This window comes from Oncorhynchus keta, chromosome 14, assembly GCF_023373465.1.
Source record: "Oncorhynchus keta strain PuntledgeMale-10-30-2019 chromosome 14, Oket_V2, whole genome shotgun sequence".
NCBI lineage: Eukaryota > Metazoa > Chordata > Actinopteri > Salmoniformes > Salmonidae > Oncorhynchus > Oncorhynchus keta.
The window spans coordinates 10,926,375-10,998,463 of record NC_068434.1 but is presented as its reverse complement, the minus strand read 5'-3'; the positions used below and the strand labels follow the sequence as shown (position 1 = coordinate 10,998,463).

Below are 72,089 nucleotides of genomic sequence, written 5' to 3'. Positions count from 1 at the left end.
AGGCTTTGCTAACAGACATGCAGACACAGAGAATGAAGGCTTTGCAGTAGCAGCATAATGGTGTCAGAGACCTAAAGAAAACAAGGCACCCATTTATTCACAAGCCCGTGGTACAACATTGTAAAACTAAATGACGCCAACCTAAAATGGTCATAACAACCCAGTGTTCGCAGAATGACGGAGAAACCGAAAGACAACATTGTCTGAGTGTGAAAGACAAAGACAAGCAGTGCCTTTGGGACTGCACAGAGGCACATGACTGTAAGACTGTCACTCCGAGCCTCCCCAGAAACAGCAGGATAAAAAATACATCATCTATAACTTGATACCTGCTGAGAGTGATGAGGCATTTCTATGACATCTTGAGTACTGTTGCCTGAGTAGATTAGCTCCTCTGTATGGTTCCTGTATCACCATGTGAGATGGCTAAAACAGGGGATTTAAAAAATATATATATATATTTCACTTTTATTTAACCAGGTAGGCTAGTTGAGAACAAGTTCTCATTTGCAACTGCGACCTGGCCAAGATAAAGCAAGGCAGTTCGACACATATAACAACACAGAGTGACACGTGGAATAAACAAATATACAGTCAATAATACAGTACAAAAGTCTATATACAGTGAGTGCAAATGAGGTAAGATAAGAGAGGTAAGGTAATAAATAGGCCATGGTGGCGAAGTAATTACAATATAGCAATTAAACACTGGAGTGGTGGAATGTGCAGAAGATGAATGTACAAGTAGAGATACTGGGGTGCAAAGGAGCAAGATTAATAAATAAATACAGTTCAGGGATGAGGTAGATTGGATGGGCTATTTACAGATGAGCTATGTACAGGTGCAGTGATCTGTGAGCTGCTCTGACAGCTGGTTCTTAAAGCTAGTGAGCAAGGTAAGAGTCTCCAGCTTTAGTGATTTTTGCAGTTTGGGATTTGCTGCTTGTCATCATCCTGCCTCCATCAGTAAAAGTTATTGTCTGTATCAGCATCCTATTCACTATATAGTGGACCTACTTTTGACTAGGGCCCATAGGCCTCTGGTCAAATGTAGTGCACTATAAAATACATTTAAAGGATTTAAATCAAATCCAACTTTATTTGTCACATGCTCCAAATACAAGTATAGACCTTACCATGAAATGCTTACTTACAAGCCCTTAACCAACAATGTTGCTCAAGAAAGAGTTAAGAAAATATTTACCAAATAAACTAAAGTTAAAAAATATATAAAAAGTAACACAATAAAATAACAATAACGAGGCTATTATACCATATTGTACCAGTACAGAGTCAATGTGGAGGCTATATACAGGGGGTACTGGTACAGAGTCAATGTGGAGGCTATATACAGGGGGTACTGGTACAGAGTCAATGTGTGGGGGTTAAGGGTTAAGCACCTTGTCTAAACAGAATTAGTCTCTTTACGTTCTCAATTTTCATCTTATGTGCATACAGACACATTGAGACCGACCATACAAAGGTTCACAATGTCACAAACAGGTTCAATATTAACGTTAATACGAGAGTAAAACACAACAGGCAGGAAGGACCCTCTGTTAAAGACTGATTTGTGTGTCTAAGTGATAAGCTGTTGTTTTGGTCTCAAACATGTCAGATTAATATGAATACTAAAGAGAGTAGGGCCTGTCAATCCAAATTCCCTTAAATACAGATCTAGGATCAGCTTCCCCTCCCCTAATACTAAACCAAACCATTAGCGTGGGAAAGTAAGATCTGACCCCGGATCAGTGTCTAGAGACAACCCCCCCCTAACACTGGACAGACAGGGGTTGGTTTAACCCTGAAGAAAGCCTGTTCTCTTAGCTGGCACACTGTTGAGAAAGACTGAACAGTAAACAAGAGTCTCTGAAAAATCTCCAGTAGCCAAAATGTCCACTTCAGCTCTCTTCCTGCGGCTTTCTTTCACATCACAGCTGTAACATTGTATTGACACCCCCAAAAGCAACACCATCAATCTAGGCCTTTTTTTGTTTTTTTTGAGCTGTTGGTCTGGCAGAGTGACGAATGAATGATGCTCCCCACAGGGTTCACAGTTGAGACTGTGGCCATCGCAGTATTTGGAGGGACATTTACAAATCTAACACAGCAGGTCGAGCCAAGCTTCTCTCCGCCAGCTGTGCTACATCATTCCCTGTGAAGAGCAGAGTTCGAGTCCTCAAAGGTGTTCTACTCTACTTAATATATGTTATCCTACTACGGTCTTATTCGTTTTCATCTCAAAATAATCTGGGGAATTAACATATTTCAGTCAGCCTAAAATATGCTATATATAGAGACATTACATATTATGAGCCTATTAATAAAACATTATACAGCCTCAGTATTCTGTATTTCATTTCTCAATTTTTTATTAATTTTCACTTTGTCATTATGGGGTATTGTGATGTCATTATGGGATATTGTGATGTCATTATGGGGTATTGTGATGTCATTATGGGGTATTGTGATGTCATTATGGGGTATTGTGATGTCATTATGGGATATTGTGATGTCATTATGGGGTATTGTGATGTCATTATGGGGTATTGTGATGTCATTATTGGGTATTGTGTGTAGATGGATAAGAAGAAAAAAATAGAGTTAATCCATTTTGAATTCAGGCTGTAACACAACAATATGTGCTATTAGTCAAGGGGTATGAATACATTCTGAAGGCGCTGTACATGCCTGTTACAAGTTATTAAGCATTTGAAGTGTTACTAAACTACTATTGTGAAACTGTGAACACTTCAGAGAGAGGGGGAGGTTGTTAAGTCATAGACAATGAGGTCAGAAAACAAGACAAGTGTTATTTCGTTAAGGCACGGCAAAACAAGAATCATTGACGTATGGAGATCTGAAAACAATGTCTGTCCTCGTCAATGGTCCGTCATCCCCACTGGGGCTTCTATAACCTACGCCCATGGCTTTTTCAGAGAACCGTCACTGTAGTTATAATGGGAAGTGTCCATATCTGTTACTGTATGGACTGCATCCCAAACGGCACCCTATTCCCTATGTGTATGTATGTCCAGGGTCCATAGGGATAGGGCTCTAGTCAAAAGTAGTGCACTAAATAAGGGAATAGGGTACCGTTTGGGAGGAGCCCATTGTCCTTTGGCCTCTCTTCGTGAACATTTGATAGGTCCTTGCCGCTCTTCAGTGGTCAGAGGCATCCACAGTCTTTAAATGGAATTGAATGGCTCGGTCTCTCGTGTGGTTTGTACCAAATGAAAACAATAGCGTTTATGGAGTATGAGTAATGTCTCACAAGAGATGAAACTGAGTTCAATTAGAGTGTTAGGTCATAGACTGGCATTACAGCGGGGCTCTCCAGCTCTCATCAGTTCTTATTCACCCTGAGCCTCTTCTCTATGCCACTCATTTCTATACCGTGGGAGGCGTGCATTACCAACATAGCATTAGACAACATATTGCCCAGAGTCCAGGGGAGGCTGCTGAGGGGAGGACGGCTCATAATAATGGCTGGAACGGAGCAAATGGAATGGGATCATGTGTTTGATACAATTCAACTCTATCCGCTCCAGCCATTGGGCACCCGAGTGCTGCAAACAGTGTCACTACAGTCTCTGGTTCGAATCCAGGAAATATCACATCCGGCCGGTGATTGGGAGTCCCATAGGGTGGTGCACAATTGGCACAGCGTCGTCAGCGTTTGGCCAGGGTAGGCCGTCATAGGAAATAAAAATGTGTTCTTAACTGACTTGTCTAGTTAAATTCTGGTTCAATTTTACCACTAGCCCGTCCTCCCCAATTAAGGTGCCACCAACCTCCTGTGGCCCATACATGTGTAAATCTACCATTGTATACAGTAGGTCGGGCGCATAAACAGTGTATGGCTTCAGTTGTTTTCAATGGATAAGTGTGGTGCCAGATTTGGTTTGGATTGACCTTTGTGAGGGGTTGCAACTCATCTGACCAATAGTCTAGGACACTGGTTCTCAATCCTGGTCCTGGGGATCCAAAGGGGTGCACATTTTAGTTTTTGCCCTAGCACTACACACCTGATTCAAATGATTAACTCATCAAAAGGCTTTGATGATTTGAATCAGGTTTGTAGCCTTAAGGGGAAAAAAAACAGAATGTGCCCCCCTTTGGGTCCCCAGGACCAGGACGACTGGTCTAGGAGAAAGACTGGCCCAGACATTTTGGTTGCTAATGGGGAATGACAGTTGAAATAACGATAAGTTATTTTATTTAAGAATCAATAGGTATATAATTTATTTAAAAGTTCAAAAAATGGATCTACCAATTGCATATTTCCCCTATAAGCAGGTCTTGTTGTATCATTACATTACTAGCACTGTACCTAGCTAGCACAGAACGTTCCCACACCCCAAAAAAATAGTTCCAGGAACGTTCTGGGAACCGACATTTGTTAGCTGGGCATTCATTTTGTCAATGCACCAAAACCTCGCATAGCCAGAGAACCTACCAATTAGGCTACTACTGCCCTCAGTGCGTTGCCTGTTTGGACAGTATGCCAGTTTCACCGGGAGAGCTAAGGCAAGCACATCATCTTTTACATCCGTCAACAGCCAGATGGCTTCTTAGGGATGGTAGCCAATCTAGAACTGAGAGGAGGTTTGTGAAGTGGGCTGGTAGAAAGGGATTGAGGGGGAGGGGGTTAAGATTAAAAAGTAGGGACCAATGCTTGCTCCAACCAGAGGACATTTCAGGGAATATTGAGAGGGTGTCAAGCAAGAGGAGATGGAGGGGGTTGTGTGTGTGTGTGTGTGTGTGTGTGTGTGTGTGTGTGTGTGTGTGTGTGTGTGTGTGTGCGTGCGTGCGTGCGTGCGTGCGTGCGTGCGTGTGTGTGTGTGTGCGTTCGTGTGTGCGTTCGTGTGTGTGTGTGTGTGTGTGTGTGTGTGTGTGTGTGTGTGTGTGTGTGTGTGTGTGTGTGTGTGTGTGTGTGTGTGTGTGTGTGTGTGTGTGTGTGTGTGTGCGTGTGTGTGTGTGAGTTCATGTACTCACCCTGGAGATGGTGAGTGGCATGTTGAAGTCTTTTCCACCCTGCAGTCTGAAGCCCCATGGGGCCGGGCCAAGCAGGGACACACTGTAGTTACTGCTCATGGTTCTAGAACACTGGTAAGGATGGATTTCCACTGGTATGTTAACCCCGTAACTCTGGCTTTCAAGATCTGGAATGTGATAAGGGAAAGAGATTGTGTTTATTATACAATTTGGAAGCAAGACGGACAATCCATAAAAGTCTGTTATGATTGAAATCAACCTGAATACCATATCTTACCATATCTCAAAAACAATATAGGTGAACATTTACTTAATACGTACATAAATCGAAGATAGACATCTGAGTTCAGATGCTATGTTCAAATATGATTAAATATTAAACGCAGAGAGAATACGCTGTACTCCTTAGTACATAAATAAAACAAGGGAGCGAAATATGTTTCTTAAAATAAAACTCATAACATTGTCAAACAAGAGCCTTCAAATCCCAGCCCACAGAGTTCCCAAAATAATACGCTGTATCACTGTGTGGAAAACTATTTTAAGAAGCAATTGAAGGACAACTGAAGGACACGACTAGAAGATGTTCAAACAAAAATTCTACTCGAATTGCTTGTTTCCCAGACGCAGATTAAGCCTAGTCATGAAGTAAAAAGCATTCTCAATGGAGAGTCGCTTTATAATCCAGGACTTGGCATAATATGTGTCTGGGAAACCAGCCCAAGTGTTTTAGAATATGTCAAACCCTACCTCTAGTGTAGGTAGGCAGTCGTATCAGAGATGTAACTGCTATGCAAGTAGGTGGACAACGCAGCACACAGACCAGTTCGCCTCGACAAATCCCTTATCGGCAAAACACTGAGCCACACAGCAGTGTAATGGCCCTTTATACTAGGCGAGTGAAGGAGGGGAGGGGGTAGAGAGGAGGGGTAAAGGGGAGGGAGTAAAGTGGAGGGGAGGGGGGTAAAGGGGAGAGGGTAAAGTGGAGGGGAGGGGGTAAAGGGGAGGGTGGGATAAATGGGAGAGAGTAAAGGGGAGGGGAGGTGGTAAAGGGGAGGGATAAAGGGGAGAGAGTACAGGGGAGGGGGTAAAGGGGAGGGGAGGGGGTAAAATGGAGGGGAGGGGTAAAGGGGAGGGGAGAGAGTAAAGTGGAGGGAGAGGGTAAAGGGGAGGAGAGGGTAAAGGGGGGGGGTAAAGGGGAGAGAGTAAAGGGGAGGTTGTAAAGGGGAGGGGAGGGGTAAAGGGGAGGGGAGGTGGTAAAGGGGAGAGAGTAAAGGGGAGGGGATGTGGTAAAGGGGAGGGGATGTGGTAAAGGGGAGAGAGTAAAGGGGGGAGGTGGTAAAGGGGAGAGAGTAAAGGGGAGGGGAGGTGGTAAAGGAGGGGGTAAAGGGGAGGTGGTAAAGGGAGGGAGGGGGTAAAGGGGAGAGAGTAAAGGGGAGGGGAGGTGGTAAAGGGGAGGGGAGGGGGTAAAGGGGAGGGAGGTTGTAAAGGGAGAGAGTAAAGGGGAGGGGAGGTGATAAAGGGGAGGGGAGGGGGTAAAGGGGAGAGAGTAAAGGGGAGGGGAGGTGGTAAAGGGGAGAGAGTAAAGGGGAGGGAGGTTGTAAAGGGGAGGGAGGGGGTAAAGGGGAGGGGAGGTTGTAAAGGGAGAGAGTAAAGGGGAGGGGAGGTTGTAAAGGGGAGGGAGGGGGTAAAGGGGAGGGAGGTTGTAAAGGGTAGGGGAGAGAGAGTAAAGAGGAGGGGAGGGGGTAAAGGGAGAGAGTAAAGGGGAGGGGAGGTGGTAAAGGGGAGGGAGGGGGTAAAGGGGAGAGAGTAAAGGGGAGGGAGGGGGTAAAGGAGAGGAGGGGTAAAGGGGAGAGAGTAAAGGGGAGGGGAGGTGGTAAAGGGGAGAGAGTAAAGGGGAGGGAGGTTGTAAAGGGGAGGGAGGGGGTAAAGGGGAGGGAGGTTGTAAAGGGTATGGGAGAGAGTAAAGAGGAGGGGAGGGGGTAAAGGGGAGAGAGTAAGGGGAGGGGAGGTGGTAAAGGGAGGGAGGGAGTAAAGGGGAGAGAGTAAAGGGGAGGGAGGTGGTAAAGGGAGAGAGTAAAGGGGAGGGGAGGTGGTAAAGGGGAGGGGAGGGGGTAAAGGGGAGGGGAGGGGTAAAGGGAGAGAGTAAAGGGGAGGGGAGGCGGTAAAGGGGGGGGGGGGTAAAGGTGAGAGTGAAGGGGAGGGGGTAAAGGGGAGAGAGTAAAGGGGAGGGGTAAAGGGGAGGGGAGGGGTAAAGGGGAGAGAGTAAAGGGGAGGGGAGGTGGTAAAGGGGAGGGAGGGGGTAAAGGGGAGGGAGGGGTAAAGGGGTAGGGAGGGGTAAAGGGGAGGGAGGGGTAAAGGGGAGGGGAGGGGTAAAGGGAGAGAGTGAAGGGGAGGGGAGGTGCTAAAGGGGAGGGGAGGGGGTAAAGGGGTAGGGAGGGGTAAAGGGGAGGGGTAAAGGGGAGGGAGTAAAGGGGAGAGAGTAAAGGGGAGGTTGTAAAGGGGAGGAGGGTAAAGGGGAGAGAGTAAAGGGGAGGTTGAGGTGGTAAAGGGGAGGGGGTCAAGGGGAGGGGAAGTGGTAAAGTGGAGGGGAGGGGTAAAGGGGAGAGAGTAAAGGGGAGGTTGTAAAGGGGAGAGAGTAAAGGGGAGAGAGTAAAGGGGAGGTTGAGGTGGTAAAGGGAGGTGGTAAAGGGGAGGGAGGGGTAAAGGGGAGAGTAAAGGGGAGGAGGTGGTAAAGTGGAGGGAGGGGTAAAGGGAGAGAGTAAAGGGGAGGTTGAGGTGGTAAAGGGGAGGTGGTAAAGGGGAGGGGAGGGGTAAAGGGGAGAGAGTAAAGGGGGGGAGGTGTTAAAGTGGAGGGAGGGGTAAAGGGAGAGAGTAAAGGGGAGGGGGGTGGTAAAGGGGGGGGGGGGTAAAGGGGAGAGAGTAAAGGGGAGGGGAGGTGGTAAAGGGGAGGGGAGGGGGTAAAGGGGAGGGGAGGGGTAAAGGGGAGGGGAGGGGTAAAGGGGAGAGAGTAAAGGGGAGGGAGGTGGTAAAGGGGAGGGAGGGGGTAAAAGGGAGGGAGGGGGTAAAGGGAAGAGAGTAAAGGGGAGGGGGTAAAGGGAAGAGAGTAAAGGGAGGGGAGGTGGTAAAGGGGAGGGAGGGGTAAAGGGGAGAGAGTAAAGGGGAGGGATGGGGTAAAGGGGAGAGAGTAAAGGGGAGGGGGTAAAGGGGAGGGGAGGGGTAAAGGGGAGAGAATAAAGAGGAGGGGAGGTGGAAAAGGGGAGGGGGGGTAAAGGGGAGGGGAGGGGTAAAGGGGAGAGAGTAAAGGGGAGGGGAGGGGTAAAGGGGAGGGGAGGGGTAAAGGAGAGAGAGTAAAGGGGGGAGGGGGTAAAGGGGAGGGAGGGGTAAAGGGGAGAGAGTAAAGGGGAGGGGAGGTGGTAAAGGGGAGGGAGGGGGTAAAGGGGAGAGAGTGAAGGGGAGGGAGGTGGTAAAGGGGAGGAGGGGGTAAAGGGGAGGGGAGGGGTAAAGGGGAGGGATGTGGTAAAGGGAGGAGGGGGTAAAGGAAGGAGTAAAGGGAGAGAGTAAAGGGAGGTTGTAAAGGGGAGGAGGGGTAAAGGGGAGAGAGTAAAGGGGAGGTTGTAAAGGGTAGGGGAGGTGGTAAAGGAGAGGGAGGGGGTAAAGGAGAGGGAGGGGGTAAAGGAGAGGGGAGGGAGTAAAGGGGAGAGAGTAAAGGGAGGTTGTAAAGGGGAGGGGAGGGGTAAAGGGGAGAGAGTAAAGGGGAGGGGAGGTGGTAAAGGAGAGGGGAGGGGGTAAAGGAGAGGGGAGGGGTAAAGGGAGGGGAGGGGTAAAGGAGAGGGAGGGGGTAAAGGAGAGGGGAGGGGGTAAAGGAGAGGGGAGGGGTAAAGGGGAGGAGGGGGTAAAGGGGAGGGGAGGGGGTAAAGGGGAGGGAGGGGGTAAAGGAGAGGGGAGGGGGTAAAGGAGAGGGGAGGGGGTAAAGGAGAGGGGAGGGGGAGGGGAGGGGTTAAAGGAGAGGGGAGGGAGTAAAGGGGAGCGGGTAAAGGGGAGAGAGTAAAGGGGAAGGGAGGGGTAAATGGGAGGGGGTAAAAGGGAGGGAGTAAAGGGGAAGGGAGGGGGTAAATGGGAGGGGGTAAAGGGGAGGGGGTAAATGGGAGGGGGTAAAGGAGAGGGGGTAAATGGGAGGGGGTAAAAGGGAGAGAGTAAAGGAGAGTGGGTAAAGGGGAGGGGAAAAGCCCTCTCCTCTTCATTCAGTTCTATTCCAGGCCAATATTGACTTGTTTTTTAGCAGGAGACTGATATAGTTGCACTCAGTCGGTGTTCCACAGCCAGCTCATAGCTCTCAGTGTGTTCACCCAGCCACTAATAGCTGTCTTTGATGGGCCTTCATTCAAAAGTAGGGCTGTGACATTCATTGAATTTTAGATGACGGTAATTGGCCAGCCAAATTACCTCGGTCTCCGTAATAACCGTTCAAATAGCAAACAAAATATATACATTACCAGTCAAAGGTTTGGACACACTTACTCATTCAAGGGTTTTTTCTTTATTTTTACTATTTTCTACACTGTAGAATAATGGTGACGACTTCAAAACTATGAAATAACACATATGTAATCATGTAGTAACCAGAAAAGTGTTAAACAAATCAAAATGTTTGTTTTATTTTAGATTCTTGATTCTTATTTTAGATGCCTTGATGACAGCTTTGCACACAGAGTCTATGTTATCTCAGAAAAGGACTTGTGTGGAGTACCATTTTCAGCTGAGCCGTTGTCGCACCTAAACGTTCCCACTTCACAATAACAGCACTTACAGCTGACCGGGGCAGCTCTAGCAGGGCAGACATTTGACAAACTGACTTGTTGGAAAGGTGGCACACTAAGACGATGCTATGTTGAAAGTCACTGAGTTCTTCAGTACGGCCCATTCTACTGACAATGTTTGTCTATGGAGATTGCATGGCTGTGTGCTCGATGTTATACACCTGTCAGGTGTGGCTGAATTAGCCGAATCCACTAATTTGAAAGAGTGTCCACATACTAATGACCATGTAGTGTACATGCAGTAAAAATATAATTTAAACGGTTATGATGGTCATTGTTATTTTTCACAATGGTGTTTACACTTATACTGTAATTGTGCCCTAATCAAAGGGGTTTTTCATTTTAAAGCAGAGAGAGAAAATAATGCATGACCTTACGTGACCTTACATGACCTTATGTGACAGGCTGAGGCATTAATGCATGATCTTACATGACCTTACATGACCTTAAATGACCTTATGTGACAAGTTGAGGCATTAATGCATGACCTTATGTGACCTTACATGACCTGACATACCTTGCATGACCTTATGTGACAGGCTGAGGCATTAATGCATGATCTTACATGACCTTACATGACCTTAAATGACCTTATGTGACAGGCTGAGGCATTAATGCATGATCTTACATGACCTTACATGACCTTAAATGACCTTATGTGACAAGTTGAGGCATTAATGCATGACCTATTGCTCTGTTATGACAACTTCCACCGAATAAAGCCGTTGACTGATTCAAAGAGAATGAGGCGAAACACACAGAGGGGACGGTCTCGGTTAGTCTCTCAGAAGGACGGACAAATAGACCGACAGACAGAGAGACGGACAGGCAGAGAGACAGACAGGCAGACAGACAGACAGACAGACAGACAGACAGACAGACAGACAGACAGACAGACAGACAGGCAGACAGACAGACAGACAGACAGACAGACAGACAGACAGACAGGCAGACAGACAGACAGAGAGACAGACAGGCAGACAGACAGACAGACAGACAGACAGACAGACAGACAGACAGACAGACAGACAGACAGGCAGACAGACAGACAGGTGTGTTTGTCCGGAGCACTGCCAGGTGTAACAGGAGCAGCCCCGGGGAGTGAAGCTGCAGCCCTGTGCTCTGAGGTCACAGGTCACCAAAGGTCCCCAGAGGTCACAGGGAAGCCTGCATGCAGAGGAAGAGGAAGTACCAAAGAATGGAGGTGGATCAAAGGGACCCTGATTACTACTACAGCTAATAGCTTATAAAGAGCCATGTGTAAGGGCCATGAGAAACACCGCTCCATTATGGGAACCATGGACATGGTAACAAATGATTGTGTAACATGGAAGTTGCCGCGCGACCACTCAAGGCAGGGTTGCATTTCAGTTCAGTCCCAGTGCTGCTATCTGAAAATATAACATGGAGGTCGATTACACTGATTTGAACAAAAATGTGCTATGTTGTATACAGTATAAATGACTAACAAACACAGTGTTCATGTTACAAACACTGTTAGGACAGCCTCAGTCTCAGCAGGACTTGTGTCAATATAATACGAAGTCTACAATAGAGACAGGATAGAACCTGAAACAGGGACTACAATAGAGAGAGGATAGAACCTGAAACAGGGACTACAGTAGAGAGATGATAGAACCTGAAACAGGGACTACAATAGAGAGAGGATAGAACCTGAAACAGGGACTACAATAGAGAGAGGATATAACCTGAAACAGGGACTACAATAGAGACAGGGTAGAACCTGAAACCGGGACTACAATAGAGAGAGGATAGAACCTGAAACAGGGACTACAATAGAGAGAGGATATAACCTGAAACAGGGACTACAGTTGAGAGATGATAGAACCTGAAACAGGGACTACAATAGAGAGAGGATAGAACCTGAAACAGGGACTACAATAGAGAGAGGATATAACCTGAAACAGGGACTACAGTAGAGAGATGATAGAACCTGAAACAGGGACTACAATAGAGAGAGGATAGAACCTGAAACAGGGACTACAATAGAGAGAGGATAGAACCTGAAACAGGGACTACAATAGAGAGATGATAGAACCTGAAACAGGGACTACAATAGAGAGAGGATAGAACCTGAAACAGGGACTACAATAGAGACAGGGTAGAACCTGAAACAGGGACGACAATAGAGAGATAATAGAACCTGAAACAGGGACTACAATAGAGAGAGGATAGAACCTGAAACAGGGACTACAATAGAGAGAGGATATAACCTGAAACAGGGACTACAATAGAGAGGATAGAACCTGAAACAGGGACTACAATAGAGAGAGGATATAACCTGAAACAGGGACTACAATAGAGAGAGGGTAGAACCTGAAACAGGGACAACAATAGAGAGATAATAGAACCTGAAACAGGGACTACAATAGAGAGAGGATAGAACCTGAAACAGGGACTACAATAGAGAGAGGATATAACCTGAAACAGGGACTACAATAGAGAGAGGATAGAACCTGAAACAGGGACGACAATAGAGAGAGGATAGAACCTGAAACAGGGACTACAATAGAGAGAGGATAGAACCTGAAACAGGGACTACAATAGAGAGAGGATATAACCTGAAACAGGGACTACAATAGAGACAGGGTAGAACCTGAAACAGGGACGACAATAGAGAGATAATAGAACCTGAAACAGGGACTACAATAGAGAGAGGATAGAACCTGAAACAGGGACTACAATAGAGAGAGGATATAACCTGAAACAGGGACTACAATAGAGACAGGGTAGAACCTGAAACCGGGACTACAATAGAGAGAGGATAGAACCTGAAACAGGGACTACAATAGAGAGAGGATAGAACCTGAAACAGGGACTACAATAGAGACAGGATATAACCTGAAACAGGGACTACAATAGAGAGAGGATAGAACCTGAAACAGGGACTACAATAGAGAGAGGATAGAACCTGAAACAGGGACTACAATAGAGAGGATAGAACCTGAAACAGGGACTACAATAGAGAGAGGATATAACCTGAAACAGGGACTACAATAGAGAGGAGAGAACCTGAAACAGGGACTACAACAGAGAGATGATATAACCTGAAACAGGGACTACAATAGAGAGGATAGAACCTGAAACAGGGACTACAACAGAGAGATGATATAACCTGAAACAGGGACTACAATAGAGAGAGGATAGAACCTGAAACAGGGACTACAATAGAGAGAGGATATAACCTGAAACAGGGACTACAATAGAGAGGATAGAACCTGAAACAGGGACTACAATAGAGAGAGGGTAGAACCTGAAACAGGGACTACAATAGAGAGAGGATAGAACCTGAAACAGGGATTACAATAGAGACAGGGTAGAACCTGAACCAGAGGGGCCAAGGGGATCTGAGGCCCAGGTGGGGATAGTCAGTCATAATAACTCCAGAAACAATGAGTGTACGCACTGCAGTCACAACCCTCAGACTCGGTGCCATTCAAAGTTCCTTTGTTCAGGCTCAGTGTCTATTTCAGGCCCCATATGCTCACCTCTCTACCCCCTAATGATCTTAGCTTTGTCCCTGCCTCCCCACAACACACACACAAACACACACACACACCGTACACATGCACACACACACACTCAAACACACACACTCACACGCCACGCCACTCCACCCAGTTTAAATTGCATGATAATCTGCCCCACATAAATTTCATTTATCGCGTCATCCACATGAACAAAAGAATCCCCCAGGCACAGATGCTGGTTAGGTGCAATGTATGCCACATCCAGCCCTTCTTCTAGGCTGAGGGGAACAGCCGAGCTTCAACAGAATGATCCATGATCTTTACAGCATGTTCACATATACACACTATAAACAGCAGGATCATATGTAGGTGATTCTTGCAACTCCCTCTGGCATTCTTCACTAAACAAAATGGCGTATTCACTGTTGTTTAGTGAAGGATGCCAGAGGGGGTTGTAAGTATCCTCTACATATGATCCTGCTGTTGAAGTGTGTATATGTGAACATGCTGTAAAAAAATACATTTAAAAAAGTACATTTCTTGGTTTATTTAGGAAATACAAGAGACGTACATTATCCAACGATGGCTATTGTGTGATCCGTTATTACTTTGTCTAATTGTTGATTCAGATTTGAAAAGGGACGGTGTGCCAGCATCAACACCGTAAGGGCTCAGATGACCAGAGAGCAACACAACACAAACAGCACTGAGCAGCAAGCTAGACGGTGGGGGACTTACTCTTAATGATGTCTGTCTCGCCATCTGATCTCTCTGTTCCCCAGACCTGAGCCTAGATAATACCCATTCTATCCTGCCTCCACTGTGGTAGTATGTATAGTTCTCATGCACTGGTGGAGACCCTTCTACGGCCCAAATGGAAACTCATTTACAGTGCACTACTTTTGACCAATAAACTTATGGGGCCGACACTATGTGGGCATAAAGGATGTCATTTGGGACAAATTCCATCTCCAACCCTGAATCCTTACCCTCTGATAGCTAACCACCAATGAATGGCTGGCTGACAGAAATACAGTCATTTAATTTAGGCAATTTAGACGCAAAACAATCATGCTTAATTGTAGCCGTGCGGCTCCCAAAACTCCACAGCATTTGGAATGACGTGAAAATATGAAACAGTTTACAATGGATAGCTTTTTTACGATCCACTTTCACTGTTCCTGGAGCTGCCTAGTGTCGTTTCACTGTTCCTGGAGCTGCCTAGTGTCGTTTCACTGTTCCTGGAGCTGCCTAGTGTCGTTTCACTGTTCCTGGAGCAGCCTAGTGTCGTTTCACTGTTCCTGGAGCTGCCTAGTGTCGTTTCACTGTTCCTGGAGCAGCCTAGTGTCGTTTCACTGTTCCTGGAGCAGCCTAGTGTCGTTTCACTGTTCCTGGAGCTGCCTAGTGTCGTTTCACTGTTCCTGGAGCAGCCTAGTGTCTTTCACTGTTCCTGGAGCTGCCTAGTGTCGTTTCACTGTTCCTGGAGCAGCCTAGTGTCGTTTCACTGTTCCTGGAGCAGCCTAGTGTCTTTCACTGTTCCTGGAGCAGCCTAGTGTCTTTCACTGTTCCTGGAGCAGCCTAGTGTCGTTTCACTGTTCCTGGAGCAGCCTAGTGTCGTTTCACTGTTCCTGGAGCAGCCTAGTGTCCTTTCACTGTTCCTGGAGCAGCCTAGTGTCCTTTCACTGTTCCTGGAGCTGCCTAGTGTCGTTTCACTGTTCCTGGAGCTGCCTAGTGTCGTTTCACTGTTCCTGGAGCAGCCTAGTGTCTTTCACTGTTCCTGGAGCAGCCTAGTGTCCTTTCACTGTTCCTGGAGCAGCCTAGTGTCCTTTCACTGTTCCTGGAGCAGCCTAGTGTCGTTTCACTGTTCCTGGAGCAGCCTAGTGTCGTTTCACTGTTCCTGGAGCAGCCTAGTGTCGTTTCACTGTTCCTGGAGCTGCCTAGTGTCTTTCACTGTTCCTGGAGCTGCCTAGTGTCGTTTCACTGTTCCTGGAGCAGCCTAGTGTCTTTCACTGTTCCTGGAGCTGCCTAGTGTCGTTTCACTGTTCCTGGAGCAGCCTAGTGTCTTTCACTGTTCCTGGAGCAGCCTAGTGTCTTTCACTGTTCCTGGAGCAGCCTAGTGTCGTTTCACTGTTCCTGGAGCAGCCTAGTGTCTTTCACTGTTCCTGGAGCAGCCTAGTGTCCTTTCACTGTTCCTGGAGCAGCCTAGTGTCCTTTCACTGTTCCTGGAGCTGCCTAGTGTCGTTTCACTGTTCCTGGAGCAGCCTAGTGTCGTTTCACTGTTCCTGGAGCAGCCTAGTGTCGTTTCACTGTTCCTGGAGCAGCCTAGTGTCTTTCACTGTTCCTGGAGCAGCCTAGTGTCGTTTCACTGTTCCTGGAGCTGCCTAGTGTCTTTCACTGTTCCTGGAGCAGCCTAGTGTCGTTTCACTGTTCCTGGAGCAGCCTAGTGTCGTTTCACTGTTCCTGGAGCAGCCTAGTGTCCTTTCACTGTTCCTGGAGCTGCCTAGTGTCGTTTCACTGTTCCTGGAGCAGCCTAGTGTCGTTTCACTGTTCCTGGAGCAGCCTAGTGTCGTTTCACTGTTCCTGGAGCAGCCTAGTGTCGTTTCACTGTTCCTGGAGCAGCCTAGTGTCGTTTCACTGTTCCTGGAGCTGCCTAGTGTCTTTCACTGTTCCTGAATAGGATCTCTATGTTCAGACAGTGCACATTTGATTAGGTATTCCCTTTCCCCTTCATTTATAGGTCAGCTAATGCTGAACCTTTTCGGGATTGAAATCAAATGCTAAAGAAACACAAGCCAGTGACAGTCTACGATAAGTCCCGTTTGGGGCCTCATAACATACTTTATTTACAACTCCGTTACCTTTGCTGACTCTGGACCACACTTGTAAGGTGAAAATGCCACTAGGCCCTCATCTTGTGCCTGTTTTCTATTACCCCCACTAATGGTTAAAGTTAACATTAGAGGAATGGAAGCTGATCCTAGATCTGTACCTAGGGGAAACTTCAACCCGGAGACCTAAACTCTGTGAATCTGATTCTGATCTCATCATGTTTTTTATTGGCAGGTGATAGTCAAGAGAGAATACAACATCCAATAACAGGCAACATGTGTAGATGCAGTCTTGGTACTACAATATCCTAAATACTTGTGTTCTTCCAGTCATTTTATCTGCTCAACTCTACGAGCCTTTTAATTCAAGCCCTCTTATCTGTGCCCACGACTCATCTATTAAAGTCTCCTTAGTTACAGTAGGTTAAGTCTCAAATGAAACCCTATTCCCTATGGGAGACCTGTCAAAAGTAGTGCACTACATAGGGAATAGGGTACAATTTGGGATAAACCCTTACTCACAGTGGAAAATATTCAGAAGGGTGATCCCCTATAAAGGGGATTTGCAGTTCCAAGCAAGACACTGAGTGAAATGTGGGGATTTGCAGCTGTTCAGGGGCCCAGATGGGAGGGGCCAAGCGCCCAAGCCAATATCATTAGTAGAGATATGCCCAAATTGAACCTACAGTATAGTCTCCTATAATAGATCCTACAGTATAATAGATCCTACAGTATAGTCTCCTATAATAGATCCTACAGTATAGTTTCCTATACAAGATCCTACAGTATAGTCTCCTATAATAGATCCTACAGTATAGTCTCCTATAATAGATCCTACAGTATAGTTTCCTATACAAGATCCTACAGTATAGTCTCCTATAATAGATCCTACAGTATAGTCTCCTATAATAGATCCTACAGTATAGTCTCCTATAATAGATCCTACAGTATAGTCTCCTATACAAGATCCTACAGTATAGTCTCCTATAATAGATCCTACAGTATAGTCTCCTATAATAGATCCTACAGTATAGTCTCCTATAATAGATCCTACAGTATAGTATCCTATAATAGATCCTACAGTATAGTCTCCTATAATAGATCCTACAGTATAGTCTCCTATAATAGATCCTACAGTATAGTCTCCTATAATTGACTTCTCATGAATCACCGTTTTAATAAATACAGTCTCGTCCCAAATGTTACCCTGTTCCCTACATCGTGCACTACTTTTGACCGGGGCCCAGAGCGTAGTGCATTATATAGGGAATAGGGGCCCATAGGGTAGTGCATTATATAGGGAATAGAGGCCCATAGGGTAGTGCATTATATAGGGAATAGGGGCCCATAGGGTAGTGCATTATATAGGGAATAGGGGCCCATAGGGTAGTGCATTATATAGGGAATAGAGGCCCATAGGGTAGTGCATTATATAGGGAATAGGGGCCCATAGGGTAGTGCATTATATAGGGAAGAGGGGCCCATAGGGTAGTGCATTATATAGGGAAGAGGGGCCCATAGGGTAGTGCATTATATAGGGAATAGGGGCCCATAGGGTAGTGCATTATATAGGGAAGAGGGGCCCATAGAGTTCTGGTAAAAAAGTAGTCCACTTTTACAGTGATTAGGGTGCCATACAGGACACAGACACAGCCAGCCGGTCCCCCACCTTCAGAACAATCCAGACTATTCAACCAATCCACCAATCCCGAGTATGGAGCCATGGGGGTGCCTGTGCAAACAATAACTTTCCGAACTCTCTTTCCTTCCTGCTAGAGCAGCTGTTGTGTGTTGACTGCATGCTGGCTGTGTCCAGTTCAGTTCCAGTTCCAGCCTTTAGCTAGGATTAGCTGCCTCTCCTGTTGCCCCAGGCAGGCTAGAGCTAAGGGAGCAATTTTAGAGAGACTCCCTCCCTCCCTCCCTCCGTCCGTCCGTCCGTCCGTCCGTCCGTCCGTCCGCCCGCCCGCCCGCCCGCCCGCCCGCCCGCCCGCCCGTCCGTCTGTCTGTCTGTCTGTCTGTCTGACTGCCTGCCTGCCTGCCTGCCTGCCTGCCTGTCTGTCTGTCTGCCTGCCTGCCTGCCTGCCTGCCTGCCTGCCTGCCTCTCTGTCTGGTCTGTTTGCCTGTCAATGGCTTCCTACCTCATCCCCCTGGCTGCAGACAGAGCTAGGCCTGTGCCACATAGTAGCTCTTGTGCTGATGTAGACAGCTTAGTGAAATGATAAACATAAGAGCAGATTCCCTGAGCTGCTCCATTACACATCACTCAGTCTGTGGCTTTATGCATAGACTCTGGAACAGTATGACACGTTTATACTATTTAATGACTCATTTTATTATTACTATACCCAACGCAGTCATTGACAAGATAAACAAAAACACATAAAAAAAACAAGGAACATGTGTCTTCATCCTACTATATCATTTGAGGCCATATGGCCATGGCTTAAGGCTCTACATGAGAAGCAAGCTAGGTCTCCGAGGCATATCAAAGTATCTGCTCCAATCACTGAGCTAACATCAATACACCCAACCCCCAAACATAAATGCACCCAACCCCCAAACATAAATGCACCCAACCCCCAAACATCAACGCACCCAACCCCCAAACATCAATGCACCCAGCCCTAGTAATGTAAAGCTCCCTGCCTCCCTCTCCTCTCTGTCTCTCTTCAACAACAATGAATGAAAACAGCCCACTGATATCTGGTGATTGGCGGTCACTGCTGGTAAGTAGCTGAGGTTAACAGGGTCTCTCTATTCCACCTGCAACACAATCAGTTGTCCCTATTTCTCTTTCTCAGTCAAAGACTAATTATTTATTATTTATTATGCACACACACATCTCCCTACACATGCACATGCACACACGCACACACACACACACACACACGCACGCACGCACGCACGCACGCACGCACGCACGCACGCACGCACGCACGCACGCACGCACACACACACACACACACACACACACACACACACACACACACACACACAGTAATTATATCTAATCGAGTTTGTATTTATGACAGAAAATGCCAAATTCTGCAAATAGGAAGCTAGACTAACTACAGTTGTGTTGAAATTAAATAACGTGATGGCACACACATTACAAGCAAAACCAAAACCAAACGTATTCCTTTTCCCCCAATATGGCTTATGACATTATGACAGTCTACATTATGACATGACTTTATGACAGCCTACATTATGACATGACTTTATGACAGCCTATATTATAACAAGACTTTATGACAGTCTACATTATGACAGTCTACATTATGACATGGCTTTATGACAGCCTACATTATGACAGTCTACATTATGACATTACGTTATGACAGCCTACATTATGACATTACTTTAAAACAGCATAAATTATGACATAAACCTATGACAGCCTACATTATGACATGACTTTATGACAGCCTACATTATGACATGACTTTATGACAGCCAACATTATGACATGACTTTATGACATGACTTAAAACAGCCTAAATTATGACCTGACTTTATAACAGCTTACATTATGACATAATTTTATGACATGACTTAAAACAGCCTAAATTATGACCTGACTTTATAACAGCTTACATTATGACATCACTTTATGACAGTCTACATTATGACATGACTTTATGACAGCCTACATTATGACATGACTTTATGACAGCCTACATTATGACATGACTTTAAAACAGCCTAAATTATGACATCAGAGACTCTGAGTTCCCGCCCAGGCTCTGTCGTAACCGGCCGAAACCGGGAGGTCCGTGGGGCGAGGCACAATTGGCCTAGCGTCGTCCGGGTTAGGGAGGGCCTGGCCGGTAGGGATGTCCTTGTCTCAACGCGCACCAGCGACTCCTGTGGCAGGCCGGGCACAGTGCGCGCTAACCAAGGTTGCCAGGTACACGGTGTTTCCTCCGACACATTGGTGCAGCTGGCTTACGGGTTGGATGCGCGCTGTGTTAAGAAGCAGTGCGGCTTGGTTGGGTTGTGTATCGGAGGACACCATGACTTTCAACCTTGTCTATCCAGAGCCCGTACGGGAGTTGTAGCGATGAGACAAGATAGTAGCTACTAAAACAATTGGATACCACGAAATTGGGGAGAAAAAGGGGTTAAATTCACACAAAAAAATACATTATGACAGTCTACATTATGACAGACTTTAGGACATGACTTTATGACAGCCTACATTATGACAGACTTTAGGACATGACTTTATGACAGCCTACATTATGACAGACTTTAGGACATGACTTTATGACAGCCTACATTATGACAGACTTTAGGACATGACTTTATGACAGCCTACATTATGACAGACTTTAGGACATGACTTTATGACAGTCTACATTATGACAGACTTTAGGACATGACTTTATGACAGCCTACATTATGACAGACTTTAGGACATGACTTTATGACAGTCTACATTATGACAGACTTTAGGTCATGACTTTATGACAGCCTACATTATGACAGACTTTAGGCCTACATTATGACAGACTTTAGGATGACAGACAGTCTACATTATGACAGACTTTAGGACATGACTTTATGACAGCCTACATTATGACAGACTTTAGGACATGACTTTATGACAGCCTACATTATGACAGACTTTAGGACATGACTTTATGACAGTCTACATTATGACAGACTTTAGGACATGACTATGACAGCCTACATTATGACAGACTTTAGGACATGACTTTATGACAGCCTACATTATGACAGACTTTAGGACATGACTTTATGACAGCCTACATTATGACAGACTTTAGGACATTACTTTATGACAGCCTACATTATGACAGACTTTAGGACATGACATTATGACAGTCTACATTATGACAGACTTTAGGACATGACTTTATGACAGCCTACATTATGACAGACTTTAGGACATGACTTTATGACAGTCTACATTATGACAGACTTTAGGACATGACTTTATGACAGCCTACATTATTACATAACTTTATGACAGTCTACATTATGACAGACTTTAGGACATGACTTTATGACAGCCTACATTATGACAGACTTTAGGACATGACTTTATGACAGCCTACATTATGACAGACTTTAGGACATTACTTTATGACAGCCTACATTATGACAGACTTTAGGACATGACTTTATGACAGCCTACATTATGACAGACTTTAGGACATGACTTTATGACAGTCTACATTATGACAGACTTTAGGACATGACTTTATGACAGCCTACATTATGACAGACTTTAGGACATGACTTTATGACAGCCTACATTATGACTGACTTTAGGACATGACTTGATGACAGTCTACATTAAGACAGACTTTAGGACATGACTTTATGACAGCCTACATTATGACAGACTTTAGGACATGACTTGATGACAGTCTACATTAAGACAGACTTTAGGACATGACTTTATGACAGCCTACATTATGACAGACTTTAGGACATGACTTGATGACAGTCTACATTATGACAGACTTTAGGACATGACTTTATGACAGCCTACATTATTACATAACTTTATGACAGTCTACATTATGACAGACTTTAGGACATGACTTTATGACAGCCTACATTATGACAGACTTTAGGACATGACTATGACAGCCTACATTATGACAGACTTTAGGACATGACTTTATGACAGCCTACATTATGACAGACTTTAGGACATGACTTTATGACAGCCTACATTATGACAGACTTTAGGACATGACTTTATGACAGTCTATATTATGACAGACTTTAGGACATGACTTGATGACAGTCTACATTATGACAGACTTTAGGACATGACTTTATGACAGCCAACATTATGACAGACTTTAGGACATGACTTTATGACAGCCTACATTATGACAGACTTTAGGACATGACTTTATGACAGTCTACATTATGACAGACTTTAGGACATGACTTTATGACAGCCTACATTATGACAGACTTTAGGACATGACTTGATGACAGTCTACATTATGACAGACTTTAGGACATGACTTTATGACAGCCTACATTATGACAGACTTTAGGACATGACTTTATGACAGTCTACATTATGACAGACTTTAGGACATGACTTTATGACAGCCTACATTATGACAGACTTTAGGATATGACTTTATGACAGTCTACATTATGACAGACTTTAGGACATGACTTTATGACAGCCTACATTATTACATAACTTTATGACAGTCTACATTATGACAGACTTTAGGACATGACTTTATGACAGCGTACATTATGACAGACTTTAGGACATGACTTTATGACAGCCTACATTATGACAGACTTTAGGACATGACTTTATGACAGTCTACATTATGACAGACTTTAGGACATGACTTTATGACAGCCTACATTATGACAGACTTTAGGACATGACTTTATGACAGTCTACATTATGACAGACTTTAGGTCATGACTTTATGACAGCCTACATTATGACAGACTTTAGGACATGACTTTATGACAGCCTACATTATGACAGAATTTAGGACATGACTTGATGACAGTCTACATTAAGACAGACTTTAGGACATGACTTTATGACAGCCTACATTATGACAGACTTTAGGACATGACTTTATGACAGCCTACATTATGACAGACTTTAGGACATGACTTTATGACAGTCTACATTATGACAGACTTTAGGACATGACTTTATGACAGCCTACATTATGACAGACTTTAGGACATGACTTTATGACAGCCTACATTATGACAGACTTTAGGACATGACTTTATGACAGCCTACATTATGACAGACTTTAGGACATGACTTTATGACAGCCTACATTATGACAGACTTTAGGACATGACTTGATGACAGTCTACATTATGACAGTCTTTAGGACATGACTTTATGACAGCCTACATTATGACAGACTTTAGGATATGACATTATGACAGTCTACATTATGACAGACTTTAGGACATGACTTTATGACAGCCTACATTATGACAGACTTTAGGACATGACTTTATGACAGCCTACATTATGACAGACTTTAGGACATGACTTTATGACAGCCTACATTATGACAGACTTTAGGACATGACTTTATGACAGCCTACATTATGACAGACTTTAGGACATGACTTTATGACAGCCTACATTATGACAGACTTTAGGACATGACTTTATGACAGTCTACATTATGACAGACTTTAGGACATGACTTTATGACAGCCTACATTATGACAGACTTTAGGACATGACTTTATGACAGCCTACATTATGACAGACTTTAGGACATTACTTTATGACAGCCTACATTATGACAGACTTTAGGACATGACTTTATGACAGCCTACATTATGACAGACTTTAGGACATGACTTTATGACAGCCTACATTATGACAGACTTTAGGACATGACTTTATGACAGCCTACATTATGACAGACTTTAGGACATGACTTTATGACAGTCTACATTATGACAGACTTTAGGACATGACTTTATGACAGCCTACATTATTACATAACTTTATGACAGCCTACATTATGACAGACTTTAGGACATGACTTTATGACAGCCTACATTATTACATAACTTTATGACAGCCTACATTATGACAGACTTTAGGACATTACTTTATGACAGTCTACATTATGACAGACTTTAGGACATGACTTTATGACAGCCTACATTATGAGATGACTTTATGACAGCCTACATTAAAACATGACTTCATGTCAGCCTACATTATGACAGCCTACATTATGACAGTCTACATTATGACAGTCTACATTATGACATGACTTTATGACAGCCTACATTATGACAGACTACATTATGACATGACTTTGTGACATCCTATATTATGACATGACTTTATGAAATGACTTTACGACAGCCTACATTATGAGAGGACATTATGACAGGTTCATGACAAGTCACAACTATAGCAGCAGCCCAGTATAAACCATGTAGCCTTTGTGACCATAATTCCATCTGTGGTGAGATACAATGGCCATCATCCTTCACTTGGCCAGGGCTGGGTGTAACTGATTACACACAGTTACTTTACCAGTAAAAATACTGTAATCAGATTACAGATACTTTTGAAAAACTAGATGATTACTTCTTGGATTTTTTTTTTAATTCATAAAGGATGTTTCTATAAAAAAAGAAAGATTATGACAGCTTTCTGTGTTCTGAATGACATTCAAATCAGCATCGAAAAAAAGATGCAAATTTGTTCCACCTGAGCGAGTCAGACCACAAGTCAGAGACCAACCACTATGATGACACACCAAATGCACTTGATGGATCCTGGACTTCCTCTAATGCCGCTCAAGGGGAATGTAAATCCAAAAGTAACGTAATCAGATTATGTTACTGAGTTTGGGGTAATCCAAAAATGATTTTACTGGTGAAAATGTTGGACAGGCAACTAGTAACTAAAGGATCAACCCAACGGATTATTATTATTTAGAAAGTAACCTACCCAACTCTGCACTTGACCCTGCCTCACACGGCACAGTGCATTGAACACAGACCTTAAACTAACTAAACCATAATCTATTATAGAACATTTTCCCCCATGCACTTGTTTCAGCGCAGTTACCATCTCCTTTGTCATGCATGCTAATAGATGTTTCGCTGATTGGTTCACCCACCTCTTCACCACGCGGTCCAAGGCTCCGTCGTTCACGACTACTGTCTGCTCCAGTTCAATGGGAATGTGGTCCTGTGGCTTTCCTCAGCGTCCCAGACCAGTTTGACTTCTGCCACGAACTCCGCTCTTTTCAATCAGTTCAACAGCGAGGGAGGCGAATTGCCTTCTTCATGTTACGTCATGAAAGCAGGGACAGTATCAGTAGATTCATTTGTTTCCATTCATAAGGCGTGCTGTTTGAATGCACGATATTTTCATAGTGTTGACGAAAGAAAACAATGTAAACAAAAAATAAAAAGCAATAAAGAAAATACGAGTGGACATTCAGAGAATAATAGCCAATGGATTTCTGGGAACATTAACCCACTAAAATGTAAATGCAATTATATATGCAGTGTCCTACTTAAATTATATTATTATGTGTATTGTTACAAACACTTCCTTGAGCAGATTTTCTAATAAACTATTGAATAGTTTAAAATTGTGATTGACCGTAGAAAATCTGTGTTTGTTCAATTTAATGTGACTGATGCTGAATGTGTGTATGATAGCGATTCTAAGAACAAGTTACGTGCGAAGGATGCCACACCTTGACTTCATATCCCAGTAATAGCTTTCAGTTAGCTCTGGTCCATGGTGTTAGTGCGCGTTCGTCTAGGTCTAGGTCTACTGGTGGAGAAACGCGTACTAACGCCCTGGACCAGAGCTATCATCCAGTTTGTCCCTGTTCCAGATTTGAGAAGTCTTTCTCGATAGCTACAGTAAATGAGTGAAACAAATTAAAAATAAATAGATACCTTCACTGTTCAGGTAATGGATACTGAATAATGACTAGGCCTAGGCCACTATATTCAATGCATTATGTGATAAATGTGTGGATGACGTTCACACGTTCACGACGCGGCAGGTAGCCTAACGGTTAGAGCAGTGGGCCAGTAACTGAAAGGTTGCTGACCCAGAAAGACAGGTAAAGATCTGTCCCTCATGCCCCTGAACAAGGCAGTTAACCCACTGTTCCCGAGGCCGTCGTTGTAAGTAAGAATTTGTTCTTAACTGACTTGCCTCATTAAAAAAAAATATTGGGACTCATTTGATTGCTCTGAATTCCCTTGAGAAAAATATATCCTATTCTAATTTATTATGTTATTAAGTCACTGCAGATGTGTGGTATATTTTTTTAAAACTAGGCAGGTCAAGTTAAGTTAAGTTAAGAACAATTTCTTATTTTCAATGACGGCCTAGGAACAGTGGGTTAACTGCCCGTTCAGGGGCAAAACGACAGATTTGTACCTTGTCAGCTCAGGGATTTGAACTTGCAACCTTTTGGTTACTAGTCCAACACTCGAACCACTAGGCTACACTGTCACCCACTATATCACAGTAGACGGGAGTAGAGCATCCAGTTGATTGCACCTCACAGCAATAAAACTCAGAGACGAGGGTTTTACGTCCCAAATGGCACCCTAATCCCTATATAGTGCACTACTTTTGACCAGTCTTATGGGGCCTGGTCAAAAGTAGTGCACTGAATACGGACTAGGGTACCATTTGGAACGTACACTTGGTATCGCTGACTTCAGATACCAGGTATTCTGGTTTCCTGATTGCATATCCAGTTTCAGCAAGCACCATGGAAAGTGATGTCATCTTTTCCCTCAATCAGCTGCTAAGAATGAGTGCCATTTGGGGACTAGGGGAAATAGCAGAGGGGAAAATCCAGTAGTTCTGATTGTTCTTCAGATCTTAATGTTGTACTCCGTACATGATACAAAGAAGGAGATTTGATCTGATTCTTTAATTCACTCATTGGTTGGTTGAAAGACAGACACAGGTTCACACAGTATATTTTAAGTTGGTATAGGTGTGTTAATAACAGTCTTCCAAGTACATTTTTGTCGAGCTCTTCGACTTCGCCGTCAGATAAAAGGATGACTATAAGGTGTATGGGTATCTACAACCCTCTAGTGGCAAGAATGTCCATTTCTGCATTTCTCTCCCATCTGATCTCAATGGCCCGTATTCATAAAGCATCTCATAAGTACAAGTGCTGATCTACAATAGGTTGAGTTTAGCCTTTTAGATCTGAATAGATAACATTAAATGGACAGGGGTGGACCTGATCCTACTGTAGATCTGAGACACTTTGTGAATACGGGCCAGTATGTCCTTGTCGCAACCCATGTAATCGACACTCTCCTCAACAAGCAACTGATGGTGTGACATTAATGCCACATTTTAGACCCTGTCCGTCATACATTCAAACACTGTCCCTTGAGTGATACAAGACAGAACCATTGCTTCCAGACAGGTAAAACATGATCAAATCAATACAAAACAAAGGGAAATATATATTATTATTTTTTTACTTTCTGCTTTTATGGCTTCACTTAAAGGTCCAATGCTGATGTTTTTATATCAATATCAAATCATTTCTGGGTAACAATGAAGAACTTTATTGTAATAGATTTCCATTAAAATGGGTGAAAAAAAAACATATTTCTCAAGCAATCATTTTTTTAAAATCTAGGACTGTGTGTGAGTGGTCTGAGTGGGGAGGGGAAAACTGACAACTAGCTGTTATTGGCAGAGAGGTTTGGAACTCTCTTTGTTATTGGTCCAATTTACCACATAGGTGATGTCACCATGGAAAGACGAAACTCCTGCCCATGCTAACGTGCTGATTAAAAGGTCCAAGTGTAGATTCTATTTTCAACCAGCAACTATCAGGAAATAATACGGATTTTTAAAAAAAAGTGTTTGATTTTTACAGTGATTTTCACACAATGTTTTTTACAGTGTTCATTTCATCAGCTGTTGACCATTATGATACAAAATACAGGATAAACTGAATTTTGACTGCTCTGGACCTTTAAAACCCTAGTCCTGGTGATTGAGTTTCTCTCCAATTTAGGTAAGAAAGATATTCACTTGAAAGTGTGTGTGTGTGTGTGTGTGTGTGTGTGTGTGTGTGTGTGTGTGTGTGTGTGTGTGTGTGTGTGTGTGTGTGTGTGTGTGTGTGTGTGTGTGTGTGTGTGTGTGTGTGTGTGTGTTTAGAGAGGAGGGCAATATGGTGCATTGAAGCGTGGGGAACAGCAAGCTGTCTGAGGCCTGTTATCTGGAAGGATTAAATAGGTTGAGATTCAGGTCATTGGCCAATGAGGATCGACTTAACCAACACGATCACCATCAACACTCATAAACATAACCAAAGCATTGTTGACTAGGAGCCATCAAAAGATGATGCTTTGTTTAGGGTTGGGTGTCCAGAACCTAGTCAAGTCACTTAATCAATGATAACAGCACATTTTGTCAAATTTGGTAGATTTCCATAACTGCACAGAACCATAATATTTTGTGTATTTCTAAATTCAGTGCTATTCCCAATGCTTGCCATTTTCCTCTTTATATCTTTTCAGATATCACTTAGAGCTTTTACTAATAATAGTAATATGGTGTTGTTGTTTTTCTCTTCACAAAACCTTGAAAGGGGACGACCAGCAACATCAGTAGGGCAGACAAATCTCAAAGCAAACAAATAAAAATGATCCGACGATATTATCAAGAAACATAACCGCACGAACAAAATGGACAATAGTGACAACAAAATGTGCAACAAGTGAACATGTAGCAAAATGATTTTAAATAAACAGGAGTCCGGATCGATGATTACATCACTGCCCGTGTGATAAAAGAAGATGTGATCAACCAACTCAATGCAATGGGCACATAAGATCCTATAGCCAATCGGATACAGGGAAGAAGTTTGACCGGAATTATTTTGTTTTGTGCCTTCTTTTCCAAATGTCTAGATTCTGGAATGTCCATTAAAGGCCAAATCTGTGATTCATGTCCTAATGTTCAATAGTCAATTCAATGAACTCCGCCCGGTGATTATGGAAGAATAGAACTTTTGCGAGTTGCTTAATTTATTTTTTTTGTGAGCTCACTACAGCTGACTTCACCTATCTTAACCCAAATCTAAAGTAAAATTACCCCATTGTTCATTGTTTGTTTGGTTCCATTTGAGCATTTGTTTGTAACAATGTATATCTTCAAAATATATTTAAAACCATCATGTCGATCTCCTGGACCGTCAGACCATAAACCCATGAATTTTGGGAGTGGTCACATTTAGCTACGCCTTCCACTTTCAATGGCTTCAACACCCTCCTAGATATAGCTGCGTTGCTTGTTGTCCTGGCCCTTTCTAGCGTGAGCTTTGTTCTTTGTGTCAGTTGCCCTGTCTAGATGTGTCCTTTTGTGTCTATGTCTCTTGTTTTTATTTAGAGATTGTTTTTTAAATGAAATGTGTGTTATAAATTCAATGTATTATTATTTTAAAACAGACTCCAGATTGTGACTTTAATGTCCGTAGCTCATTAACACTCATCGCCAACATTGGTCCATTGGCATGAGGATGTTAGTTCTATTTGCTACTATAAAGGCCTTCTTTCTTATTCAATATACATTATGGAACCACTATACCATCATAGATCCTCTGAATGAAGGGTGCCATGAAAACAAACAGCAGAAAGTAGGATGTTAATCACGGTGGCTGGGGATGAATCAGGTGGTTTTTAATATTCCTTTCTACCCGGCAACACTTTCTTGTGACCAGAGCACACCAGAACCAGCCCTTCCTGGGTTTCTGTCTCCCTTCTGTTCATTGAAGCACAGACAGATCTTGCCTAGGGCTTAGCTTGGTCTCCTTCTCAAAGTCTGTTTAAAAAAAAGAGGCTGGGTGGAATGGATTGGTTGGATCAGTATTAGAAAAGAGAAGAAGAAGGAAAGAAAGGATGCCATTTGGGACACAGACAAAGAGTTTAGAGTTTGTATGTGAACTCAGGAGAGGAATCTTTCCACTGACTCCAGTAGCTCTGAAGAACAGCTCCGCAGGCCCACCAGCAGTTCTCCCTCCTCGTGACTCATCATGGCTCCCTGCTTCTTCACTAAGGACAAGTTGTCATCTGATATTAAGCTGCTCTCCGACGTTGGGCTGATGATGATTTGCGGGATACTGGAGATGTGAGAAAGCTGATCTCGTAAACTAGGGGAGTCCAAGGTGCTCCTGCGCCCTCTGCCGCTTTCGCTCTCTGTCGTCTCTCCTCCGTTGGTTAGCTGGACACTCTGGCTCCTCTTCGATAAGAGCAGCAGGGGGGCGGCTGCCATGCAGACGGAGCCAGACACTACCTCGTGTTCACTGGCGCTCATAGACTCCTTCAGTGCGTGGCTGGGCTGAAACACAGATACACAGATACATGGTCATGACGACAGTAAATACAGGGCTGAGGTTTCTGGGGTTTCTGGGGTTTCTGGGGTCACCCATTTGAGGGGAAAAAAATGCATTTACTACTATATTTGGATAAAATGTTTTCTAAATGGCATAAAGGCACCACAATGTCCACCAATCAAGTAGTACAATTCAGATCACTGTGTGGTCACAACACGATGTTCAATGACTGAGGAGAAATACCAAACCAATGGCAAAATAAAAGGCTAACAACACCGCAAGTATCTCTGCTCTCTCACCTTCTCTGCAGCACAAATAATCTTGGTCTTGCAACATTTGTCTTTGTGCATTTTAAAGGACGAGGTGCTTCTGAAGGAGGAGTCGTTACGCTCTGGAGGATCCAGCACCACATCCCCAAACACCTGTGGTTAGGAACCATATATGGATTTAGTTCAACATTTTTTTTCTCAACTTTTGACAAGAAAAACCTGAGGGAGCCATAATCTTCAAAAAGCAAAGAGGATTCTTCTGAGATGCCTGTGAGGGTAGCAGCAGGGTCGAGCCAAGAAAAGACCCACATGGCACAATGCCTTGTCTGGGATCAGTGCTCATATTAGACAACATTTCATTTGTTTCACCTACAGCAACAGAAAAACCCCCATTCTAATATATTGGTAATAAACAGTGTCCTCCCTCCTTAAACTGAAGCGTTTAAACATTGACCCTGTGTGCTCTATTTTGGTCTAAAGTTCAATTACCTCATTGTTTATGTTTTTGGGATCCATCTGAACATTTGTTTGTAACAATGTAGAGCTTCGGTCTCATATGGTTGTTGAATGCCAGTAGTTTACAGTGAAGTTCTGCCAGAGGGAATGATAATATTGATAACGATAATGTTGACCTGAAGTCAAACCTACGCCATTGATCTTATTTTAGCTCCAGGGTGAAGTTTCCCCTAGGTACAGATCTAGGATCAGCTTCCCCTCCCACAACCATAACCTTAACCATTCATGCACAACTGCACAACAAATGCACAACTGACCCAGCTTCAGCTTACACCTTACCATACTGGAGGAGATGGAGGATGTGGCGCAGAAATGGGTCCTTGAGACAGACGACTGCCTGCTGATAGTGGAATCTCGGAAGGATGACTCACTGTTGAAGTCCTTTTTGTCCTTTCTCGGTGACAGACATCTCAAACAAGGTACCTTCTCTGCCAATGTGGCCCTGTAGATGACATGGAGGACCAAAACACATTTGAAACACGTATTTATTTGTATTTTTTAGAGTAGCACAGAGCAAAATGAATTTTCCTAGTCAGGGTTGATAAAACACATCTATTCATTTATTCAGTCATTTGTTTGCTTATTTATTCATTCATTCATGTATTAGATTTTCAAAACACACAGTAGTTTACCTGTACTTTGTGTGTATAATGGCATAAATAAAAGGGTTGTAGATGGTAGAGGCTTTTGCTATAACTGCAGGCACGGCTTTGGAGTAGGGTGATAGAATGTTAGCGTGTCTGAAAAGACAGAAGACAAGTAAGTAATCTCTCCATTATCCAGTAACGAAGGCAGTGTTGGGATTATTCAAAACATCTATCAACAGCTGGACCAGGGTTTATGTACCTTCCAGTACAGATGGAGAGAAATATTTAAATGTTATATAACGAAGCCTCTGTCTCAGTAGTAATGGGGGAAACACATGGCTAAAGATTTCATGACAATTTCATTCAATTAACGAAGAGAAGAGGTTAGTTACCTAGTTGTTGAATGTATTCATTTGAATCTTTCAATTTTATATACAGTGAGGCAAAAAAGTATTTAGTCAGCCACCAATTGTGCAAGTTCTCCCACTTAAAAAAATTAGAGAGGCCTGTAATTTTCATCATAGATACACTTCACCTATGACAGACAAAATGAGAAAAAAAATCCAGAAAATCACATTGTAGGATTTTTAATGAATTTAGCATTATGACATGACTTTATGACAGCCTACATTATGACATGACTTTATGACAGCCTACATTATAACATCACTTTGGCTGACTAAATACTTTTTTGCCCCACTGTATATATATTATTTTGTTTGGGGGGGTATTTGAACTTTTTGGGAGTGACAGGGATATATTGGAAATGAGAGAGGTGACAGAGAGAGAGGGGCGGTGGGGCTGGAATTAATTCCCAAGATTTTACATTTTTCTTATAGAAATCAAGAAAACCCCCCCACATTTTTGGAAACAAGAACAGAAATGCCAAGTTTGGTGGTAAATCTAATCTTAAAAAGTGCAGAATACCTCCAGAATGATCTGAATGTAAAGCTAGTGAAAATAAGAATACCCCTCAAGGCATGTTCATCTAAATGACAACGTAAGACAAACATGCCCACACACGGTACATCCAGTAGCTCTAGAAATATATTACAGTAATGTTCTATGGACGTACACACACGGTACATCCAGTAGCTCTAGAAATATATTACAGTAATGTTCTATGGACGTACACACACGGTACATCCAGTAGCTCTAGAAATATATTACAGTAATGTTCTATGGACGTACACACACGGTACATCCAGTAGCTCTAGAAATATATTACAGTAATGATCTATGGACGTACACACACGGTACATCCAGTAGCTCTAGAAATATATTACAGTAATGTTCTATGGACGTACACACACGGTACATCCAGTAGCTCTAGAAATATATTACAGTAATGTTCTATGGACGTACACACACGGTACATCCAGTAGCTCTAGAAATATATTACAGTAATGTTCTATGGACGTACACACACGGTACATCCAGTAGCTCTAGAAATATATTACAGTAATGTTCTATGGACGTACACACACGGTACATCCAGTAGCTCTAGAAATATATTACAGTAATGATCTACGGACGTACACACGGTACATCCAGGCTCTAGAAATACATCCAGTAGCTCTAGAAATATATTACAGTAATGATCTATGGACGTACACACACGGTACATCCAGTAGCTCTAGAAATATATTACAGTAATGTTCTATGGACGTACACACACGGTACATCCAGTAGCTCTAGAAATATATTACAGTAATGTTCTACGGACGTACACACACGGTACATCCAGTAGCTCTAGAAATATATTACAGTAATGTTCTATGGACGTACACACACGGTACATCCAGTAGCTCTAGAAATATATTACAGTAATGTTCTATGGACGTACACACACGGTACATCCAGTAGCTCTAGAAATATATTACAGTAATGATCTATGGACGTACACACACGGTACATCCAGTAGCTCTAGAAATATATTACAGTAATGATCTATGGACATACACACACGATACATCCAGTAGCTCTAGAAATATATTACAGTAATGTTCTATGGACGTACACACACGGTACATCCAGTAGCTCTAGAAATATATTACAGTAATGATCTATGGACATACACACACGGTACATCCAGTAGCTCTAGAAATATATTACAGTAATGATCTACGGACGTACACACACGGTACATCCAGTAGCTCTAGAAATATAATACAGTAATGATCTATGGACGTACACACACGGTACATCCAGTAGCTCTAGAAATATATTACAGTAATGATCTATGGACGTACACACACGGTACATCCAGTAGCTCTAGAAATATAATACAGTAATGTTCTACGGACGTACACACACGGTACATCCAGGCTACACTAGTATCTTGGAAACCTGGATATTGCTACATTAGATGATGTCAAAAATAATTACATATAGCCATTGTAGATATGCACGACCATTCAAAAGTTTGTAGTCACTTAGAAATGTCTTTGTTTTTGAAAGAATAGCAATTTTTTACATCCATTAAAGAAACATACATTTTATCAGAAATATAGTGTTGACATTGTTATTGTTGTAAATAACTATTGTAGCTGGAAATGACAGATTTTTTATGGAATATCTACATAGGCGTACAGAGGCCCATTATCAGCAACCATCACTCCTGTGTTCCAATGGCACGTTGTGTTAGCTAATCCAAGTTTATCATTTCAAAAGGCTAATTGATCATTAGAAAACCCTTTTGCAACTTTGTTAGCACAGCTGAAAACTGTTGTTCTGATTAAAGAAGCAATACAACTGGCCTTCTTTAGACTAGTTGAGTATCTGGAACATCAGCATTTGTGGGTTTGATTACAGGCTCAAAATGGCCAGAAACAAAGACCTTTCTTCTGAAACTTGTCAGTCTATTCTTGTTCTGAGAATTTAAGGCTATTCCATGTGAGAAATTGCCAAGAAAATGAAGATCTCGTATAAACACTGTGTACTACTCCATTCACAGAACAGCGCAAACTGGCTCTAATCAGAATAGAAAGAGGAGAGGGAGGCCCCGGTGCACAACTGAGCAAGAGGACAAGTACATTAGAGTGTTCAGTTAGAGACACAAGTCCTCAACTGGCAGCTTCATTAAATAGTACCAGCAAACCTCAACAGTCTCAACCTCAACAGTGAAGAGCCGACTCCGGGATGCTGGTTTTCTTTCAAAAACAAGGACATTTCTAATGACCCCAAACTTGTCAATGGTAGTGAATATGTCAAATAAAATCAAATAAATAAAATTTGTTTTGTCACGTGCGCCGTTCTACAAGTAAACATTTCACCTTACTGTGAAATACTTACTTACAAGCCCTTAACCAACAATGCAAGTTCAAGAAATAGAGTTAAGAACAGATTTACTAAATAAACTAAAGTAAAAAATTAAATAACAAGCAACACAATAAAATAACAATAGCAAGGCTATGTACAGGGGGTACCGGTACCGAGTCCATGTGCAGGTTAGTCGAGGTCACCCAAGCCTTTATATATTTTGTATATACTTACCCTGCCCAGGAGATCATGGTGACGGTGGCATACGGCGACCAGGACAGCACATACACAACAATGACCACAAAGGCGATTTTGGCCAGCTTCCACTCATTCCTGATGCTCTTCTGTTGGATCAGTGTGCATTTCCTCACCTGTGTCCCCAAGTTCTCCACTTCCCTGCAGGAACAAACAGAGGAGCCTGGCTGTTAGCTGGAAACAATGACACAAAGGACAACCCACATGAAAGAAAATACTACAGTTTGCTATAGAATACTACAGTACGTACTATGGAATTCTATAGTAAACTGTAGTATACTGTAGAATAATATACTACACACTGTAGTATCCCTCAAGCAATTGTAGAACTTACTAGAGGTTGTTGCATTCGGTGGAGGCTGGTGGGAGGAGCTATAGGAGGACGGGCTCATTGTATTAGCTGGAATATAATAGTTGGAACAGAGTCAAACGTGGTTTCCGTATGTTTGATGTTTTTCATACTGTTCTATTGATTCCATTCCGGCCATTACAATGAGCCCTTCCTCCTATAGGTCCTCCACCAGCCGCCACTGGTTGTATTATACCGTAAAATTCTATAGTAAATACAATAGTATTATCCGCAACAAAAAAACACTTTAGTAAATATTACAGTAATGTCAGCAAAAATACTACAGTCTGCAAAAACAGTAAAGTTTTTTAACGATAGTAATAGTACAAGTATTTAATTTGCATATACCCTGCCCATTCCCCTCCCCCACGTTCCAAATTGTGCCACCCATAACTGAGAAACCTACATGCCAAGTATAGATTATACATTGTGTTCCCTACAAATTATAGGAATGAGCAGAACTTTTGAATGATCTGTTCAGACCACAGGCGTACCTTTCTAAAGGTTATGGACAATGTGCTCTTAGTATTTGCCCAGTAGGTTCATTCTGTATCTACAGGACTCCTGATATTCCCAGGACTGACAAGTAAATTATCTTTTTTGTTTTTCATCTGTTGTCTTGTGCTGTTTTTTTGCCAGCTAGGATCATCTACTCAAGTGCTGCCTGTCTTCCCAGTGTCCTACTTGGTGTGTGAACTGCTGACTGCTCATAACTTGCAAATGATTGTTGACACATCAATCCGGATTAAGTGGCAGGACAATTTGTGACTTGTTTTGGTAAAACTTTACGGAAGGGGGAATGGTTTCTTCTCTTCTAGGCAATCAGCAGTTAAGTGTTAGCACTTCAGTTTCTCCTGGGTTCTCAGCTGTTGTTGGGTTCACACTCGTTGACAAAACTAAGACCGTCGCCAAGACAAAGGCGGTTCTGCTGAGTTGTTCGAGGACGGTAAGGGAGGAAGTCTCCACACCACTCTCTCACTCGAGTACCTCGTCATTTTCTGTTCTCATTTTGCTCTTTTGTAGCTTTGGTAATTATGTGTGTGTTTTCTATACCTGTTAATTCCTCTCCCTGTAGGCTTTACAGACGCTCTCCACCCCCTGGCTCAACCCTTCTAATTTAGTGTACCCTGGCTCGGCCCTTCTAATTTAGTGTACCCTGGCTACAACCCTTCTAATTTAGTGTACCCTGGCTACAACCCTTCTAATTTAGTGTACCCTGGCTGCAACCCTTCTAATTTAGTGTACCCTGGCTGCAACCCTTCTAATTTAGTGTACCCTGCACACACAACCCTTCTAATTTAGTGTACCCTGGCTGCAACCCTTCTAATCTAGTGTACCCTGGCTGCAACCCTTCTAATTTAGTGTACCCTGCACACACAACCCTTCTAATTTAGTGTACCCTGGCTGCAACCCTTCTAATTTAGTGTACCCTGCACACACAACCCTTCTAATTTAGTGTACCCTGCACACACAACCCTTCTAATTTAGTGTACCCTGCACACACAACCCTTCTAATTTAGTGTACCCTGCACACACAACCCTTCTAATTTAGTGTACCCTGGCTGCAACCCTTCTAATTGAGTGTACCCTGGCTACAACCCTTCTAATTTAGTGTACCATGGCTACAACCCTTCTAATTTAGTGTACCATGGCTACAACCCTTCTAATTTAGTGTACCCTGGCTGCAACCCTTCTAATTTAGTGTACCCTGGCTACAACCCTTCTAATTTAGTGTACCCTGCACACACAACCCTTCTAATTTAGTGTACCCTGGCTGCAACCCTTCTAATTTAGTGTACCCTGCACACACAACCCTTCTAATTTAGTGTACCCTGGCTGCAACCCTTCTAATTTAGTGTACCCTGGCTCAACCCTTCTAATTTAGTGTACCCTGGCTACAACCCTTCTAATTTAGTGTACCCTGGCTCAACCCTTCTAATTTAGTGTACCCTGGCTACAACCCTTCTAATTTAGTGTACCCTGGCTCAACCCTTCTAATTTAGTGTACCCTGGCTCAACCCTTCTAATTTAGTGTACCCTGGCTGCAACCCTTCTAATTTAGTGTACCCTGGCTGCAACCCTTCTAATTTAGTGTACCCTGCGCACACAACCCATGTGGAATTCCGTGTCTCAACCTCCCGACATCTGCCTTCGATTCATTTCTTCCCAACTCTTTCTTTCCCCTTCTTGCCTTCTTTGACCTCCCCTTTCCCAATCACCTCCAATTTACAAGGCTTGCAATACGCTTGACCTCATCTTTACTAGAGGCTGACAGCCTACTAATCTCACTCCAAGTCTCTGATCACTACGTTCTTTACTGTCTCCCTCTCCTCTGTGCCATATTGCTTAATAAGGCCATGCTCATGAAAATAAAAAACTGTCCTCCCTCATTTTAAACGGCACAGACCGCCACTGGTGTGGAAGGAGGTGAAGCAGCAATAGCTGGCATTTCACTCCCTGACTGTCTCGAAGCACGGCATCTGATTAGCACGGCATCTGATTAGCTACGGCGGGGCATTGCCCGAGTATTTACATGACATACATGTAACCATGTTATGTAATACTGTCAATGTTTTTTTGTCAGGGTTTAAAGAACAAATAAACTCGGAATGTCCTCTGTATTATGACCACACTATGAGATGGATGCCCAGCACTGTGAACATCCTGATAATTCATCCTGATTATAATTATTGTCTATAGGATGGATGCCCAGCACTGTGGAAAACCTGATAATTCATCCTGATTATAATTATTGTCTATAGGATGGATGCCCAGCACTGTGGACAACCTGATAATTCATCCTGATTATAATTATTGTCTATAGGATGGATGCCCAGCACTGTGGACAACCTGATAATTCATCCTGATTATAATTATTGTCTATAGGATGGATGCCCAGCACTGTGGACAACCTGATAATTCATCCTGATTATAATTATTGTCTATAGGATGAATGACCAGCACTGTGGACAACCTGATAATTCATCCTGATTATAATTATTGTCTATAGAATGGATGCCCAGCACTGTGGACAACCTGATAATTCATCCTGATTATAATTATTGTCTATAGGATGAATGACCAGCACTGTGGACAACCTGATAATTAATCCTGATTATAATTATTGTCTATAGGATGGATGCCCAGCACTGTGGACAACCTGATAATTCATCCTGATTATAATTGTCTATTAGGATGGATGCCCAGCACTGTGGACAACCTGATAATCCATTCTGATTATAGTGATCATCTATGGGATGGATGCCCAGCACTGTGGATTGTGTAAATATTTTTTTTTAATTCACCTTTAGGCTAGTTGAGAACAGGTTCTCATTTGCAACTGCAACACGGCCAAGATAAAGCATAGCAATTCGACACATAAAAAAACAGAGTTACACATGGAATAAACAGAACATAGTCAATAATACAGTAAAACAAATTAAAACAAAAAGTTGATATACAGTGAGTGCAAATGAGGTAAGATAAGGGAGTTAAGGCAATAAATAGGTCATGGTGGCGAAGTAATTACAATATAGCAATTAAACACTGGAATGGTAGATGTGCAGAAGATGAATGTGCAAGTAGAGATACTGGCGTGCAAAGGACCAAGATAAATCAATAAATACAGTATGGGGATGAGGTAGGTAGATAGATGGGCTGTTTACAGATGGGCTATGTACAGGTGCAGTGATCTGTGAGCTGCTCTGACAGCTGGTGCTTAAAGCTAGTGAGGGAGATATGAGTCTCCAACTTCAGTGATTTTTGCAGTTCGTTCCAGTCATTGGCAGCAGAGAACTTGAACAAAAGACAACCAAAGGAGGAATTGGCTTTGCGGGTGACCAGTGAGATCTACTTGCTGGAGCGTGTGCTACGAGTGGGTGCTGCTATGGTGACCAGTGAGCTGAGATATGGCTGGGCTTTACCTAGCAGAGACTTGTAGATAACCTGTAGCCAGTGGGTTTGGCGACGAGAATGAAGCGAGGGCCAACCAATGAGAGCGTACAGGTCACAATGGTGGGTAGTGTATGGGGTTTGGTGACAAAACAGATGGCACTGTGATAGACTTCATCCAGTTTGTTGAGGAGAGTGTTGGAGGCTATTTTATAGATGACATCACAGAAGTCGAGGATCGGTAGGATGGTCAGTTTTACAAGGGTATGTTAAGCAGCATGAGTGAAGGATGCTTTGTTATGATATAGGAAGCCAATTCTAGATTTAATTTTGGATTGGAGATGCTTAATGTGAGTCTGGAAGGAGAGTTTACAGTCTAACCAGACACCTAGGTATTTGTAGTTGTCCACGTATTCTAAGTCAGAGCCGTCCAGAGTAGTGATGCTGGACAGGCGAGCAGGTGAAGGCAGTGATCGGTTGAATAGCATGCATTTAGTTTTACTTGCATTTAAGAGCAGTCGGAGGCCACGGAAGGAGAGTTGTATGGCATTGAAGCTCGTCTGGAGGGTTGTTAACACAGTGTCCAAAAAGGGGCCAGAAGTATACAGAATAGTGTCGTCTGCGTAGCGGTGGATCAGATAATCACCAGCAGCAAGAGGGACATCATTGATATATACAGAGAAGAGAGTTGGCCCGAGGATTGAACCCTGTGGCACCCACATAGATTCTGCCAGAGGTCTGGACAACAGGCCCTACGATTTGACACACTGAACTCTATCAGAGAAGTAGTTGGTAAACTAGGCGAGGCAACCATTTGAGTAACCAAGGCTGTCGAGTCTGCCAATAAGAACGTGGTGATTGACAGAGTCGAATGCCTTGGCCAGGTCGATGAATATGGCTGCACAGTAATGTCTCTTATCGATGGCGGTTATGATGTCGTTTAGGACCTTGACCGTGGCTGAGGGGCACCCATGACCAGCTCGGAAACCAGATTGCATAGTGGAGGGGGTACGGTGGGATTCAAAATGGTCAGTAATCTGTTTGTTAACTTGGTTTTCGAAGACCTTAGGGTAGGATAGATATAGGTCTGTAGCAGTTTGGGTCTAGAGTGTCACCCCCTTTGAAGAGGGGGATGACCGCGGCAGCTTTCCAATCTTTGGGAAATCAGACGATACGAAAGAGAGGTTGAACAGGCTAATAATAGAGGTTGCAACAATTTTGGCAGAGGGTCCAGATTGTCTAGCCCGGCTGATTTGTAGGGGTCCAGATTTTGCATCTCTTTCAGAACATCAGCTATCTGGATTTGGATGAGGGAGAAATGGTGGGGGCTTTGGCGGGTTGCTGTGGAGGGTGCCAGGCAGTTGTTCGGGGTAGGGGTAGCCAGGTGGAAAGCATGGCAAGCCGTAGAGAAATGCTTAATGAAATTCTCAATTATAGTGGATTTATCGGTGGTGACAGTGTTTTCTAGCCTCAGTGCAGTGGGCAGCTGGGAGGAGGTGCTCTTATTCTCCATGGACTTTACAGTGTCCCAGAACTCTTTTGAGTTAGTACTACAGCATGCAAATTTCTGTTTGAAAAAGCTAGCCCTAGCTTTCCTAACTGCCTGTGTATATTTGTTCCTAACTTCCCTGAAAAGTTGCATATCACGGGGGCTATTCGATGCTAATGCAGAACGCCACAGGATGTTTTTGTGCTGGTCAAGGGCAGTTAGGTCTGGCGTGAACCAAGGACTATATCTATTCCTGGTTCTACATTTTTTGAACGGGGCATGCCTATTTAAGATGGTGAGGAAGGCACTATTAAAGAATAGCCAGGCATCATCTACTGACGGGATGAGGTCAATGTCACTCCAGGATTCCAGGACATCCTGATAATTCATCCTGATTATAGTGATCGTCTATGATCCTAAAGTGTCCCGTGGCATAACGTTTCCACGTTACAGTTACATTAGCAGATATATTCTTAGCCTTCATCGAGGTGGATGTGGGTGGACATAATGTATGCTAGAATAACCATTGTGTAACCATTTGTAGTTACAGTATATGTCACATAAGCTGACATATTAGTTGTTTGTTACTTATCTAATCACATATTCGTTATATGTCACAAAGCATGGCTGGGTTTAGGGACAGGTTCATGGTTAGGCTTAGGCTTAATGTCTTGGGTGGATTTAGGTGTCCCGGCCTGAGAGAGTGTGGCTTCTCAGTTATAATATGATGGGCGGCAGGGTAGCCTAGTGGTTAGAGAGTTGGACTAGTAACCGGAAGTGCAAATCCCCGAGCTGACAAGGTACAAATTTGTCGTTCTGCCCCTGAACAGGCAGTTAACCCACTGTTTCTAGGCCGTCATTGAAAATAAGAATTTGTTCTTTACCTGACTTGCCTAGTTAAATAAAGGTCAAATAAAATTTAAAAAATAACATGATAGTTATGATTAGCAGTTTTATGCCACCCAAGAAACTGGCACAATAGACCCACCTGCTGGCAGTGCGGATAGCCAGGAACATGAAGAGGTAGCAGTAGAAGATGACTCCCAGTGGGATGAAGAAGGTAAAACAACACAGCATCATGGTGTAGCTCTGGTTGGCGTACGTGTATGTGACATAATCCCAAGTGCAGGAAGTCATGAGGCCCTCTGGGATATAGGAGCCTGTAAGAGCCGATACAAAACAAATACACACAGTGTAAGTCCTGGCAGGTACTGGGCGCAGCACAGCCCATGAAGCATTTTAGTGGTTAAACGCTTTGCTCGAGATCACAACAGCAGAAATATTGGTGCCAGCGACCCTCGATCCCATCAGCATGGCAATCATACATTTTTACATTTACTTCTTAGCATATGAGGATGTGAATTTGAGTTGTTGGTGAAAGCACTTACTCCAGCCAATGAGTGGGGCAAAACTCCAGGCAAAAGAGTAAAGCCACACCATTAGTATTGCCAGGGTGGTCCGACGCCTTGACGACCGACCGAGGGCCTTGAGGGGCTGGGTGATGACCAGGTAGCGGTCAATGGAGATAGCCAACAGGTTGATCATGGAGGTGATGCCAAAGAGAGCCCCACAGAAGGCATACATTTTGCATCCTGCAGACACACAGTTCAAATGCAGGTCAAAACCAACAACGTTCAGAGATTCAGATTGTAACCGTCGATTAGAAAATGATCATTTGTCAAACATGAACAAATAGCATCAAATAATGTTTTGTGTTCCTCTTCGGGAGTTCACTGTCACCGTCTACTATGGTGGCTGAATACAATGGGCAACATTTTCGTAGTGCAAAAAAATTAATTGTGCAAAGAAATACCATAAACCTCATTATAATCTCACCGTTAAATGTATTTATACTATTTTTCAACAATATGCATTATTAGGAGACGATTATCTAACTAGAGTTTAGTAAACTGAGCAATACGTAAATAGTAGCCTCTTTATAGCGCACATTGTAGAAGAAAAGTTGCACCAGCTGCTAGATTATAATGAGGTTTATGGTAAATTTTGCACAATTCTTTTGAACTATATGACAAACAATGATTGAGATGGTGCGGTGAAAAAAATGAAAGAAAGGGGGATAATGACTTACCGTACTCGCCAAAAATCCACTCTTTATAGAGACAGTTAATGAAGAAGATGGGCGACTGTGTGAAAGCCATGAGGAAGTCGCTCACTGCCTGGTTCATGATGAAGTAGTTGGGCAGATTACGCAGTTTCTTATTACTGTAACACAGGTAGGTGGGAATACAGTGTTATTATATATTACCACATTTCAAATCCATGAGCACACAAATGGCATAGACCTATACAAATGAAAAACAAAAATGTTTTAAGTGAGAATAGACATTGGTCTGAAGCTGAAAAAAAGAAAGGAAATTGACATGAGCACCACGATGCCTATTCCATCCATGCTCTACCAAGGTTTTCCAGCACACAGCTTTGACCTACTACAGTAGCTATGTTGGTATTGTACTTCAAACTATGTGTAGCCAGGTTGCTTAGGATTCAAACCTTCTCAAACAGCCGAGTTCATACTCTTAGAGGAGGTGCTTCCACAATGATGTCATTTGTACCTCATCCAATAATTGACCTTGATTGTGCAGCATACAAGTTCACACACCACAGTAAGACATTATCCCATAACACTACATGTTAAAGCTTTTTTTTGTGTGAAGTGAAAGCAAGCTTTGCTTTTATTCTTACAACACCATCAGGCTTGATTGAGCTGTTTTGTCTTGTAGTAGTAATGTGGTGCATGCCTGTATTTCCTTAAACCTTTTATTTGAGCAAATAATGTAATTTAAATAAAGTATTCGAACATTTTTTTTTTTAATGGTCAATAGGTGCCCAACATAACAAGTGGTGGTGTGGTGTTGGACACAGTAGCTCAGATTAATACAGCCTGTCTGTATTCCTGGTTTCTGTAACTCTTACCTGTGCAATATTGAATTAAGGTCAGAAACACTTGTGTTTCAAACATGGTCCTGTTTTATCAATTGCTGTGGTGATGAAGGGACAGTTCATTTCCTCTGTCAAAATGACGTGTAGTTTAAAGTTATATTTGTACTTGCAATAAAGATAGTGATGTAACAAAAATACACATTTACAATAAGCCTACAGTATATGGAAAAATACATACAGCCAAATTGTGTGTGTAGGCCTACAGTGTATGTGTTTACAATAAGCCTGTATATGGAAAATACACATTTACAATAGGCCTGTATATGGAAAAATACATACAGTGTGTGTGTGTGTATATATATATATTACACACACACACACTACCGGTCAAAAGTTTTAAAACACCTACTCATTCAATAGTTTATCTTTATTTTTTAAAACTATTTTCTACATTGTAGAATAATAGTGAAAACATAAACTATGAAATAACACATATGGAATCATGTATTTTTTAAAAGTAGCCACCCTTTGCCTCGATGACAGCTTTGCACACTCTCGGAATTCTCTCAACCAGGTTCACAAGGAATGCTTTTCCAACAGTCTTGAAGGAGTTCCCACATTTGCTGAGCACTTGTTAGCTGCTTTTCCTTCACTCTGCGGTCCAACTCATCCCAAACCATCTCAGTTGGATTGAGGTCAGGTGATTGTGGAAGGCAGGTCATCTGATGCAGCACCATCACTCTCCTGCTGGGTCAAATAGCCCTGACACAGCCTGGAGGTGTTTTGGGTCATTGTCCCGGGAAAATATTTATTATTTGAAGAATCTCAAATGTAAAATATATTTTGATTTGTTTAACACTTTTGGTTACGTCATGATTCCATGTGTTATTTCATAGTTTTGATGTCTTTACTATTACTCTACAATTTAGAAAATAGTTTAAAAAAATTAAGAAAAACCCTTGAATGAGTAGGTGTGTCCAAACTTTTCACTGGTACTGTGTATATATACTGCTATACATAATTTTAATAGCAGTCTGTTATAACTCTAAAGAGGAGTATGAACTTATTTTTATAAGAAACAACGTGTTGGAAATCCCAAATTGTTTGCATAGTCAACTTACACACAGCTCTGACACACACACACTTACCCCACCAGACATGCCACCAGGGGTCTTTTCACAGTCCCCAAATCCAGAACAAATTCAAGAAAGCGTACAGTACTATATAGAGCCCTTATTGCATGGAACTTCCTTCCATCTCATATTGCTCAAATAAACATTATATCTAGTTTCAAAAAACAGGTAAAGCAACACTTCACCACAACGCCTTTCCCCTATTGGAGCTGTTCTTGTCTAATGATGTTCTGTATTATATCATGTTTTGTGTGGACCCCAGGAAGAGTAGCTGCTGCTTTTGCAACAACTAATGGAGATCCTAATAAAATACCAAATTAGGCTGTTTGACAGGGTTTGAATCCTAAGCAACCTGCCTCCACATAGTTTGAAGTACAATACCAACATAGCTACTGTAGTAGGTCAAAGTTGTGTGCTGGAAAACCTTGGTAGAGCATGGATGGAATAGGCATCGTGGTGCTCATGACTTTCTTTTCTTTTTCGGCTTCAGACCAATGCCTATTGTCACTGAGTTTTTTGTTTTTAATTTCCGTAGTTTTCACACCGAAAAGTGATTACGCAACATTATTAATACAACATAATACAGCACAGCAATAAAAGTTAAGTAAAAGTACACAATAATGACAAATGGCAACAGAAATAATGTAGTTATTTGTATTTTAGTTAATATTAACAGCTGATTTTCCAGAGGGAAGCAAAAGAACCAGAAACCCATTTAAGCCAATATGGAGTAAACTGGGAAAATATTCCCTGACCTCTAAGACAATCAAGAAAACTCCTGGAAAATACACACATAATCAACATATGAACTATTTACATGAAAATGTACCTTATAGTTTACTGAAAAAAGGCCTAGTACTTCATTACCTGTAAACAAAGGTGAGTTATCACGAAATATAAAAAGTACAACCAAATGTACATTCATCAGATGTAGTCAACTTTGTAACTACAATTCAGCAATGGCCACAATTGCTCTCGACAAGCTACAGGTTTATGCAGGCTTTTTTGTTCAAGCCCAGTTCATGGTCTCGATGAACAGTTGAGGCCTGGATGAACAGCTGAGGCCTGGATGAACAGCTGAGGCCTGGATGAACAGCTGAGGTCTGGATGAACAGCTGAGGTCTGGATGAACAGCTAAGGTCTGGGTGAACAGCTGAGGTCTGGATGAACAGCTGAGGACTGGAAGAACAGCTGAGGCCTGGATGAACAGCTGAGGACTGGAAGAACAGCTGAGGTCTAGATGAACAGCTGAGGACTGGATGAACAGCTGCGGTCTGGATGAACAGCTGAGGCCTGGATGAACAGCTGAGGCCTGGATGAACAGTTGAGGCCTGGATGAACAGCTGAGGCCTGGATGAACAGTTGAGGCCTGGATGAACAGCTGAGGCCTGGATGAACAGCTGAGGCCTGGATGAACAGCTGAGGTCTGGATGAACAGCTGAGATTTCGATGAACAGCTGAGATCTCGATGAACAGCTGAGGTCTCGATGAACAGCTGAGGTCCGGATGAACAGCTGAGGTCTGGATGAACAGCTGAGGCCTGGATGAACAGCTGAGATCTCGATGAACAGCTGAGGCCTGGATGAACAGCTGAGATCTCGATGAACAGCTGAGGCCTGGATGAACAGCTGAGATCTCGACGAACAGCTGAGGCCTGGATGAACAGCTGAGATCTCGATGAACAGCTGAGGTCCGGATGAACAGCTGAGGCCTGGATGAACAGCTGAGATCTCGATGAACAGCTGAGGCCTGGATGAACAGCTGAGGTCTCGATGAACAGCTGAGGCCTGGATGAACAGCTGAGGCCTGGATGAACAGCTGAGGCCTGGATGAACAGCTGAGGCCTGGATGAACAGCTGAGATCTCGATGAACAGCTGAGATCCCGATGAACAGCTGAGTGGTAGAATCAGGTGTGGTAGCACTGAGTTTGAACAGAAAAGCGTGAATAACGCTGTGGATCATCAAGAGCAATTTTGATAACTTCTGATACAAACACTGCTACAAATGACAAACTGTTGAGAGACGCCCGTTGAGAAACGCCTGTAAAATACAGTCGTTGGACAAGCGCTAAATAATTATAGACATTTTTACAAATCTGAAACTGGATAGGTGTTCTAAATTCTTGAATACAAAACTTCAGCTACAAATGTCCTAAGTAATGCTGTACACAGCTGTCCAATTCCAGTAAAAGAATTGTCTTCATTAATAAATGGCAGTAAACAGTAAATATGAAAACAGGTGGGAGTACTCGCAGATTTGGAACAGAACATTTATTTTAACTATTGATAGTGTGCGAAGTACCATGAGCGTGCATTTGAATTGGCATAAGTTGTTTGTCAGTTCCACATGGGCCAGCTTGCATTTCTCTGTGACAGGCGCACGCCCTCAATCCGTCACTCTGACATATAGCACAGTGTCCCTGGGCAGTACTGCATCTCACGGATGAGAGCAACGACCTCTTTCTTCCTTGAGGGTCTGAGAGCTGGTCTCTCCTTCGTTCTAGGAAGATGCCCACAGTAAAACACACCACCACACTCACTGACACTTGGATGCCACTCCATGAACCCAAAGGTTATTTTCATAAATACAAAATAAGCACTGTGTGTCAAAACTACAAACTAAAGAGAATGGTCAAAATGTACCCTCCTTCAGTTCCGAAGGCAGTGACACTGACCATTAAACTACGACACTTGTTATAAACATGTCAACTTGTCAACACACTATTTAACTGGACAATCTGGTGATGACAGAAATCTTCAGTTGCACAGTTTTTGTTGTTAATTCACTCAGTACTGATTGAATGTTTATTTATCTTGTTTGGTTAAAAATAAATGGTCTGAAACAGTTGATGTGTTGACAACAATCTCCTTTACGGTGCATTCGGAAAGTATCCAGACCGCTTGACTTTTTCCACATTTTGTTACGTTACAGTCTTATTCTAAAATGGATTAAATGAAACCTTTTCCTCATCAATCTACACACAATACCCCATAATGACAAAGTGACAACAAGGTTTTAGAAGTTTTAGCAAATGTATATAAAACATACAGAATACAGAAATAACTTATTCACATAAGTATTCAAACCCTTTGCTATGAGACTCGAAATTGAGCTCAGGTGCATCCTGTTTCCATTGAGCATCCTTGAGATGTTTCTATAACTTGATTGGAGTCTACCTGTGGTAAATTCAATTGATTGGACATGATTTGGAAAGGCACACACCTGTCTATATAAGGTCCCACAGTTGACAGTGTATGTCAGAGCAAAAACCAAGCCATGAGGTCGAAGGCATTGTCCGTGGAGCTCCAAGACGGGATTGTGTCGAGGCACAGATCTTGAGAAGGGTACAAAAACATGTATTCAACATTGAAGATCCCCAAGAACACAGTGGCCTCTGTCATCCTTAAATGGATGAAGTTTGGAACCACCAAGACTCATCCTAGAGCTGGCCGCCCGGCCAAACTGAGCAATCAGGGGAGAACGTACTTGGTCAGTGAGGTGACCAACAACCCAATTGTCACTCTGACAGAGCTCCAGAGTTCCTCTGTGGAGATGGGAGAACCTTCCAGAGGACAGTCATCTCTGCAGCACTCCTCCAAATCAGGCCTTTATGGTAGAGTGGCCAGATGAAAGCCACTCCTCATGAAAAGGCACATGACAGCTGCTTGGAGTTTGCCAAAAGACACCTAAAGACTCTCAGACCACACCATGAGAAACAAGATTCTCTGGTCTGATGAAACCAAGATTGAACTTATTGGTCTGAATGCCAAGCGTCACATCTGGAGGAAACCTGGCACCATCCCTATGGTGAAGCGTGGTGGTGGTGGCAGCATCATGCTGTGGGGATGTTTTTCAGCGTCAGGGACTGGGAGACTAGTCAGGATCAAAGGAAAGATGAGTGGAGCAAGAGGAAAACCTGCTCCAGAGCGCTCAGGACCTCAGACTGGGGCGAAGATTCACATTCCAACAGGACAACAACCGTAAGCACACAGCCAGGACAATGCAGGAGTGGCTTTGAGACAAGTCTCTGAATGTCCTTGAGTGGCCCAGCAAGAGCCCGGACTTGAACCTGATTGAACGTCTCTGGAGATACCTGAAAATAGCTGTGCAGTGACTCTCCCCATCCAACCTGACAGGTTTTGAGAGGCTCTGCAGAGAAAAATGAGAGAATCTCCCCAAATACAGGTCTGTCAAGCTTGTAGCGTCATACCCAAGAAGACTCAAGTCTATAATCACTGCCAAAGGTGCTTCAACAAAGTACTGAGTAATGGGACTGAATACTTATGTAAATGGGATATTTCAGTTCTTTATTTTTATTACATTAGGAAAAACGGCAAAAGAATGTCTGTTTCTGCATTGTCATTATGGGGTATTGTATGTAAATTGATGAAGGAAAAAAACTATATAATCAATTTAAGAATAAGACTGTAGAGTAACAAAATGTGGAAAAAGTCGAGGGGTCTGAATACTTTCCGAATGCACTGAATACAGTTAGGCCATTTATAGAGTTAGTTCTAACCAAGTTAGCAAGCATGGCATTGTATTTGGACTGCACACAGGTTCAGTTGCACAAGCAAGCAATGATGCTACTAATGTGGATGGCAAATTCAATTTTTTTTTGAAGACACTGAAAAGTAACTTGACACTTTTGATCAGTCAGCGCAAATTTGGATTATAATGACGGAGTAGCTAACATTAGATTAGCAATTGTTTAGTTATTTTTAATTATTTAACCTTTATTTAACCAGGTAAAACCCATTGAGGTTAAAAATCTCTTTTGCGAGGGCGACCTGGCAAGAAGGCAAAACAGGGAAATAGCAGCGTGTCCATAAAACATTTCAGAAAAATACAGACACACAAAAGACAAAGTGTCACAAGTTAAAGATACAATTGAAGATAAGAAACAACTGCAGTTGTCACGAACATTGTTGTCAATCAGAGTCTTAAAAACAGACAAGGACACTAACTCCCCTAACTTTAAAATATTCTGAAATTCCAGGATGGGAGAAGGATTGTTTCCCCATCTCAGTTCTAGCCTTAGGAACAGACAAGGACAGCAGCGACTGAAAGACAACTGTATTGAGTGACTAATCTGATCAGCAAAGAACAGAGATACAAAGGGAGTTGTCCCATCAATGTTTTGTACACATTAATGTGTACCAGTGCTTTAGTCTCCTGGTGGAGAGAGAGGGTCTATTGCAACATAGCATCCAGATCACAGTGATGGGTCAGTGATCTAGCATTAGTAATAGATCTTAAAGCACCATTATTAACTGTGTCCAGAGTTTGAGGTACTTGAGGCCTGCATATAGACAATATCACCATAATCCAGCACTGATTTATTTTTTAAAGTGCTTTGAACAAGATATTTTCTGACTAACATTGAAAAGTAAGATTTGTTCCTGAAACCCAAACCCAATAGAAATCCAATTCAACTTCAGTTTCTTGGTCAAGTTATCAATATGCTGTTTAAAATTAATCTTTTCATCTAACCAAATCCCAAGATACTTATAGGACGTCATCCTATCAATTTGCTGGCCTTTTATAGTTCAAATCTGCACGTGACTCCGTCTGTTTACTTTCAGGGAAGAGAAAACCATAATCTTTGTTTTCCTTTCATTAAAGCACACGTTTCAATTGGAAAATGCTGCCTTTGAATAACATCAAAGGCCAACTGAAACAATGCCCATTGCATGATGTATTATAAATTAGCAGCGTGGCAGATTCCCAAAGTTTGGTGTTGACTATGAACTTTACTTAGCTAGGTAGCTAGCTAGCTATGCTTTGTGGAAGAAGGTAGGCCGTAAGTTATTGTTGAGTCGCTATACACAAATATTCCACATGAAGGCGGTATTTAAATCATGGAACATTTTCTACTGCAACGTGACCCTAATGAACTACCGTCCATGCATGCATTATAACATTAGTACTCACACACAACTACTTAATGTTTCTAAATTATTTCTTTATTTAGACAAAGGGTACTGCTATGGGATCCCCTATGGATCCTAACTATGCTAATTTGTATGTGGGTTACATGGAGAAACAGTCCATTCTCAATCGTCTCAAAAATATTTTCCTGCCTAATGTTATTATTTGGAGTTGGTACATGAATGATATTTTTGTTCTGTGGAGGGGTGATGCAAAACAGCTCCAGGCGTTCCATGCTTTTACTAACTCTTGTTCTGAGCACCTGAGATTTACTATGCAATCTGACACACGTCAAATCAGTTTCCTTGATCTTCTGATCTTGTGTTAGGATAATGTTCTATGCACTGATCTTTACAGGAAATCTACTGATTGTAACAGTTTGTTGAGGGCTGATAGCTGTCGCCCACATTCCTTTGAAGAACAGTTTGCCCTACAGCCAATTCTGTCGAATCGAAGGAATTTGCATTCAAGTAGAGGGGGTACACAGATGGTCATATTAATACTGCCATTGATCAAATCCAAAACAAATTGAGACATGATGTCTTTTCAAGGACAGTCGCGCAAAAAGAAGCATATTGTGTTCTTACTTCCCCCAATTAAAAGTGCTCTGAACAAATTAAGGGAATCGTTCACAAACATTGGCACATTCTAAGATCCGATGACAGTGTCGGCAATGCATTTTCGGACCCTCCCTTGGTCGTATTCTTGCGGCGCAGAAGCTTACAGATGGTAGGCAATTAAGGTCACAGTTATGAAAACGTAGGACACTAAAGAGGCCTTTCTACTGACTCTGAAAAACACCAAAAGAAACATGCCAAGGGTCCCTGCTCATCTGCGTGAACGTTGCCTTAGGCATTCTGCAAGGAGGCATGAGGACTGCAGATATGGCCAGGGCAATACATTTCAAATGTCCTTACTGTGAGATGCCTAAGACAGAGCTAGCTAGCCGCAAGTAATACTCTTAAAACTCAACTGCTAACCACCCTGTTAAAAAACCTGGTATGTTGTTTTCGGTAAAAGACGGATAGCGCACGACGAGAAGCTGGGAGTGCATTAAATCAGAAATCCATATAAAGATGGGCCCTTATTCAATACAATTGCTCATCATGTGTGGCTGGGATGATTCAAAAACTTTGTTGTTATTGTTGTTGTGTAAGGATGTAATACAATGTGAGGGCCTACATTTGGACATCCACTCAACAAGCACTTGTTGAGCTTGAGGTGGCTAAAATCTTTTCACATGATCACCCCATCCCTTAATACATCCCCTACTCTCTGATTAATGGGTCACTATAAGTCTTAAATCTCCAGGGACATTTTTATTATATATATATATATATATTTAAAAAATGTATAAATTTATAAAATGTGTATTATAGGTGCGACAATAGCTGTTGGTTGAAGCTAACTGTTAAATTGAAATCGCCCTACCATGATATCTAAGCCAAAATGACACCAAACTCTATGAAAATTTGGCAGATCAACTTGAATGGAGGTACACAACACATGAAAACAGTCTGTCAACGATCCTCATCCACAGTAAAATGTCACCACTCCTACCCGCAGACTGCCCCCTTTCTTTTATAGAGTGCATCAAATCAAACTTTATTTGTCACATGCTCCGAATACAATGTGTAAACCTTACCGTGAAATGCTTACTTACAAGCCCTTTTAACCAACAGTGCAGTCCAAGAAGAGTTATGAAAAAATATTTACCAAATAAAGTAAAGTTTTTAAAAAAAGATTAAAAAGTAACACAATAAAATAACAATAACGAGGCTATTATACAGGGGGTACCAGTACCGAGTCAGTGTGGAGGCTATATACAGGGGGTACCGGTACCGAGTCAGTGTGGAGGCTATATACAGGGGCTACCAGTACCGAGTCAGTGTGGAGGCTATATACAGGGGGTACCGGTACCGAGTCAGTGTGGAGGCTATATACAGGGGGTACCGGTACCGAGTCAGTGTGGAGGCTATATACAGGGGGTACCGGTACCGAGTCAGTGTGGAGGCTATATACAGGGGGTACCGGTACCGAGTCAGTGTGGAGGCTATATACAGGGGGTACCGGTACCGAGTCAGTGTGGAGGCTATATACAGGGGCTACCGGTGAGGTGGAGGCTATATACAGGGGGTACCGGTACCGAGTCAGTGTGGAGGCTATATACAGGGGGTACCGGTACCGAGTCAGTGTGGAGGCTATATACAGGGGGTACCGGTACCGAGTCAGTGTGGAGGCTATATACAGGGGCTACCAGTACCGAGTCAGTGTGGAGGCTATATACAGGGGGTACCGGTACCGAGTCAGTGTGGAGGCTATATACAGGGGGTACCGGTACCGAGTCAGTGTGGAGGCTATATACAGGGGGTACCGGTACCGAGTCAGTGTGCGGGGTACAGGTTAGTCGAGGTAATATATACATGTAGGTAAGGGTGAAGTGACTATGCATGGATAATGAACAGATTAGCAGCAGTGTATACATACGTGACTGTGTTCTGACTTAATGAATGCATGCAGAACCATGTATGGAACAATTGTTCGAAGAGGCCATTTAATCTGGAGGAGAGCTGAAATATAAAAGCTTTCGGGTATTACCTTCTACCTTGGGACCTGACCTAATTTCAGAAATCAATTAACATCAATAAAATAATAGACAAGACCAGGTGGAAGAGGTAGGTCGGCAATACTCTTTCTGGATCAGGGCATAATCTTATCATGCATGACCAACTTTTCTTGACCAAATGCACTAACATGCATATATCCAGTGGTGGAAAAAGTACCCAATTGTCACACCTGAGTAAAAGTAAATATACTTTAATAGCTAATCACTAAAGTGAAAGTCACCCAGTAAAATAGTACTTGAGTAAGTCTAAAAGTATTTAGTTTTAAATATACTTAAGTTTGAAAAGGAAATGTTAGTGCTAAAATATATTTAAGTATCAAAAGTAAAAGTATAAATCGTTTCACATTCCTTATATTAAGCAAACCAAACAGCACGATTTTCATGATTTGAACATTTTACGAATAGCCAGGGACACACTCCAACACTCAGAAATATTTTACAAACGAAGCATTTGTGTTTAGTGAGTCCGCCAAGATCAGAAGTAGTAGGGATGACCAGGGATGTTCTCTGTTTAGTCAGTCCGCCAAGATCAGAAGTAGTAGGGATGACCAGGGATGTTCTCTGTTTAGTCAGTCTGCCAGATCAGAAGCAGTAGGGATGACCAGGGATGTTCTCTGTTTAGTCAGTCTGCCAGATCAGAAGCAGTAGGGATGACCAGGGATGTTCTCTGTTTAGTCAGTCTGCCAGATCAGAAGCAGTAGGGATGACCAGGGATGTTCTCTGTTTAGTCAGTCTGCCAGATCAGAAGCAGTAGGGATGACCAGGGATGTTCTCTGTTTAGTCAGTCTGCCAGATCAGAAGCAGTAGGGATGACCAGGGATGTTCTCTGTTTAGACAGTCTGCCAGATCAGAGACAGTAGGGATGACCAGGGATGTTCTCTGTTTAGTCAGTCTGCCAGATCAGAAACAGTAGGGATGACCAGGGATGTTCTCTGTTTAGTCAGTCTGCCAGATCAGAAGCAGTAGGGATGACCAGGGATGTTCTCTGTTTAGTCAGTCTGCCAGATCAGAAACAGTAGGGATGACCAGGGATGTTCTCTGTTTAGTCAGTCTGCCAGATCAGACACAGTAGGGATGACCAGGGATGTTCTCTGTTTAGTCAGTCTGCCAGATCAGAAGCAGTAGGGATGACCAGGGATGTTCTCTGTTTAGTCAGTCTGCCAGATCAGAAGCAGTAGGGATGACCAGGGATGTTCTCTGTTTAGTCAGTCTGCCAGATCAGAAGCAGTAGGGATGACCAGGGATGTTCTCTGTTTAGTCAGTCTGCCAGATCAGAAACAGTAGGGATGACCAGGGATGTTCTCTGTTTAGTCAGTCTGCCAGATCAGAAACAGTAGGGATGACCAGGGATGTTCTCTGTTTAGTCAGTCTGCCAGATCAGAAGCAGTAGGGATGACCAGGGATGTTCTCTGTTTAGTCAGTCTGCCAGATCAGAAGCAGGAGGGGTGACCAGGGATGTTCTCTGTTTAGTCAGTCTGCCAGATCAGAAGCAGTAGGGATGACCAGGGATGTTCTCTGTTTAGTCAGTCTGCCAGATCAGAAACAGTAGGGATGACCAGGGATGTTCTCTGTTTAGTCAGTCTGCCAGATCAGAAGCAGTAGGGATGACCAGGGATGTTCTCTGTTTAGTCAGTCTGCCAGATCAGAAGCAGTAGGGATGACCAGGGATGTTCTCTGTTTAGTCAGTCTGCCAGATCAGAAACAGTAGGGATGACCAGGGATGTTCTCTGTTTAGTCAGTTTGAATGTAGTTGAGTATTTAAAAAAATATATATTTCACCTTTATTTAACCAGATAGGCCAGTTGAGAACAAGTTCTCATTTACAACTGCGACCTGGCCAAGATAAAGCAAAGCAGTGTGACACAAACAACAACACATGGAGTTACACATGGAATAAACAAACGTACAGTCAATAACATAATAGGGGAAAAAATCTATATACAGTGTGTGCAAATGAGATGAGATTAGGGAGGTAAGGCAATAAATAGGCCATGGTGGACGAAGTAATTACAATTTAGCAATTAAACGCTGGAGTGATAGATGTGCAGAAGATGAATGTGCAAGTAGAGATACTGGGCTGCAAAGGAGCAAAAAATGAATAAATAAATAACAATATGGGGATGAGGTAGTTGGATGGGCTATTTACAGATGGGCTATGTACAGATGCAGTGATCTGAGAGCTGCTCTGACAGCTGATGCTTAAAGTTAGTGAGGGAGATATGAGTCTCCAGCTTCAGTGATCTGGTTTGGCGACGAATATGAAGCGAGGGCCAGCCAACGAGAGCATACAGGTCACAGTGGTGGGTAGTATATGGGGCTTTAGTTACTTAAAGTACAGCTACTCCCTTAAACTACTTAAACAGTACTTTAAAGCATTTTTACTTAAGTGCTGTACCCCACTGCTTCTAACAGGCAATAGTAGCAATGGCTACCAGACCTGGGTTCAACTACTATTTACTGTATTTAAGTAAGTATTTAGACAACGTTTGTTTGAAAATACTAGTAGTTAAATGTTGGAATGTATTTACAACTACTTCAAGTACTAATACATACTATTATACATGAACGTAAATACATACTGTTAGACATAAACATAAATACATACTGTACATCATGTTAGACATAAACCTACACATGTATTTGAACCCAGGTCTGAAATGTATAGGGGATGTTTTTTTTGTGTGTTTTTTTGTACTGACTGTAACTTGTTTTGTACATAATGTTTCCGCCATCGTTTCCTTTGACCAAAAAGCGATCACTAACGTCAATTTGGACAAAGTTTTCTACTTCAATGAGGCGGCAGCACAGGACACACTGCTCACTCCGGACCAGGCCCTGATCCCCGACACTCGGAAGAGAAAGAGACTGTGACATAAAGGCTGACATGCGGGTTGATTAAACTACAGCGACGAGTAAATAATCCACCTCTACCGTCTGTTCTATTGGCGAACGTACAATCTCTGGAGAACAAAATGGACGAGCTCCGTTTGAGACAATCCTATCAACAGGACCTGAAGAACTGCAATATCCTATGTTTCTCTGAAACTTGGCTGAGCAGGGACTGAAGCTGTTTTTTTCTATGCATTAGCAGGACAGAACGGCAGTGTCGGGTCAATGGGGGTGGTACATGTCTCTCTGTTAACAACAGCTAGTGCACAATCTCTAATATTAAATCTTGAGGTCTGCTCGCCTGAGTTAGAATGCCTCGTGATAAGCAGTAGACTATACTATTTACCAAGAGAATTTTAATCTATAGTATATTTTTCGTAACTGTCATCACAAACCGATGATGGCACTCAATGAGCTGTATAGGGCCATAAGCAAACAAGAAAATGCTTTACTGAAACTGAAATCCGTTTTACCTTATTTCTACCAGCATGTCACCTGTGCAACTAGCGGTGAAACAACTCTAGATCACATTTACTCCACACACAGAGAGGCATACAAAGCTCTCCCTCACCCTCCATTTGGCAAATCTGACCAAAACTCTATCCTCCTGATTCCTGCTTACAAGCAAAAACTCAGACAGGAAGTACCAGTGACGCACTCAATAGGGAAGTGGTCCAGTGAAGTGGATGCTAAGCAACAGGACTTTCGCTAGTCTGCAATATGTTCCAGGACTCATCCCATGGTATTTAGGAGTTTACCACGTCAGTCACTAGCTTCATCAATAAGCGCATCAACAATGTAATCCTTGACAGTGACCGTACATACATACCCCAAACAGAAGCCATGGATTACAGTCAACATCCGCATTGAGCTAAAGGTTAGAGCTGCCCGCTTCCAAGGAGGGGGACACAAATCCAGACGCTTATAAAAGAATCCTGCTACGCCTTCCTGACAAACCATCAAACAGGCAAAGCGTCAATACAGGACTAAGATCAAATCTTACTACACAAGCTCTGATGCACGGATTACAATGGGAAACCCAGCCACCAGCTGCCTAGGGACGCAAGCCTACTGTACCAGATATACTAAATGTATTCCATGCTCGATTCGAGAAAACAAAACTGAACCATGGGTGAGAGCACCAGCTGCTCCGGACGACTATGTGATCATGCTCTCCGTAGCCGATGTAAGTCCTTTAAACAGGTTGACATTCACAAGGCCACAGGGCCAGACTAATTACCAGGACGCATACTCAGAGCATGCGTTGACCAGCGAGCAAGTGTCTTCACTGATATGTTCAACCTCTCCCTGACCCAGTCTGTAATACCTACATGTTTCAGCAGACAACCATAGTCCCCGTGCCCGAGAACACCATGGTAACCTGTCTAAATGATTATATTATTATTATACTTTGAAAGGCTGGTCATGGCTCACATCAAGACCATCATCCCAGACGCCCTAGACCCACGTCAATTCACATACTGCCCCAACAGACACTATCTCTATTGCACTCCACTCTGCACGACAGTGGTAGTCTGATCACAGACGACGATGAAACAGCCTATATGGTGGAAGTCTGAGACCTGGCAGTGTGGTGCCAGGACAACAACCTATGTCTCAATGTCAGCAAGACAAAGGAGTTGGATCGTGGACTACAGGAAACAGAGGGCCGAGCACGCCCCCATTCACATCAATGAGACCGTAGGGGAGAGCTTTAAGTTTCTTGGTGGCCACATCCTTAAGGACCTATGGTCCAAACACACCAACACAGTCATGAAGAGGGCTCCTCTTCCGGGAGGCTGAAAAGATGTGGCAAAGGCCTTCAGATCCTCTAAAAGTTCTACAGCTGCATCATTGAGAGCATCTTGACTGGCTGCATCACCGCTTGATATGGCAACTGCTTGGCTTCCGGCCGCAAGGCGCTACAGAGGGTTGTGCCTACGGCCCAGTACATCAGTATGGTCCTTCTGTAGCTCAGTTGGTAGAGCATGGCGCTTGTAACGCCAGGGTAGTGGGTTTGATCCCCGGGACCACCCATACGTAGAATGTATGCACACATGACTGTAAGTCGCTTTGGATAAAAGCGTCTGCTAAATGGCATATATTATTATTATTATTATCACTGGGGCCAATCTATCTGCCATCCAGGACCTTTACACCAGGCGGTGTCAGAGAAAGGCCTTTTTTGACTCATCACATATGCTGCTGCTACTGTTTACTATCTGTGACTTTATACCTAGTTATATGTACACACAGTATATCTAATGATGCTATAAATCTAAAATGAGTCTAGACAACCTCTTTTTTGTTGTTGTCCCAAAACAATTGGTTCGATTGACACCTGAGTGTAATGAATTAATAAATTACACTAATAAGGTGTTTAATGACAACTTGAATAATTGATCAAGTCTGAACATGATTGATGAGACTAGTTATAAGAACATGCCAAAGACTTATAATTCTGGCAATACAAGACAATGACAAGTTGACTACACATTACAAAATGTCCCTGTACATGTACAGTAACATACTGGTAAACAGAGTTGCCAGCTACAGTGTAATTTTGTTTTATAGCAGGGGTACTTTACTATGTTATACAGCAGGGGTATTTTACTGTGTTTTATAGCAGGGGTACTTTACTATGTTTTACAGCAGGGGTACTTTACTATGTTTTACAGCAGGGGTACTTTACTGTGTTTTATAGCAGGGGTACTTTACTGTGTTTTATAGCAGGGGTACTTTACTATGTTATACAGCAGGGGTACTTTACTATGTTTTACAGCAGGGGTACTTTACTGTGTTTTATAGCAGGGGTACTTTACTGTGTTTTATAGCAGGGGTACTTTACTATATTTTACAGCAGGGGTACTTTACTATGTTTTACAGCAGGGTACTTAACTATGTTTTATAGCAGGGGTACTTTACTGTGTTTCATAGCAGGGGTACTTTACTGTTTTACAGCAGGGGTACTTTACTATGTTTTACAGCAGGGGTACTTTACTATGTTATACAGCAGGGGTACTTTACTATGTTTTATAGCAGGGGTACTTTACTGTGTTTTATAGCAGGGGTACTTTACTGTGTTTTATAGCAGGGTACTTTACTGTTTTACAGCAGGGGTACTTTACTATGTTTTACAGCAGGGGTACTTTACTATGTTTTATAGCAGGGGTACTTTACTATGTTATACAGCAGGGGTACTTTACTATGTTATACAGCAGGGGTACTTTACTATGTTTTATAGCAGGGGTACTTTACTGTGTTTTATAGCAGGGGTACTTTACTATGTTATACAGCAGGGGTACTTTACTATGTTTTACAGCAGGGGTACTTTACTATGTTTTACAGCAGGGGTACTTTACTATGTTTTATAGCAGGGGTACTTTACTATGTTATACAGCAGGGGTACTTTACTATGTTTTACAGCAGGGGTACTTTACTATGTTTTATAGCAGGGGTACTTTACTATGTTATACAGCAGGGGTACTTTACTATGTTTTACAGCAGGGGTACTTTACTATGTTTTACAGCAGGGGTAAGTTGCTATGTTATACAGCAGGGGTACTTTACTATGTTTTACAGCAGGGGTACTTTGCTATGTTTTATAGCAGGGGTACTTTACTGTGTTTCATAGCAGGGTACTTTACTGTTTTACAGCAGGGGTACTTTACTATGTTTTACAGCAGGGTACTTTACTATGTTATACAGCAGGGGTACTTTACTATGTTTTATAGCAGGGGTACTTTACTGTGTTTTATAGCAGGGTACTTTACTGTGTTTTATAGCAGGGGTACTTTACTGTTTTACAGCAGGGGTACTTTACTATGTTTTACAGCAGGGGTTTTACTATGTTTTATAGCAGGGGTACTTTACTATGTTATACAGCAGGGGTACTTTACTATGTTATACAGCAGGGGTACTTTACTATGTTTTACAGCAGGGGTTTTACTATGTTTTATAGCAGGGTACTTTACTATGTTATACAGCAGGGGTACTTTACTATGTTTTATAGCAGGGGTACTTTACTATGTTTTACAGCAGGGGTACTTTACTATGTTTTATAGCAGGGGTACTTTACTATGTTATACAGCAGGGGTACTTTACTGTGTTTTATAGCAGGGGTACTTTACTATATTTTACAGCAGGGGTACTTTACTATATTTTACAGCAGGGGTACTTTACTATGTTTTATAGCAGGGGTACTTTACTATGTTATACAGCAGGGGTACTTTACTATGTTATACAGCAGGGGTACTTTACTATGTTTTATAGCAGGGGTACTTTACTATGTTATACAGCAGGGGTACTTTACTGTGTTTTACAGCAAGAAAACCAGTCCTGTGCTATGCAATGCAGAATATGACTTTGCTCTATAAAGAAAACATAAACTTGGACAAAGTGTAAACCATAAATATGGTTAGGCATGCTGTTTTTTTACCCTTAAAATATGTGTTGGGCAGGGAACAAAATGTAAGCCTATTCCCTCTAAAGTCCAGCAATGCAATTTTAAAAATATCCAAGTAACTTACGACAAAATCAAATGCAATAGTCATGTTTATGCCCCGGGATGCTTTTTTCCTCCTTTTTCAGGAACTGTTAACTGTTAACTGGACCTCATCTCTCCTCAGTGAGTTAATGTTGCGTTGTGCATTTTTGGACTTTAAATTCATGATATACAGTATACCCATTGGTTCTTGAAGAATGTAACTTATAAATGCCTCATCTGCTTAGTTCAACTGTCATACCTCCTCTCCAAACATGGTAAAAAGAACTATAGTTTTGATATCATGGATGGTCAGTCCTTGCATCCATAGTTCTGTCTATGAATCTGAGAGTGGTTACATTTCTCCAGCCCTATCCCTCAGGTTTTTACCAAAACAGAGGCGTGGTGCCGCATCGTTCTTGTTTGAACTGCAGATTGCCTCTTTAAGCTTCCATAAATGGAGCACAGAGAGCAGCTGTGGCTACAGGCTAATGGAGTGCACAAACAACTGCATTTCAGTCAGCAGCCAGAGCTTATCGTGCTGAATTTTCTTTATTTAGGTCCTGTCCCCAGGAGTAGAATTCAAATAGATTTTCTAAATTCGGCATCATATGGAAAATCATTAGACAGCACATCACACTGCACGCACCATTATCTTGCACTACCTGTTGCATACCCCATATTGCAATGTTCATTCAGTCCCTTCCATTCCTTGAAAATGACCACATTTGGCTCCCATCCTCTCACTTTGGTAACATCAATAGAAATGACCAAGACCACTGAGGCCAAATCAATTCTAACTAACAGAGAAGGAAGTAAATATCACACAATGTTGACAAACAATACCACCTGGAAATGTAAATTAACTTTTGAAAGAGCTCCAAATAATATTTCATTGAATTTGATAGACCAACAAAAAAAAAAAAAGACCACAGCATTGTATTCTCCTCATTCACGATAGACTCTCTGAGCGACTGTAAAACTGTAACAAATCATCCCCCATCATGCTTTCCCTCAGCCAGTCACTAACCTCCAGAAAGCGAACATGACCAATGCGTTCCCAGTCACCCCCAGTGTTCCAATGATACACACGAAGAAGGCCACGATGTAGTGGACATGGTCTGGGACGTCCACCTTCTTGAAGAAGCTGTGCTGGACTTGATGCTGCTCCTCCATGTTGCTCGCCTGGCCCTGGACCATAGGGGTACCAGCATCTGTCCAGTCCGCTCCAACGTTCCCCAGCTCCCTCTCGCTGGCTCTAGTCGCACTCTCTCTCTCCCTCTCTCAAACTCCCCCCTCTATTTTTCTGTATCTCTCTCTCTCACACACACAACCACTCTTTGTCTCCATCTGTCTCTCTATCTCAGTCCCTTCACTCTTTCTCATCTCTCTCTCTCTCTCTCTCTCTCTCTCTCTCTCTCTCTCTCTCTCTCTCTCTCTCTCTCTCTCTCTCTCTCTCTCTCTCTCTCTCTCTCTCTCTCTCTCTCTCTCTCTCTCTCTCTCTCTCTCTCTCTCTCTCTCTGTCTTTCTCTCTCTCTCTCTCTCTCTCTCTCTGTCTCTCTCTCTCTCAAGCCACCTCACGCAAAGCAGATTCAGTCCCATCACTGTGTGCGATTATGTCAGACCCATAATGTCATCCACCAGCTACAGGCAGCAGGCAGGCAGCAGTTGCCCGGACACAGACAGGCAACAACCCTAACCCTAGCCCAACAACCCTGACCCTAGCCCAACAACCCTGACCCTAGCCCAACAACCCTGACCCTAGCCCAACAACCCTGACCCTAGCCCAACAACCCTGACCCTAGCCCAACAACCCTGACCCTAGCCCAACAACCCTGACCCTAGCCCAACAACCCTGACCCTAGCCCAACAACCCTGACCCTAGCCCAACAACCCTGACCCTAGCCCAACAACCCTGACCCTAGCCCAACAACCCTGACCCTAGCCCAACAACCCTGACCCTAGCCCAACAACCCTGACCCTAGCCCAACAACCCTGACCCTAGCCCAACAACCCTGACCCTAGCCCAACAACCCTGACCCTAGCCCAACAACCCTGACCCTAGCCCAACAACCCTGACCCTAGCCCAACAACCCTGACCCTAGCCCAACAACCCTAACCCGAGCCCAACGACCCTGACCCTAGCCCAACAACCCTGACCCTAGCCCAACAACCCTAACCCGAGCCCAACGACCCTAGCCCAATGACCCTAACCGTAGCCCAACAACCCTAACCCGAGCCCAATGACCCTAACCCTAGTCTAACAACCCTAGCCCAATGACCCTAACCGTAGCCCAACAACCCTAACCGTAGCCTAATAACCCTAGCCCAATGCCCATAATGCTTGCCCAATGCCCCTAACCCTAGCCCAATGACCCTAACCCTAGCCCAATGACCCTAACCCTAGCCCAATGACCCTAACCCTAGCCCAACCACCCTGGCCCAATGACCCTAACCCTAGCCCAACCACCCTAGCCCAATGACCTTAACCCTAGCCCAACCACCCTAGCCCAAAGACCCTAAGCCTATCTAGATCTGGCATTCTCATTGAAAGTCAATATTTTGGGTTATGGAAAATGTATTTCACAGCAGTTTCGATTGTACATACATTTCTTATTTCAAATATTCTTATTTGTTTTGTCACATTAACTGAAATTAGGCAAACCGTTTGAATTTGAGCAATCAGGAAATGTGGGTGCAATTTCTGCATAGTGCACCTTTTAATATACACTATATATACACAAGTATGTGGACACCCCTTCAAATGAGTTGCTGTTTGGGACCGATGTGTCCTGAAGCGTGTTAAAATCGTCTGTTCTTGGTTGCAACACTCACTAGCGACTTCCAAAGAGACCCATGACCTTAACCCCATCGAACACCTTTGGGAAGAATCCGACTGTGAACCAGGCCTAATCACCCAACATCAGTGCCCAACCTCACTAATGCTCTTGTGGCTGAATAGAAGCAAGTCCTCGCAGCAATGTTCCAACATCTAGTGGAAAGCCTTCCCAGAAGAGTGGCAGCTGTTCATAGCACCAAAGGAGGGACCAACTCCATATTAATGCCCATGATTTTGGAATGAGATGTTTGCTGAGCAGGAGTCCACATACTTTTGGTAATATAGTGTATCTGAATATAGTTACTTAAAATGTGATTTTGTAGTCATTACTCAAACCGATAGTCACAGTGACCCTGAAGGTCTGTATCACAACCAGCTGTGATTGGGAGTCCCATAGGGCAGGGCACAATTGACCCAGCATAGTCCGCGTTTGGTCCGTGTAGGCATCATTGTAAATAAGAATGTGTTGTTAACTGACATGCCTAGTTAAAGGTTAAAAAAACATGTTTTGAAATATATTAAAAGAGATTTGGTTCCCAAACTGGGGTCGCAGCCCCATATTATAATACCTTACACATCTAAATGAAAATGATTCCAATCTAAAATATCTAATTCAACCAGAGAGCGCCCTTAGATCATGGGGATAATGCCCTACTCCGACCATTGCACTTGAATCATTCCCACCGTGAATGGCTAGTCCTGCTACGTTATGAAACCACACACTACTGCAGAGACTTTGATATTACCCGACACAATTGATATGGTGAAAACAATGTGAAGGTGGAGGCACAGAAACTCCTATAAATACCATTGTCAGATAACACTGTTATACAAAGAATGTATGCTATTGTTAGCAATCAAGATGAAACTGACTGAACGACTCAAAAACTCCCCGGTTTATGCTCTCCAAACGGACGTTAGCTGTGAGGGCCGAGATGCCCATGCATTGACTTTTGTTCGCGATACATGTCGGGGGATGCTATTCACGAGGACCTATTTTTCTGTCTCACGATTCCCGAGCATGAAACGGCACAGGGGATGTTCAATGTGCTGTGTGGCCACATTGACGATAAACTGAGTCCATGAGATCGAATGGTGGGTTTTTGCACAGATGGGGCTCCATCTATGGTGGGACAGCGGTCAAGCCTCTGCACTCTAGTTATGAATGAGTCTCCCTCTGCTATATGGACGCATTGTATGATAGATAGCAATTGGCGGAAAAAGAGCTGAGCACAGAACTCGGAGATATACTGCAGCTGCGCGCACGCCTTTTCGCAAAACTATGTGGAGATATGCATGCAGAGAAAATACAAAAACATTCTACAGATGAGTGACCGAATCAGTGTATTCAGAGGGAAGAATTCTAATTGGAGAGTCTTTCAAACGCAGAAAACAGCATCACTGTGTGTCCCACGCGGGTGTTGACTGCTCACCTCCAACGCTTGGAAGAGCACTTTGGGACATACTTCACAATCCGTTTGACTGTGATCCTGTCTCAGTTGACATGCCGGTAAGTGGAATCGAACAGCTGATCGAGCTGTCATTTGACCAAATGCATTCACGGGTCACTGCGGAATTTTGCATTAAATGCCGCGTTCAAAACAACTGGGAATTCGGAACTGGGAACTCTGAAATCAATACAATACAAGGCGTTTTATTGACATGGCAAACATATGTTAACATTGCCAAAGCAAATGAAGTAGATAATATGCAAAAGTGAAATAAAAAATGAAAATGAACATTACACTCACAGAAGTTCCAAAAGAATAAAGACATTACAAATGTCATATTATATATATATATACAGTGTTGTAACGATGTGCAAATGGTTAAAGTACACAAGGGAAAATAAATAAGCATAAATATGGGTTGTATTTACAATGGTGTTTGTTCTTCACTGGCTGCCCTTTTCTTGTGGCAACAGGTGACAAATAGTGATGCTGTGATGGCACACTGTGGAATTTCACCCAGTAGATATGGGAGTTTATCAAAATTGGGTTTGTTTTCGAATTCTATTAGGATCTGAGTAATCTGAGGGAAATATGTGTCTCTAATATGGTCACACAAGTGGCAGGAGTTTAGGAAGTGCAGCTCAGATTCCACCTCATTTTGTGGGCAGTGTCCCCATAGCCTGTCTTCTCTTGAGAGTCAGGTCTACCTATGGTGGCCTTTCTCAATAGCAAGACTATGCTCACTAAGTCTGTACATAGTCAAAGCTTTCCTTAAGTTTGGGTCAGTCACTGGTCAGGTTTTCTGCCACTGTGTACTCTCTGTTAAGGGCCAAATAGCATTCTAGTTTCCTCAGTTTTTTTGTTAATTCTTTCCAATGTGTCAAGAAATTATCTTTTTGTTTTCTCCTGATTTGGTTGAGTCTAATTGTGTTGCTGTCCTGGGACTCTGTGGGGTCTGTTTGTGTTTGTGAACAGAGCCCCAGGACCAGCTTGCTTAGGGGACTTTTCTCCAGGTTCATCTCTCTGTAGGTGATGGATTTGTTATGGAAGGTTTGGGAATCGCTTCCTTTTAGGTGGTTGTAAAATTTAACCGCTCTTTACTGGATTTTGATAATTGGCAGGTATTGGCCTAATTCTGCTCTGCATGCATTATTTGGTGCTTTACGTTGCACACTGAGGATATTTTTGCAGAATTCTGCATGCATTGTCTCAATTTGGTGTTTGTCCCATTTTGTGAAGCCTTGGTTGGTGAGCGGACCCCAGACCTCACAACCATATAGGGAAATGGGTTCTATAACTTTTCAAGTATTTTTAGCCAGATCCTAATTAGTATGTCAAATGTTATGTTCCTTTTGATGGCATAGAAGGCCCTCCTTGCCTTGTCTCTCAGATAGTTAAAAGTTTTGTGGAAGTTACCTGTGGCACTGATGTTTAGGCCGAGGTATTTGTTGTCCTGGCAATTGGACCTTTTTTGGAACAAAATTATTTTTGTCTTCCTGAGCTTTACTGTCAGGGCCCAGGCCTGACAGAATCTGTGAAGAAGAAGATGCTGCTGTAGGCCCTCCTTGGTTGGGGACAGAAGCACCAGATCATCAACAAACAGTAGACATTTGACTTCAGATTCTAGTAGGGTGAGGCCGGGTGCCGCAGATTGTTCTAGTGCCCTCGCCAATTCGTTGATATATACATTGAAGAGGGTGAGGCTTAATCTGCATCCCTGTCTCATCCCATGGCCCTGTGGGAAGAAATATGTGTGTTTGTTGCCAATTTTAACTGCACACATGTTGTTTGTGTACATGGATTTTATAATGTTGAATGTTTTTCGCCCAACACCACTTTCCATCAATTTGTATAGCAGACCCTCATGCCAAATTGTGTCGAAGGCTTTTTTGAAATCAACAAAGCATGAGAAGACTTTGCCTTTGTTTTGGCTTGTTTGTCAATTAGGGTGTGCAGGGTGAATATGTGGTCTGACGTACGATAATTTGGTAAAAAGCCAATTTGACATTTGCTCAGTACATTGTTTTCACTGACAAAATCTACGTGTCTGCTGTTAATGATAATGCAGAGGATTTTCCCAAGGTTTCTGTTGACACATCCCATGGTAGTTAAATTGGGGTAAAGTTTGTCTCCACTTTTGTGGATTAGGGTGATCAGTCCTTGGTTCCAAATATTGTGGACGATGTCAGAGCTGATGATGATGTTAAAGAGTTTAAGCATAGCCAATTGGAATTTGTTGTCTGTATATTTTATAATTTCATGGGGATACCATCAACACCACAGGCCTTTTTGGTTTTGGAGGGTTTTATTTTGTCCTGTCGTTCATTCAAATCAAATCAAATCCAATCAAATGTATTTATATAGCCCTTCGTACATCAGCTGATATCTCAAAGTGCTGTACAGAAACCCAGCCTAAAACCCCAAACGGCAAGCAATGCAGGTGTAGAAGCACGGTGGCTAGGAAAAACTCCCTAGAAAGGCCAAAACCTAGGAAGAAACCTAGAGAGGAACCAGGCTATGTGGGGTGGCCAGTCCTCTTCTGGCTGTGCCAGGTGGAGATCATAACAGAACATGGCCAAGATGTTCAAATGTTCATAAATGACCAGCATGGTCGAATAATAATAAGGCAGAACAGTTGAAACTGGAGCAGTAGCACGGTCAGGTGGACTGGGGACGGCAAGGAGTCATCATGTCAGGTAGTCCTGGGGCATGGTCCTAGGGCTCAGGTCCTCCGAGAGAGAGAAAGAAAGAGAGAATTAGAGAGAGCATATGTGGGGTGGCCAGTCCTCTTCTGGCTGTGCCGGGTGGAGATTATAACAGAACATGGCCAAGATGTTCAAATGTTCATAAATGACCAGCATGGTCGAATAATAATAAGGCAGAACAGTTGAAACTGGAGCAGCAGTACGGCCAGGTGGACTGGGGACAGCAAGGAGTCATCATGTCAGGTAGTCCTGGGGCATGGTCCTAGGGCTCAGGTCCTCCGAGAGAGAGAAAGAAAGAGAGAAGGAGAGAATTAGAGAAAGCACACTTAGATTCACACAGGACACCGAATAGGACAGGAGAAGTACTCCAGATATAACAAACTGACCCTAGCCCCCAACACATAAACTACTGCAGCATAAATACTGGAGGCTGAGACAGTATATAGTATATATATATATATATATATATATATATATATATATATATATATATATATACAGGAGGGGTCAGGAGACACTGTGGCCCCATCCGAGGACACCCCTGGACAGGGCCAAACAGGAAGGATATAACCCCACCCACTTTGCCAAAGCACAGCCCCCACACCACTAGAGAGATATCTTCAACCATCAACTTACCATCCTGAGACATGGCTGAGTATAGCCCACAAAGAGGGGGGGGGGCACCAACCCAGACAGGATAACCACATCAGTGAATCAACCCACTCAGGTGACACACCCCTTCCAGGGACGGCATGAGAGAGCCCCAGTAAGCCAGTGACTCAGCCCCTGTAATAGGGTTAGAGGCAGAGAATCCCAGTGGAAAGAGGGGAACCGGCCAGGCAGAGACAGCAAGGGCGGTTCGTTGCTCCAAAGCCTTTCCGTTCACCTTCCCGCTCCTGGGCCAGACTACACTCAATCATATGACCCACTGAAGAGATGAGTCTTCAGTAAAGACTTAAAGGTTGAGACCGAGTTTGCGTCTCTGACATGGGTAGGCAGACCGTTCCATAAAAATGGAGCTCTATAGGAGAAAGCCCTGCCTCCAGCTGTTTGCTTAGAAATTCTAGGGACAATTAGGAGGCCTGCGTCTTGTGACCGTATCGTACGTGTAGGTATGTACGGCAGGACCAAATCAGAGAGATAGGTAGGAGCAAGCCCATGTAATGCTTTGTAGGTTAGCAGTAAAACCTTGAAATCAGCCCTTGCTTTGACAGGAAGCCAGTGTAGAGAGGCTAGCACTGGAGTAATATGATCACATTTTTTGGTTCTAGTCAGGATTCTAGCAGCCGTATTAAGCACTAATTGAAGTTTATTTAATGCTTTATCCGGGTAGCCGGAAAGTAGAGCATTGCAGTAGTCTAACCTAGAAATGACAAAAGCATGGATTCATTTTTCTGCATCATTTTTGGACAGAAAGTTTCTGATTTTTGCAATGTTACGTAGATGGAAAAAAGCTGTCCTTGAAATGGTCTTGATATTTTCTTCAAAAGAGAGATCAGGGTCCAGAGTAACGCCGAGGTCCTTCACAGTTTTATTTGAGATGACTGTACAACCATTAAGATTAATTGTCAGATTCAACAGAAGATCTCTTTGTTTCTTGGGACCTAGAACAAGCATCTCTGTTTTGTCCGAGTTTAAAAGTAGAAAGTTTGCAGCCATCCACTTCCTTATGTCTGAAACACATGCTTCTAGCAAGGGCAATTTTGGGGCTTCACCATGTTTCATTGAAATGTACAGCTGTGTGTCATCCGCATAGCAGTGAAAGTTAACATTATGTCTTCGAATAACATCCCCAAGAGGTAAAATATATAGTGAAAACAATAGTGGTCCTAAAACGGAACCTTGAGGAACACCGAAATTTACAGTTGATTTGTCAGAGGACAAACCATTCACAGAGACAAACTGATATCTTTCCGACAGATAAGATCTAATCCAGGCCAGAACTTGTCCGTGTAGACCAATTTGGGTTTCCAATCTCTCCAAAAGAATGTGGTGATCGATGGTATCAAAAGCAGCACTAAGGTCTAGGAGCACGAGGACAGATGCAGAGCCTCGGTCCGATGCCATTAAAATGTCATTTACCATCTTCACAAGTGCCGTCTCAGTGCTATGATGGGGTCTAAAACCAGACTGAAGCATTTCATATACATTGTTTGTCTTCAGGAAGGCAGTGATTTGCTGCGAAACAGCCTTCTCTAAAATTTTGGAGAGAAATGGAAGATTCGATAGAGACCGATAGTTTTTAATATTTTCTGGGTCAAGGTTTGGCTTTTTCAAGAGAGGCTTTATTACTGCCACTTTTAGTGAGTTTGGTACACATCCAGTGGATAGAGAGCCGTTTATTATGTTCAACATAGGAGGGCCAAGCACAGGAAGCAGCTCTTTCAGTAGTTTAGTTGGAATAGGGTCCAGTATGCAGCTTGAAGGTTTAGAGGCCATGATTATTTTCATCATTGTGTCAAGAGATATAGTACTAAAACACTTGAGCGTCTCTCTTGATCCTAGGTCCTGGCAGAGTTGTGCAGACTCAGGACAACTGAGCTTTGAAGGAATACGCAGATTTAAAGAGGAGTCCATAATTTGCTTTCTAATAATCATAATCTTTTCCTCAAAGAAGTTCATGAATTTATCACTGTGTGAAAGTCATCCTCTCTTGGGGGATGCTGCTTTTTAGTTAGCTTTACAACAGTATCAAAAAGGAATTTCGGATTGTTCTTATTTTCCTCAAAAAATAGGATGATCGAGCAGCAGTAAGGGCTCTTCGGTACTGCACGGTACTGTCTTTCCAAGCTAGTCGGAAGACTTCCAGTTTGGTGTGGCGCCATTTCCGTTCCAATTTTCTGGAAGCTTGCTTCAGAGCTCGGGTATTTTCAGTGTATATTCAAGGTAATTGGAGAATCCAGTGGGTTCTGACAGTCTTTAACAGTTAATTCTAAGATTTGTATTTGATCATGTATATGTTTTTGCTGTTTGTTCTTTGTTATAGAGCCAAAAAGATTGGAGAAGTGGTTTACCCACACATCTCCATTTTGGATAGATAATTCTTCGTGTTGTTGTTTGTTTAGTGTTTTCCAATTTTCCCAGAAGTGGTTAGAGTCTATAGATTCTTCTATTACATTGAGCTGATTTCTGACGTGCTGTTCCTTCTTTTTCCGTAGTGTATTTCCGTATTGTTTTAGTGATTCACCATAGTAAAGATGTAGACTCAGATTTTCTGGGTCTCTATGTTTTTGCTTGGACAAGTTTCTCAATTTCTTTCTTAGGTTTTTGCATTCTTCATCAAACCATTTGTCATTGTTGTTCATTTTCCTTGGTTTTCTGTTTGAAATGTTTAGATTTGACAGGGAAGCTGAGAGGTCAAATATAATTTTTAGATTTTCTACTGCCAGGTTTTCGCCTTCACTATTACACTGGAACATTTTGTCCAGGAAGTTGTCTAAAAGGGATTGAATTTGTTGTTGCCTAATTGTTTTTTGGTAGGTTTCCACTCTACTTTCCTTCCATCTATAGCATTTCTTAATATTACTCAGTTCCTTTGGCTCTGATGCCTCATAATTGAGTATTACTCTGTTCAAGTAGACTGTGATTTAGCTGTGATCTGATAGGGGTGTCAGTGGGCTGACAGTGAACGCTCTGAGAGATTCTGGGTTGAGGTCAGTGATAAAGTAGTCTACGGTACTACTGCCAAGAGATGAGCTATAGGTGTACCTACCATAGGAGTCCCCTCGAAGCCTACCATTGACTATGTACATACCCAGCGTGTGACAGAGCTGCAGGAGTTGTGACCCGTTTTTGTTGGCTATGCTGTCATAGTTGTGCCTAGTGGGATATGGGACAGTGAATGCTGTCACCTCCAGGAAGGTGTTTGTCCTCCTGTGTGCTGAGGGTGTCAGGTTCTTGTTCGGTTCTGGTATTTAGGTTGCCACATACTAGTACATGTCCCTGGGCCTGGAAATAATTTATTCCCCCAGGATGGAGAAGCTGTCTTCATTCAAGTTTGGGGATTATAGGTAGCACACAGGAGGACATTTTTCTCTTAAGATAATTTACTTTTGAATTTCTAGCCAAATGTAAAATGTTCCTGTTTTAGGTCTGCTTACCCCCCCGAGTCCCTTCCATGTTTCACACCTGGTAGTTTGGTGGATGGGACTACCAGCTCTCTACAACCTAGAGGGCAACCAGTGGGTCCGTCTCCTCTATGCCATGTTTGTTGTAGGATGACAATGTCTGTATTTCTGATTTCTTTGATAACGTCCAGGTTCCTGCTCTTTAGGCCAAAGGCAGATGACCTCAGGCCTTGGATATGCCAGGATGAGATAGTGAAGGCTTTGTGCTCCATAAAGTGTCCAATGTTGTTGGTTGTGGGTTTGGCCTCAGGACAGTTAGTGTGAGCAGAGCCTGCTGAGCCTCTGGTACATTCCATTGGCTTGGGCTAGTGTAAGAGTGGGGGTTGGGCCTGTTTGCCCCCTCACTGCCTGGGTTTATGTGTGACTTCCATG

General features: G+C 42.9%; 2 protein-coding genes across 3 annotated transcripts in view; both read right to left on the bottom strand.

Moving 5' to 3' along the window:
* pdlim5a (PDZ and LIM domain 5a) overlaps window positions 1–5,871 on the bottom strand; it is a 142,262-nt gene extending 136,391 nt beyond the window's left edge. The window contains exons 1-2 of the mRNA XM_052461102.1: window positions 5,749–5,871; window positions 4,999–5,165 (exon numbers count right to left, since the gene is read on the bottom strand). Coding sequence (XP_052317062.1) covers window positions 4,999–5,097 — 99 coding nt within the window. The 5' untranslated portion in view covers window positions 5,098–5,165; window positions 5,749–5,871. The remainder of the gene's footprint in view (window positions 1–4,998; window positions 5,166–5,748) is intronic.
* A 21,872-nt stretch (window positions 5,872–27,743) lies between these two features.
* opn4xb (opsin 4xb) lies at window positions 27,744–64,978 on the bottom strand. 2 transcript variants are annotated; one of them, XM_035787382.2, is made up of 9 exons: window positions 64,868–64,978; window positions 42,721–42,854; window positions 42,020–42,223; window positions 41,620–41,791; window positions 34,882–35,043; window positions 31,432–31,539; window positions 31,079–31,241; window positions 30,314–30,436; window positions 27,744–30,019 (listed from the first exon to the last, which is right to left on the bottom strand). In XM_035787382.2, the coding sequence occupies exons 2-9, from the start codon at window positions 42,815–42,817 to the stop codon at window positions 29,627–29,629; spliced, it is 1,422 nt and encodes a 473-aa protein (XP_035643275.1). In that variant the 5' UTR covers window positions 42,818–42,854; window positions 64,868–64,978; the 3' UTR covers window positions 27,744–29,626. The 2 variants fall into 2 exon arrangements, with proteins under 2 accessions (XP_035643275.1, XP_035643274.1); XM_035787381.2 differs by lacking the exon at window positions 64,868–64,978 and adding an exon at window positions 61,626–61,884.
* Between the last annotated feature and the right edge of the window lie 7,111 nt (window positions 64,979–72,089).

What these genes read in the sequence shown, in the direction of transcription:
- opn4xb (XM_035787381.2), bottom strand. Translation starts at nt 61,795, where the DNA reads ATGGTCCAGGGCCAGGCGAGCAACATGGAGGAGCAGCATCAAGTCCAG. An exon ending in GTGGATTTTTGGCGAGTACG is followed by an intron (nt 42,224 to 42,720) that starts GTAAGTCATTAT and finishes GTGTGTCTGCAG; the next exon opens with GATGCAAAATGTATGCCTTC. An exon ending in ACCATGATCTCCTGGGCAGG is followed by an intron (nt 31,540 to 34,881) that starts GTAAGTATATAC and finishes CTGTCTTTTCAG; the next exon opens with ACACGCTAACATTCTATCAC.